Below are 54,990 nucleotides of genomic sequence, written 5' to 3'. Positions count from 1 at the left end.
CGATGGGTCCTTTAACAGAAAGACAGTCCCTGCTGTTTACAAATGAACCTGTTTTTTTTGTTTTCTTTAATTAGACACGATGGTTTTTCTAAAGAAGACTCAGACTCTTACAACTCAAAGTGGTGACTGTGAAACACCTGGACCGTTTAAAGCTGGCCTTTTTCAATCAACCTGACTTGTGGAAACTGAACCAGGACGCTTAAACTAGTACCCTTCAAACTGAACCAGAACTCTTCAAACTGAACCAGGACTCTTTGACTCAGACCAGAACTCTTTGAAAGACATTGTTTGAGAAACTGAAGCCACAACCTTCATAATAAATCTAAATTTTCTGCTAATTATTCGTTAAATATTTCCTTTTCCAACTGGTTAAATGGTTTTTCTGAAGGGTTAAAATTCCAGGAGCTAGATTGAGAGGTCAGATTGAAGCTTCATAGATCCTCTCTTCAACTTAGCTGCTGCTTCGATAATGTCAATACAATATTCTCAATACGATTCATCATTACTAGAAGTCAAACTGAACCTAGTCTGGACTCTGGTCTTTTAACAGTCACTTTGATTTGATTTTAACTCAGCAGAGTCATTTAAAGTCAGACAGACACAAGATGACACGTTTCTTTCCTTGCACACGTCTGCACAAGGACACGAAAACGTTTGTTTTGAAACAGCAGGTCAAAGCAAAAGAGCGACAATGAGAGTGAAGATAAAGAAGACTAAACAGGATGTAGCCCAGACCGGAGCAACTGGCCTGACTCCTCTGTGGCCTCGTGTGGTGGAGAGACTTCCTGACAACGGTGATGAAACAGAAACAGCAATTATTCATTAAATATACCTGAACTGGATATATTATTGAAAATAATGAAATTAAGACATATTTTCATGGCTCCACCATGATCACCGTTTTTCTGATTCAAAGCTTCGGTGTCTTTGGAACTTTATCACCTTTTACTCTTTAGGTACAAAGATTTGAGAGTCTGGTAAAGGGTTCAATTTTTACTCAGTTTCAAACACGTTCCATCAAAAATGCAAAATTAAACAGCGTCTTGTGTTTTCAACGTTAAACCGATCACTGTGGCTTTACCCTGCATTCAACGACATTACAGCCAGAATGTTCCACTGAGCAGTTAAATCACAAAACACAGGGTCAAATATTTCCACACAGATGCCATTTTCTTCTTGTTTGACATCAGCATGAAAAGCCGTTCACCTCTGAGTGTGGCGTCTCTCGTTTCCACGGCTGCCTCACGACCGCTGACACTATCAGCGCGGTCACACCAACAGGTTTTTATCAGCATCTAAACTCAGAACAACGGAGATTCATTTCTTGCGAAACGAAAAACTGTGAAAAAGTTAATGAATGAAGCGTCATGATCCCCACACAGACACACACCTGATGAAGCAGCTCATACGCTGAAGCTTGTCAAGCAGTGAACGATCGAGACACACCTGTGTGTTTTATTGTGTCTGATTGAGCGAAACTGTGAAAACATGAAGGTTTTCTCCCGTTAACCTTAAACAGACAACAGACATGGCCTCATTAGAATGTCCTTTGTCAGGAGACTTTGTACAGACCCGCAATCTGAACACACACACACACACACACACACACACACACACACACACACACACACACACACACACACACACACAGCGAGGTCAGCTCAGAGAGACACAACAGTGAGCAGAGGCAGCAGTGAATCCAGTCATATCTACACACCTCCGTGTATTTTTTTTCTGAAGGGGTCATTCACGTCTCTGCGCCGACAGCAGCAACACGCAAACAACATCACCAAAAATAAAGACCGAAAACTGATTCTGCTTCTAATATCTGATATCATTTTGATGAGTAATCAATGAAAAACTACTTTTTCAGTGGCTTTGTTAAAGATTTCTTTAAGCTAAAATTCTCCACAGATCATTTGCTGATTGCTAAAAAATGCAAAAAATTAATGACAAAATTAGAAATGTAGATTCAGGAATGCTAAACAATAACAACAAACTTAATAATAATTAATTAAAAGCATGTATTTAATTCGAAACTCAAAGAGGCTGACAAAACCAATCCAGTTCCAGCTCTGTGTAAGTTTCATCACAGACTGTAACTTCATCAGCCTGATAAGAGAGTGTGTGTGAAGGTCTGTGTGTCCTTCAGAGGTCGACATGATTCTCAACACACGCACACACACACACACACACACACACACACACACACACACACACACACACACACACATACACACACCCATCAGCTCCAACTTCACAACTTGACTCCAGCTCCTTTTATTTCTCTCGTTTATGAGCATTAATGTGAGTGAGCTGCTCACAAAGAACTCTTCAAACCACACCGGGCCTCTTTCATCCAGATCCAGATCCAGGTTCTTGAATTCACCGGTACTCTACATATCAGATCTGGACTCAACCCGGAATATTTAAAGTGAAGAAAAACAGGTGAAGGATGAATGCAGCTGACATTTGCCACAGAGCTGTCTTTCAGCTCTGTGGTCAACAACAGCTGTCCATCAACTCTTCACACTGTATGACAAGACTCAAGATTCTCAGCAAGGATCAATGAAATGATCAGGACTGTTCCTCAAAAGCACACGGTGTGGATTTCACATGTTCAGACCTGAGTGTGACTCTGAAGCCTCTGATTGGTCCTCAGGTGAGCGTGGTGGTTCTGATTGGAGCAGAGCAGATTTATCAGAGCACCTTCAATCAGCGGCAGCTGAAGTCACGCTGCCGCTGCTGGACTGTGGATCCGGTCCAAACACCATGCTGGGCCTTCCTTCCAGGTCCGTGAGAGTTTCACAGCAGGGGGTCTCCCAGCTTTCAGACTCTGTCACTGAGGTCAGATCTCTTTCAGGGCTTCCTGGTTCTTCCTGCTGCTTGTTGGCAATGGGGTTTGTTCTCCTACTGCGAAGGAAGGTGAGTTCTGCTCATAAAGAAGGGAAAAATCTGTGAAAAATCACCTAGTGGCCTGGCGTGCAAACTACTGCGGTTTAACGTTGTTTTGTGTGAAGCTTTGACAAATAACGCATCAGGACGGTGTTTAATGTAGAATTTCTCTGAAGTGGCTCTGAAGTGTTTGGTTCTCTGGTCCAGAACACAGACAGCTCCCCTCTGGTGGCCTTCAATCAGCTGGAGAACCCTCCCCCGGACCGTCCGGCGTGCAGCCCAAAGCTCCGCGCCCCCCGCTGGTGACTCTGCGGCACGAGCCGAAGCCCCAAGAGCCCGCCTCCGCCACAGGGGTTCTACCTCCACCCGGGTTCAGAGCCCCGGGAGACACAGTGGGCTACAACTCCAGCAGTGTCCCAGGTGGCCCCGAGGCTCCGGGTTCCCTCCAGTCCCGGTATCTCGGCCCACCCCAGACCAAGAAGACCCTCGGTGTCTCCAGCTCTGATGCAGGCCCGGACACGCGCTCTTCTGGGGCCGTGTATCCCCTCAGCGCAGCGGGGGCTCCCGTCTCCACCTTGAGCTTCACTGCTCCTGGATTTCTCCAGAGACACCCGTGGGGCCAAACCAAGGAGGGCTCTCGACGCTCCTTCTTCCCGGCCCACATGACGCCGTCCCGGAGGGACTTCCCGGAGCCGATAGAGTACGAGTCCCGGAAGGTGCCCTCAGGGGACCGGCTCCATGTGATTCCTCCGTCCTATGTCGTCCAGTCCAGACGGAGCTACCAGCGAACGCGACAAGTCCTCTCTCACTCAAAGTATGACTTCCTCATGGAGACCCAGTCTGCAGACTCTCCAGAGATCTAACCGTTACGGGGACTCGCTAAGAGAAGCTCGCTGTGGTCTGGCTCCTCGGAGTGCTCCTCTTTACAGCTGAAATCTCTCTGCTGAGTGATGAATGAATAAAAAAAAAAGTCAGAACTGGTTTTAATGACTCCTTAAAATCACCCAAGTCCAAACTCTCAAACATTCATCTTCAAAATCTCTGAAACTGCGAGTTAACATTAAACTCAGAGACTTCCTGTAGTCATCCTCACTGGAAACGGAAATCCTGCTGTTGGATGATTGATTGAATTGAAATATGTAAAGGGGGAAGAAAAAAAAGCTCAAGTCTATTATAAAATGACGAAACGCACATTTCGTGGTGCAAGTGTGTCTGTGAAAGATGAATTGGAAAGTGTTCAGTCCTGGAAGTTAAATTCTCTCCACTAACGTAAATTGCTTCAAATTCTAAGCATTTATGATCTTGATTTGGAATATTTGTGAACGATATATATATTAAAGCATTCGTGGAATAAAAGCTTAAACAGGAAGGTAGATTTTAAGACACACCCCAGCCTTTGTGTTTCACTGATGCAATCTTCTGTGAGGAAGTGGAAGACGTGGAGAGAAATGAGGGCTCCGGCCTTGAAAGGTAATGAATCAGCCGCTGATACTGAAACGCGTCTCGCCTTATCGTCTGAGGAGAAACACCAACTCACTGTATTTGAAATAAGACTCAAGGACTGGACGACTCTTTCCCAGGCAGGTTTCAATCCTGACATCTGTTTTTCTTTGAGCTCCTCTTCTTGTGTGCACACAGATGGATAAAGAGACGCCAACTCAAAGATTTGAGTTTTGGGGAAAGTCGATAAAAGTTGATGAATATTAAACATCTGAGTTACAACTTGATAAGATCTTCGATGTTCACACTAATTTATGGCCCAGCCCTTGAGAACGGCCCACTAAACCTCCTTTAGAGGATTTAATCATGAATGAGGAGGATTTTAAAGACATGCTGACCTGTGTGGCGTTCACATTTACTACTGAACAGCGCATGTGGCTCAGGACTCCGTACCTTGGTGGAAGCTCATATTAGAAATCCAAACGACCAAAATCCTCAGAACACTGACAGACGCTGAGCTCCAAACACAGACGAACCAACAGGACAATCACACTCTCAGGAAAAGGTAAAACAAACGGCAACAGCAATCGGACACAAGGAGCAGAAAGTCAACGAGCCTCAAAATAAAATATGTACCATCACACCCGAGTACACAACTAGAACAGCCTGTCTGCTAAAAGATAGGCCAAACTGAAATCCAGCAACACTTTCACCAACTGCTGAAGACGAGGATCAAAATGAATGCGTTGCAGAAATATCAGTGATTCTTCTGCAAGAAGCAACTGATCGATCAGTGCAGAACATGTTGATGTTTCTGTAGCAATAATCACACACACTGTGTCTGGCTGATGCGCTGAAAGGCTCAACTGAAACATGAATTTATGGAAACAGTGAATTTGTCTGCTCTGTCAAAACAAAGACCTGCAATTACAACTTTAGACGTGCTAAAATAAAGAAAGTACCAAAATACCAAAAGCACAGATTAAGTTTCAATAACATACAGGAAATGTGACGAGGCTGCGAAAGAAGCGGCACAGTAGTCAACACTCTCCCTTTTGCCTGACAGTAGTATTAATGAAATACCACCCAGACTCTTAATCACCAGACAAGTGGTAAAGATTGATGAGCAGACAGAGTCTTTATTTTCTGATATTTTATAGCTCAAAGCAATCCGTGGATTCAATTGAAGAGCTAATTGTAGCCTGAGTTTTTAAATTTAGAGGGGTTCAAGAATAGTTCCCTGTGGAACACCTCATCACAAATCAGATGTAGCTATCTGCACAACACTTCCTCCATGATGAGGAAGAAGACGGTCGAGGATCACTTCATCTAAAGGAAACGAGGTATTGGACAGTCGTCTCACACAGAAACAGTCGAAATGCGAAACCGAAGCAAAGTTCATACAATTTTATTTCACTTCAGCACAGAAAAAAACTGAGTCAACTTCAGCCTGAGGAGAGTGACCCCAGCAGGCAGAGTCAGTGAGCCCCTCAGAGATGGACTGAGAGCGTCTGACGCCAGTGAGGACTGGAGCAGGTTCGATCTCAGCGCTCAGGGGCGTCTCGTTGAAAAGGTTTCAGTTGGACCCAACAAAGAGCATTTTCAGTACGAAGAATGTCCATACAAATACATGCGGTACCAAAAGTAAAGACACGGGACGCCTCGTTAGGACGTCCACGGCCAACACCGACAAGAGAGGAGATGAACTTCCATTCAGGGCTTCCTCCATCAACGGCCTCTTTTCAGAGCTGCTAACAAGAGTGGAGGTAAGAAATGACTCGATTTACTGTAACCCGGCAGGATGTGAGTACGTGTACTTTGTGAGAATCACTTTAAATTTCTCTGATCTTCCTATTTCTCTCTCACAAGTCTGAACTTCCCAGTTTAGCATGTTGACACTCTTGGTGTGATCCTTGAGTGTAAACGGAGTTCAGAAGAAACATAGTCAGATTATCATCACCTATGACTGTAATCAGATTACATAAAGATATTAAATGAAATAGCAGCAGAGCGAAGAGATCCAGCATTTCTGCACCGTTTCATTTTAAGAGTCCATTTATACTGAAAAAGAAACTTTATAAAAACGGTTCTGAAGGTGGAACCTTTCAAAAATGCCGTATCGCCATGGAAACGGAGGAAAACATGTTGGAAACCGTCATTTGAGAAAGTCCTGAATTCCTTCTTTGTGTTTTTTTTTTTTTGTTTTAGACGAAACAAACCGACAGTCACATCACATTACGAGCAAAGAATCGATAAAGTGCATCAAACAAATGATAGAAAAAAAACAAAGAGGCGTCTGATAGAAACTTACATGGTTTATACACTGTATAAATAAAGGTTTTCTTTGTGCATGCACTGAGCGGAGCGTCTCGGCCTTCATCCTCCTCCCTCCTCTTCATCCCTCTGCAGACGCCTCTGGCTTCATGATCTGGTAGGTGATCAGGTACTCCGGGTAGGCCTGCAGAGAGGCGTTCACTGACACTCAGCACAGAGAGGATTTCAGGGCTTCAGGCTACAGTGTGTGTGTGTGTGTGTGTGTGTGTGTGTGTGTGTGTGTGTGTGTGTGCGCGTGTGTGTCTCCCGACCTGCTCTCCCCTGTAGATGACGTACTCGGCCAGAGCCAGCCCGTTGACGCTGGGCCTGCCGGTGACGGAGTGGTGCCCCGGCGGGGAGTGAGCCATCTTCATGGCGCTGAACTGCAGGAAGGATTTACCCAGAGTCACCCGGCAGAACAGCAGGTGCCTGCAGGGACACGCAGCACCAGGTCACACACACACCTGGACCCATCTGGTCCCGTGCGGCGCTGTGGGCGTACCTGTGGCAGGTGTAGCAGGAGCGGTCCTTGTGCAGCGGACAGCCGGTTCCTCCTCCGATCCCGTAGACGTACTGGTTGCTCTTGGACGAGTTCTCCGCGAAGTAAATCCCGGCGCCGAACATCCCGCCGATGTAGGCGTGGCGCTCGTCGAAGCCTTTGTGGATGATGGCGTTGACGAACGGCGAGCCTGGGGGAACGGATGAACACGGTCAGGCGCCTCCTCGTCAGGGGAGCCGACCCCGACGTGTGAGCATTCGCACCGTGGAACAGCATGCGCTCGTTGGAGTGGTTGTGGTTCTCCTCGGTCACCTCCTTCCTGCGGTGGCTGTAACGCTCCCACAGCTTCTTGTTGCACACCTTCTGGATCTGAGAAGACAAAGTTCACGGTTTCCCTGAGATCTGAATTTTCAATAGATCCAAATCAAACAATCGTTACAAACGAAGGCTGAGATTTGCTCGTCAGTTTGTTACCTTGACCAGGTTGTATCTGCTGAAGACGCCTCCAGCATGGCCGCCGTCCCGGTGCTCTCTTATTGTGCTCTGCATCTGGTTCATTAAAACAACAACAAATGAGATGAAAACATTAGAAAAAAGGAATAGAATTATCTCAAATTTCAAAAAAGAGTCTAACAGAACTCTAAAACACACCTCAAACGAGCAAAAACGTCCAGTAAATCTGATGGATCGTTGACAGTTCAGGTTGTATTCACATGGACATTAGTTTTACTTGCACAAATGTCACCAGAGTCTCCAGTGAGGGAGCTGTTTAACACTGATCCAGACCAAGTGGGCTCAGGCCCAAAACTCAACCGGGTCCACCTAAAGAAGCTGAGACCAGTGTGTACCTCCTCCTCCACCGACTGGAACTCCTTGTCTTCAGCCGCCAGGTCGATCAGGATGGTCCCGCTGTTCGCCGTGTTCAGAGTCAGGTACGAATTCAGACCTGACAGGCGCACGCACGCGCGCACGCACGCACGCACGCACGCACGCACGCACGCACGCACGCACGCACGCACGCACACACACACACACACACACACACACACACACACACACACAATTCTGAAATACTCCTATGTCATACTTTTTCCCCACATTAAACTAAATTTTGTCTCATTTTTGAGATTTCTACTTCATGCTAGGCATTTCTTCCAAAAGTTAATCAACCTTACACCCCAATTTTATTTGGAGAATTTTTCTGGAAAACATGTTAATTTTGTTTCTGCTCGTTGTTTTATTTTAAAGTTAATAGTGAAAACAAAACCAAGAAGCCTCAATGTTCAAACTGAGCTGTTCACAGCTGTAGATGATAAAAAAAAACCTTCCCTTTAAACCTTTTCCTTTGTGATATAATCGTTTAGTCACAATGTATCAGGGCGGATGGGCACAGCTCCTAGTATTATATCGATTTAAGTCTTTATAAATAATCTAACAATTCATCTTTTACACTCACTGGGAAAAGTGTGTGTGTGTGTGTGTGAGTGTGTGTGCGCTCTCACTCTGTGGCCCGCTGATGAGCCTCTCCACTCCTTTGATGATCTTGTGTCGGTGTCCGAAGGCATTGATGCCGATTTCTTTGAGCTCGCAGTGACCCATCTCCACCAACACGTCCAGAGTGATCTAAAAACACACACACACACACACACACACACACACACACACACACACACACACACACACACACACACACACACACACACACACACACACACACACACACACACACACACACACACACACACACACACACAGCTTTTTGTTGCGTTCCTCCATTCTTCAGTCTTGCTCCTCGACATGAGCAGCATCTCTTCCGCTTCCGGTTTCGCAACCCTGTGTCACTGGAGGGAACACTGCTGAGCTGCTGATGGACTTTTTTGCTGTTTGGATTAATTTTCTTGCTGTTGGATTAATCCTACTTACAACGATCTGTCACGAGAATATTGCGACCTGCCCCTGGCCTGGATGCACAGACAATGCCACCAAAAAAGGGCCCGGCACCGGAGGAGTTTGAGGAAATTAAAAACTCCCTCGACTTCCTTAGCGGTAGCGTGAGTGCGATCAGAGCGCAACAGGAACAGCTCCTGGAGCTGTTGGAGGAAGTCAAACAACTACGCCTCCAAAACGCCGAGAAGGAGAGGAGGATTGTGGATCTGGAGCGGCGCGTGGATGAGCTGGAGCAGTATTCCCGTGTTAATGATGTGGTCGTCACTGGCATTAAGATCCGGCCACGCTCGTATGCTCGGGCTGTGGCCGAGCAGAGCGGGGAGCCGAGTGACCTGGAGGCGAGCTCGGTGGAGCAACAGGTGGCTGCCTATCTCCAAAATAAGGGGATAGAGCTGGACCTGGAGCACATCGAGGCTTGTCATCCCTTGCCCACCAAGACCGGGAGACCGCCCTCCGTAATAATGAGATTCACAAATCGAAAGAAAAAAACAGCTCTTCTCAAACAAGGACGCAAATTGAAAGGAACAGACGTTTTCATCAATGAACACTTGACACGACGGAACTCGGACATCGCACGGAAAGCTCGACAACTAAAGAAACAAGGCAAGATTCAGCATACATGGATTAACAACTGCAAAATCTTCATCAAACTGAACGGGACGCCAGAGGATGCCAAAGTTTTGGTGGTCAAAAACATCGAGGACCTGGACAAATATTCAGGTAACTGAACTCAGTTATTCAACATACTCAACACTACTTCTATAATGCGGCCTATAATGGACATGGACATGGACATGGTGCACACTATCAACGTGGACGAACAAATGGAACTGGAAACCGACGAATATCATGAAAACGCTATATATGATGCAGAAAGAGACCCGGACAATAATTTCCTTGTTTCTCTTACCAATAACTGCAACTATTTTACACATGAACAATTTGAGAACAACGTAAAACCAGATACCAAACTATCAATCATACATTTCAACTCTAGAAGTTTGTATGCAAACTTTGAGCCGATCAAACAGTACCTAGAAACTTTTTCTGAACCATTTAAAATTATTGCTGTAACTGAAACCTGGATTAACTGCGAAAAAGGTGCACCCTTTAGTCTTGATGGATACGAATTAACACATATGGATAGAGTAAATAAAGCTGGAGGGGGGGTTGCTATGTTCATTCATAAATCTATTAAATTTAAAGTTGTACCAAGCATGACGCTCGCCATAGATGGTTTAATGGAATGTCTAACAGTGGAAATACTTAATGATAAAAGGAGAAATATAATCATCAGTTGCATGTACAGGATGCCTGGATCATGTATAGTTACATTTAATGATTATATTGAAACATTGTTTTCCACTGTCAGCCCTAAACCATTGTTCGTCTGCGGGGATTTTAACATTGATTTGTTGAATCCCTCAAAGCTTAAAACTATTGATGACTTCACTAATACTATGTACACTTTCAGCCTCTATCCAACTATAACAAAACCGAGTAGAATAACTGCACACAGTGCGACAATTATTGACAATATCTTTACTAACATTATAGATAACAAAATCACCAGTGGCCTGCTTGTTTGTGATATCACTGACCATCTACCTGTGTTCACTGTATATGACTACTATTTAAAAAAAACAGAAATCCATGAGACAACTTTCTCCAAAAGACTGATAACTCAAGAATCTATACACTCCTTAAATTCTAGTCTTGCATATCAAGATTGGACCACAGTCCTCAGTGAACCAAATGTGGACATTGCATATAATACATTTCTGGATTTATTTACCTCCCTGTATGATAAACACTGTCCGCTGATAAACTATTCCATGAAAAAAAAAAAATTGAAAAGTCCTTGGCTCACAAAAGGTATAATCAAGGCATGTAAGAAAAAGAATAAACTTTATAGAAATTTTATTAAACTGAAAACTAATGAAGCTGAGCAACAGTATAAACAGTACAAAAATAAACTAACCGACATCATAAGAAGTAGCAAACAATTGTATTATAGAAATAAACTGTATGAAAACAAAAATAATATGAAAGGGACCTGGGATACACTCAATAGTTTAATTAAACAAGGATCATTTAAGTCATCTTATCCGGAATATTTTATCAACGGAAATGGTGAAAATTATAACATGAGGGATGTTGTAAATAAATTCAATCGGTTCTTTGTAAATGTTGGCCCTGAATTGTCAGCACAAATTCCTGACCAAGAAAGTGATGACGATGGTGCATATGTTAAACATAATTCCATGTCTTTTTTTCTGTCTGCTACAAATGAGCAAGAAGTTATGAAAACTGTTCAAAAGTGTAAAAGTAAGTCATCTGTTGATTGTCACAATATTAGTATGATGATAATAAAACAGGTTATTTTGAATATTGTCAAACCCTTGACCTACATCTTTAACTTGTCATTTCAAACTGGTTGTTTTCCAGAAAAAATGAAAATCGCAAAAGTAATCCCTCTATATAAACAGGGAAATAAACACCACTTTACAAACTATAGACCAATCTCACTGTTGCCACAGTTTTCAAAAATCCTGGAAAAACTTTTCAATTCTCGCTTAGAATCATTTCTTGAAAAACATCAAATAATAAATGAAGGGCAGTATGGTTTCAGATCTAAAAGGACAACATCAATGGCAATAATTGAAGCACTTGAAGAAATCACATCTGCACTCGACCAGAAACTGCATGCAATTGGCATTTTTATCGATTTAAAAAAAGCATTTGACACTATTAATCATAGTCTATTACTTAATAAATTATATAAATATGGAATCAGAGGTGTGGCGGGGGACTGGATTAAAAGTTACCTGACTGGAAGAGCACAGTATGTCCACATGGGACAGTTTGACTCGGATGTGTTTGGAATTGCTTGTGGTGTGCCCCAGGGGTCTGTCTTGGGACCCAAACTGTTCAATATTTACATAAATGATATCTTTAATGTATCTCAGACTCTGAAACTCATCCTTTTTGCCGATGATACAAATATATTCTATTGTAATGACAATTATAATGAATTAATAACTGTAGTAAATAAAGAACTCAAAGCGATAAAGAAATGGATGGATATAAATAAGTTATCTTTAAATATTGAAAAAACCAAGGCAATGATGTTTGGGAATCAACAAAGGAATTCAGAGATGCAACCTTCGGTTGATAATGTACCTATTGAAATTGTTTATGAAACTAAATTTTTGGGTGTTGTAATTGACAACAAGTTGTCATGGAAACCACACATCAAACACATTAAAACTAAAATTTCCAAAAGTCTCTCAATTATAAACAAAGCAAAACCTTACCTGGATGTGAATGCACTTCGCACACTTTACTATTCTTTAATCTTTCCTTACCTGACATACTGTGTCGAAGTGTGGGGAAACACCTACCAGAGCACAATTAATCCTCTTGTTCTGTTACAAAAACGAGCTGTGCGGATCATTCACAAGGTGGGTTTTTTAGAACACACACATAATTTGTTTACGCAGTCAAAGTTGTTTAAATTCAATGATCTCGTAAAATATAACACATCAATCATTCTCTTTAAAGCTTTCAATAAATTATTACCATCCAATCTTCAACGCTTCTTTATAATTCGAGAGCAAACACATGATTTGAGAGGTTATGCTAATTTCACATTACCCAGAATTCGAACTACTCGTAAAAGTTTTTGTGTGTCTGTGTGTGGAGTGAAACTCTGGAACAGTTTGGACTTACAGCACAAGCAATGCCAAAGTATTAATCGATTTAAACTGTATTATAAACACCAGATCTGGTCTAAATATAGGTACAGCATCTTGTAATTCACCTGGTCATTTACAGTTACTGATCATTGTGTTATTCTTCACCATAATGTACGTTCTCCTACTGTCGCTTACATGTCGTCCATTATCCATGTTGGTTTATCGTCTATATTAGTGTTCCATTACCTTCAATTGTATTCTGTCCTTCACCTTGCTCAATTCTGGTATTTGTCCATTCCAGTATCTGTCCATTCTGCTATTAGTCCGTTATCATTCCTGCTATTTGTCCATTCTGCCATTCTGTCCGTCATAATAGCTGGTTTTTGTTAATTACCATTGTCGGTATTGTGTAATTGTTATTGTCTACTGTTTACTGTATTTTGTATTAACCATGTGCTCACAGTGTTTCCATTGTTGAGCTTGGGGGTAGGATTAAATAAGTTTTCTTCCTCCTACTTCCCTTTTTCAGGCATTCTGTGTTTATGTTATTATATTGGAATTTTTGTTTTGTTTTGCAGTGTTAATCGCCTGAAATGAATGAAAATAAAAAAAAATAAAAAAAAAAAAAGTTTTATGGAAATCTGGAAGCCTCATTCATCTTTCAGTGTGTGTGTGTGTGTGTGTGTGTGTGTGTGTGTGTGTGTGTGTGTGTGTGTGTGTGTGTGTGTGTGTGTGTGTGTGTGTACGGAGACAGCAGTGAGCGGCTCACCTGTTCCATATCAAAGATCTCCAGAAGATGCTCCAGGCCGAGGTTCTTCAGGAACTGGCTGATACTGAGCTCGGCGCCTGGAAACACACAACATCAAATCTTCATCACTTCTCCAAGCCGGCGCTCTCAGACCAGGTTTTCAAACTTTACAAAGTTCTCTCTGCTCCCTCCAGCTGTTCATCGTCCTCACCTTCATCTTTTCTCTCCATGTCCAGCGTTCCATCGGCATCTGACGGCGGCACCGACACCTCAGAAAACACCGAGGAGGGCAGGGGCGATGAGGAGTTCGCGGCAGCGTTAGCGGCGGGCGGTGCTGTAGACGCAGCATCGAGAACAGAGGAGGAGGCGGAGGAAGAGGGGAGGAGGAGGAGGGGAGGGGCAGGGCACGAGGGCGAGGAAGAAGATGAAGAGGAGAGGAGTGGAGGGACGATGGCGACGGGCGGAGCACCAGAGGACGCCGCCGCTACGCTGATGACCTGAGGTTTATAACAGCCAGGCAGAGCAGAGGGCGGCATCGCCGCCGTCAGCAGAGCGCGGACATCATCGGCCTGCAGGGGGAGCAAGAGCGCACTGCTTACAGGGCTTCAATACATCCAGTTCAGAATTCATCTAATTGAATGTGTACTGTCAATATCAATATGTTCATCATCTCTTCAAATCTATGTTCTCTCTAAGTCTTAAATCAGCAGAATGTCTCTTTAAATGTTCGTACTGTGTCTTTAGATCTGCATACTGTCCTTTAAGTCTGTATATTGCTGCTTGAAATCTGCATGGGACAGACCGTCACCAGGTCCAGCGGAGACTGTCCTTCCTGATTGCGGAGGGCGGGGTCGGCGCCGTGAGCCAACAGGAGGGCGCAGAGCTGCGTGCGCCCCTTCTGTGCGGCCTCGTGCAGCGGCGTGAACGCCCACTTGTCCGTGGCGTTGACGCAGGCGTCGTACTTAATCAGCAGAGCGGCCACGTCCACGTGCTGTGGGACCGAAGGTGTGTGTGGTCAGTGCACGGAGTCAAGCTGAACCAGCTGAGTGTGTGTGGCTGCAGTCCCTCTCTCACCCCGTAGGAGGCAGCATTGTGCAGAGGAATCAGACCTCCTTTATCCTGAGAGTTAACCTCAGCTCCGTGCTGCAGCAGATACTCTGCAACCTCCAGGTTATTGTATCCCGCTGCAACACACACGCAAATTTAAATGATCATGTGTGTTTCTGTTTGTGTGTGTGTGTGTGTGTGTGTGTGTGTGTACCAGCCAGGTGCAGTGGAGTGGAGTGTCTCCCCTGTGTGTCTCTACAGTTGACGTTGTCTCCTGAACACAGTTTCTTCACTCGGCTCAGGCAGCCCTTCTTGGCGGCGTCCAGCAGGGCGGCGTCGCCGCGCAGCAGGTCCTGGATGTCAGTGTCTGCGTCCTTCACCAGGTCCAGCGGTGTGTTGCCGTCACGGTTCTTCCGGCTCGGGTCGGCGCCGTGCTGAAGACAGAAAAAAAAAAACACTCACAGTCGGGATTCGAACCCGGAGCCCCCTCCCTGTGTCGCTGTGCGCTTGTGTACCTGCAGCAGCAGTTTACAGATGTCGTATTTGCCCTTGGCGGCAGCTTCATGCAGCGGCGTGAACTTCCAGAGGTCCGCCACGTTGACCACGGCGCCGTGAAGCACCAGCAGCTCGGCCACTTCGTAGTGACCGTAGGAGCAGGCGTTATGGAGGGGAACCAACCCACTGATCCACAGGGACGGACAGACGCGCCCGGTTAGAGTCGGCTTCATTCACCGGTGCGGTGGAGCAGTGGAGACTGTTGTAGTTGCTATATAGAGTTTCTCTGTTGGTGCTCCTCACCCTTTGTCTTTGGCGTGCACGTCGGCTCCCCGCTGCAGCAGGAACTGCACCACGGCCAGGCGGTTGTACCCTGCGGCGAAATGCAGCGGCGTGGACTGGCGGCCCTCCACGTCGCGGCAGTTGACGTTCTGCACGGTGCAGAGTTTCTACAGAGGAGTGATGTCATCATTCAGGGACATCAGGAGGATGTAAACTCGCCAGACCCAGAGAGCAGCGGCTACCTTCACCGTCTCCACGTCTCCTGATTTGGAGGCTTCCAGAAGCTGGCGGTCGACTTCAGAGTTCCCGATGAGAACGCCTTCAGCTGAGGGACAAAACAAAACAAAAACACATGATCGGCAAAAACAAGGTATGATCCGGTGAAGCAGATGAGATGAAGGTGAAGAATTGTGTCACCTTGCAGGACCTCCTGCACGCTCGCGTTGCCCAGCTGCGACGGGGAGAAGCCCTGCAGAGACGTGAGCAGCGGGTCGCAGCCGGCCGCCAGCAGCAGCCTGCAGGTCTGCAGGTGTCCGCGCTGAGCCGCCCGATGCAGCGCCGTCTGGCCCAGCTGGTCCACGGCGTTCACCTGCAGGGGGAGCCGGGTGAGGTGCCGGGCCACTCGCTCAGAAGTCTGGAACCGTTTAGCCACGTCTCACCTTGGCGTCGTGCTTCACCAAAACCTCCAGGGCGTCGTTGTGGGCGTTCTCCGCGGCCAGGTGGAGCGGGGTCAGCAGGCTGAGGGCGGCAGGGACCGGACGTAGTGAGAACACGCTGTTTGAGGCTCACTCCAGGTGTTCGCCTGCTTTCTGCAGCACCGAAACAACAATCCGCCACTCACTCTTTGGTCTTGTCGTTGACGCCGGCACCTCTTCTCAGCAGGAGTTCACACACTTGCTTCCTTTTTGGGTACGGAGACGCAGCCGCACAATGCTGAGAACACACACACACACACACACACACACACACACACACACACACACACACACAGAGTTACCATCTTCTAAAGAAACACGACTCAAAAGAGGAGTTGTGACGATATCTTTGGTCTCGCGGTGTGACGGACGCCACAGCGCCACACAGTGGCGTCAATCTGGTCGACACGGTGACGTCTCACCAGCGCCGTCTCCAGGCTGAGGGGGTGCTTGAAGCCGAGGGTCTCCGGGCTCAGGTGCTTCTTGACTTGAAGCGGGTCGCCCTCCCTGCACGCCTGCAGCAGGCTGTGACCTCTGAACTCGTCTGGAACCAGAAACACAAAACACCACAGTGCAGGCAGGAACACCGGAGGCGGTGGAGAAGTGGGACGCACAGGCCAGGCGCTCCTTCAGCTGCACGGTGGGAGCCAGGTCGATGGAGCTTTTGTTGTGACAGTTGAGGAAGGCGGGGTCGGCGCCGTAGCTGAGCAGCAGAGAGCACACCTGGTGGGAGGGGGCGGAGTCAGAGGGCGCCGGGTTTGAGTCTTCTGCTCAGATTTACCTTTAAACTGCTGGTTTTCTAACACTGAGCATGTTTCTGATTTATCGAACTGGTTTGAATCACGTGAACTTTCACCTCCATGCGGTTCTTGGAGGCGGCTTCATGCAGGGGAGTGAACTGCCACAGGTCCATGGCGTTAACACAGGCGCCGTGCTGCACACACACACACACACACAGAGGATCAGTGTGCGTGGGGTGTTTGATGTGTGTGTGGATGAACAGGAAGCAGGACGGGTGAGTTTGTTCGAACCTTCACCAGCAGCTCGGTGACTTCGTAGTGTCCGTATGAGCAGGCGTTATGAAGAGGAACCAGGTCCCTGAAACACAGAACAGCAGAGAACTGCTTCAGCCGACGACCGGACAGCGGGGACGGTGAGGGGAAGCGAGAAACAGACGCCGACGTCCGTACCCTTTGTCCTTGGCGTGCACGTCGGCCCCGTGCTGCAGCAGCAGCTGCACCGTCTTCACGCGGTTGTAGCCGGCCGCCAGGTGCAACGGCGTCGACTGAAACAACAACGTGACGCAGACAGAGATGAAGTCAAGGACAGGAAATGGACAGATTCAGGGTTCACTGGACTGCAGCCAGCGACCGTCTCCTCGACCACAGACCATCGCTGTCAGGACACATTTACACAACAACGTTTCGAGTGACAACAGTGTAAAGTTACACCCAAAACGCAGCGAGAGTTGAAAATGTTGTCATGTAAACGAAGCCTTATTCCCCAGGTTGCACCTCGTTCTGTCCCCATCTTCCCTGACAAACCATCTTCAGTTTCCAGAAGGTGGTGCGTTTAGAAAACACATTTGTACCTTTCGCCCGTCGCTGGCGTGACAGTTGACGTTGAGCGGCGTCAGCAGAGACATCAGCTTCTCCTCGTTCCCGCTCCTGTGGAGACGGAAGACAGAACGGCTGAACCGGTCATTCCCATATAGACACGCTTCGATAAGCCCATTTCACTCAGTGATGTATTCTCCTATTAACATCTGCCCATTCTGATTGCGTCTTTCAAAATAAAAGCCCTAAATAACAGCATCTGGGCAAAATTAGACTAACAAGACTAATACTAAATTAAATCTGATTCCATGACAGATTGTCTCAGGATGCCACTCACAAAGTACCAGCCCGGTCTAATGGGGCATTTCAAAATAAGAGTCCTCAGAAATACCACATCTGTGTTTCAAATCGTCAAATGTGTGTGTGTGTGTTTTCTTTTGCAGTCGTCTTCTGACAACTTGAGTTTTTGTTTTCAGAAAATCAAAGTGGTGTTAATAGTTTTCTCTTTCCCTTCTTGTCCCTGATAAAGCAAAATGCACTGAATTTTAATTTTGATTTTTGAATTTTAAAATGAAACTCAAATAATATCTCTTTTATTAAATATTCTTTTTTTTTTTTAACTTAAAATTCAATGATCAAAACATACACTGACCCTGTCAGATGGGACAGTGCGAAAATCAGTCATACTGAAAAGATGAATTCTGGAAATGGAAATGTCAGATTGGTCCAACAAGCCCTGCTGAAACCAGAACGTTGGATTATTGTCTCCCTCTAGTGAACCCCAGTGTCTGAGGATCAGCGAAACATCGACGGTACCTGGCACTCTCCAGGAGTTCGTCTTTCCTGTATTCTCCTGTGAAACAGAGCACAAAGTCCCGGATGAGACATGGATCTGTGTGTGTGTGTGTGTGTGTGTGTGTGTGTGTGTGTGTGTGAGAGACACACCAGTGAGGACGGCTTTAGCAGACGAATCAGAAAGATCGAGAGCGGAGCGACCGTCCGAGTTCCTGATGGTCAGATCAGCACCGTGCTGCAACAACGCTGCAAACACACACACAAAGAAACACATATGGTTTACACACACACACACACACTCACACACACACACACACATACACACAAGTGCAAGTGGGAGTGTGTGTAGTGGGAGTGTGTGTAGTCTTCGTACTGATGCACACGTCGATCTTGCCCTTGATGGCGGCCTCGTGCAGGGGCGTGTAGTTCCAGTTGTCTCTGGCGTTGGCATCGGCGCCATGTCGCAGCAGGAGACTCACCACCTGCAGGTAAACACACACACACACACACACACGCACTAGATGAGATCTTTATTGTCACCGTCTGCGTGGTTCCCATGGTGGAAGTTTTTGAAAACTGTGACTGTGTGGAGAAGAAGGGAAACAAACAGCTCTTCTGCCGTGCTGCTGCTGCTCATGCACACTTTAACGGGTCAGCGGCGGCAGGAGGCACCTCGGCGTGGCCGAAGGAGCAGGCGTTGTGGAGGGCGACGAGGCCGCCGTCGTCCTGGGCGTGCACGTTGGCGCCGCTCTGCAGGAGGAAGTCCACCACGTCTTTACGGCCAAACCCTGGAGCACAGACACCACGAGAGAGATCAACACTGAAACCATGATACAGATAAATAATCATGTGAAAGAATAATAGTTTAGAATTAAATCCAACTAAAATGAACAAACTAAAAACTATTGTTTTATTTAATAAATACATTAAAGAAATTTAATTGAATACAGATAGCATTTGAGAACATAAGCTCAAACGACAAGTAACAAGTAAAAGTGATGAGTTGATTTCAATCTGCATTCACCAGTTTTTATTTGAAATAACTCAGTTTTTTTCTGCAGCAACTAGTGACTGTCTCCACAGGAACTAGTTATTCTGTTTCTACTGTAACTAGTTCTTTTTTCCTGCAGTAACTAGTCACTCTATGTCAGCAGTAACTACTAGCTTTGTCTGCAGTATCACTCTGTATGAGCAGTAACCAGTCATTTTAATCTGCAGTAACTAGTCTAACCTGCAGCAAAGTGCAGCGGCGTAGACTTCCTTCCCGCCGTGTCGCGGCTGTTCACGTTCTCTGCCGTCACCAGCTTCCGGACTCGCTCCAGGTCTCCGCTCCGGCAGGCCTCGAACAGCTCCCTGTGGGCGTCGCCGGCCCCGCCTCCTGCTCCTCCTCCTCCTACGTCCACCGTCATGGGCCCCGGGGACACGGCTCCTCCCGCCAGACCCGACGTGCCCGAGCACCTGCGGCCCGACGACATGGACGACGGCGAGCGGCCCCTCGCCGGCTTGGGGACGCCGGCTCTGGACGGTCTGGAGTGCGGGCAGCACAGACCTGCAGCGGCCGAGGCCATGCAGCAGGGGGCGCTCCAGGATCTGCAGCAGTACGAAAACACAAAACCAACCTGAAGTGCTTCACAGTGAAGGCTGACCTGTAATACCACCTGCTGCCACCAGGGGGTGTGGTGCGTCACATTAGCTGTTTGACTGAAATATGGAGCTTTTTCTGATTAAAAACAAAATATTTCATGTGAAATCAGCAGAAAGCTCCACTAGACCTTCAGAGATTTTGCTATTTTAATAAACAATAACTGGTTAGCAGTTAATTACATTCACATTTCTCACAAAATTATTTGTAGGTAAAAGGACTAAAGAAAAAAAATCACTTCTTTTTTTTTTACATGTGGTTTTGCTGCTTTATTATTACTGTGTAGGCATCACAGATTTTAAAATTCACCTTCACGAAATCACGGCCATGGAAATAAACCACAACTCATCATTCTTATCACTCTGCAGGATTTGACTTGATTTCTAAAGCGGATTTTGCAGTCCAGGGATCACAGATGAACCGATTTTGAAGTGAAACCAGAGGGAAAATGGCACGAGTGAAGAGAGACGTGATAGAGACACACAACCTTTAGAGGACTGTAGTGGTAATATGTAAAAATAAAAGCAGTTGAAGGCCTCACACATGCACAGGAGAGGGAGCACATTGCAGTTAAAAGCAGAGTAAGACAGCAGGTTGTGATCGCTTCTGGAATATTTTGCATATGAAAATAATAATAATAATAATAATAAATGCACATTGTGAGTCACGTGAGGGTGAAAGGGTAGAAATTTGTGGGGTTATTATAGAGGTGGGGTTTACTATAGGGTGGGGTTGGAGGGGGGTATTGCAGGGAGGCATTTGATAGGGGAAAAAGAAAAGCACATTTAAGAAAAAATAAAAAAACATTAGGTAAAATGTAATTGCATCCACAGCCTCCTTCCGCAGACTCACCGAGCAGCTCTGTGGATCCCTGACCGGAGGAGGAGAGCCGCCCCCCGGCTGACAGGCGGCCTGGCTCCGCTGCTCCCGGACCGCCGCGTCTCCTCCGCCGGAGAGGAGAGCTCCGAGCCCCGCCGAGAGAGGGGAGAGGGTCCCGAGCAGGAGCCGCCGGAGCCGGAGCCGGAAACCGAGCAGGACCAGAGACAGCGGCACAAACAGCCCCAAAAACAAGCGCACACAGCGGCTTCATTCACTGCCAGTGGCCGCCCGGGCGGGTGGAGCTATGACTACTACTACTACTACTACTACTACTACGATAATAATAATAACAATAATAACAATAATAATAATAATAATAATAATAATAATAATAATAATAATAATAATAATAATAAAACAGTGATGTGCCAGTATTTATGTATTTAAATTGACTTAAACAACAGTCGTAGTGGAGAGTAAGCTGAAAATGATAAATAAAAACATGAACAAAAAATAAGTAAAACATAATATCAGTCAGAATGTTCCCATAAAAAAGTTCAAATTCTTCATATTCAGCCTGACACTCAAACAAACGTATTTGAAACGTGTTGAAATCCACATTAAAATTGAGTTACAACTCCCTTTAATTTAATTTCCCTGAGAATAAAACAGTGAATTCTCGTGTAGCGGAGCTGAAATCAACAGCTGAAGTTAAGAAGTTGCAGCCAAAACAACATGAAGTAAAGCGTCCTCCGTTTACCCCGCCCGCTCGTGCTCTGCAGGGTGATAAATGAAGCGCATCCACAACCTGCTCGCTCTGCAGACGGAGCGCCGCTTTCTGCGCCTGCGAGTGAATGCGTGCCGCGCGCACGTGCGCGTGCGTCCTTGGGCCAATCAGATCGTCTCCATTAATTGACAATACTCAAAACTACGACAGGCTGTTGAAGAAAATCTAAAAATGATTTAAAAGATTTAAAAGGCCAGAGACTCCAGCAGTGAACACAGAGCCTCAGGTCCGCTGGACTCAGGTGAGCAAAAACAAAACCTGAGATTAATTCCACCAAAAACTTTATCTAAAAAGCATGTTGTCTAAAAGAAATTTTAAAAAAGGACCTCTGCATATCCGTGCAGTCTGTGAATAGCCTCTTTGAATTTAGCAGAGTCACTTCAACTGGATTATTTCACTGTTTTATTGTCTTATTTTTGATGATTACAGTACTGTAAAGCACTTTGGTTATTTTTGGTGGACTCTGTATTCTTTAAGGACTTCTTTATCAATGCCCTCTGATTATCTGAGTATCTGAGCAGTGCTGACACAGAACAGAGTAAACCAGCACTTGTAGTTCCTCAGAAAGCCACACGATGGTGCACTTGACCTACAAACCTGCTGAACATTCTGCCCCTTCTCACTGCAGGATCACCAAAATTATTTTGATTTTTGTCAAGCCGTCAAGAATTCTTTTACATATCAAAATAAATCCATGAAAGTTGCAATGCTATTTTTTTTTATTAATGGAAGTTATTAACGGTAGAAATTTGCTGAAGATCAATTGTACTGAAACCAAGGTATCCACAGAAACATGAGATTTTAAAATAAAGGTTATTAAAAAAAAAACAGAAAGAGGGTGGTTTAAAGGAGTGAAGCATTTTAAATTACATATCAGTAAGCTTTGGTTTTATTAACGTTTTACAAAATGATAAAGTGTTAAAAAGTCTTTAATGCTGCTGAAGGAGTGTGACGGTGGAGCAGTGGATCACCGTGCCTCGCTGCCCCGCTCCGCCCTCATGGACTTCAGCTCCTGCTCGCTCGTGGACTGAGTTCCTGACGTCTCCGACGTGGCGGCGTCCTGATGGCAGCGCAGGCGGCGGGGCAGCGAGGAGACCAGAGCCTTCCTGAACGTGGAGCTGGAGAAGACGTAGACCAGCGGGTCCAGCGCCGAGTTCAGGAAGTTCAGCCCGAACGACACGATGGTGAGCTGGGTGAGCGTGTAGAAGGCGGCGCAGTCCCACGGGCGGAAGGAGCGCACCGCCCACAGCCCGACGGTGGTGGCGGTGGTGGGCAGGAAGCACACCAGGAACACCGCGATGATGACCACACACACCCGGATGGCCTTGCGCACCTTGTCCGGCTTCCCCATCTGCCGCCGGCGCAGGAACCCGGCGATTCGCAGGGAGCAGAACAGCAGCAGGGCGAACGGGAACACGAACTCCAGCACGGTGAGGAGGCGGTGCGTGGCGACCAGCGCCAGCAGGGCGCGGGAGCTCTCTTTGTAGGAGGTGAAGAAGAAGCACTGCGTGCCGTTGCCGCTGCCTTTGATGTGGCTGTAGGCCAACATGGGCGCCCGAGGAGCCACCACCAGCAGCCACACCGCCGCCGACACCCACCCGGCCTGCCGCTTGGTCATGCGGTTTAAACGGTGGTGGGGATGGACCACCTGGAGGAGAGAAGATCCAGGACAGTGTCAGATTTTGACTCGAAAAGGCTGAAAATCCCCACAGAACCCGAAGGCCTCACCTTGAAGTAGCGGTAGATGGCCACCACGGTCATGAGCGCGATGCTGGCGGAGCGGTTGGTGAACATGAGGAAGAGGTTGAGGCGGCACATGGCGTCCCCGAACACCCAGTGGCCGGCGAGCAGCGCGTGGATCCTCAGCGGCAGGCTGAGCAGGGCCAGGAAGTCGGCCGCCACCAGCTGGAAGAGCAGCAGGCTGTTGGGGCTCCAGCTGGGGAGCTTCCAGCAGAAGATCCACAGGGCCAGGACGTTACCCAGCAGCCCCAGCACCACGTCCACCGTCAGCACCGGGGGCAGGATCACGCCCTCCAGCTGGATCCCCACCGGGGGGCAGCCTCCGCCGGGGGCCGGCGTGCTGAGGTTAAAGGTCACGCTGTGGTTTGACTCCAAGAGCATTTTGGTCCTTTGAAAGATGAGACAAAAAAAAAATGTTAAAAAAAAAAAAAAGGGGGAAAGATCAGGGCAGGTGGGACTGAATGACATCATCTAATTTGCATAGCTGCTTAATTGCCTATCCAGGTCAAATTAATAGATGACATCATCTAAAACCAATACATTGTTGCAAACTGCTCAGACAAGCAAGTTCTAAATGACATCATCATACAGGAAGAAGGAACCGTACTGGTGCAAAATGCGCCACAGAGCTCCAGCCATAGAGCCCTGATCATTGAAAGACAACTTTTAAAAGGAAGTCCAGAGACTTATATTGACATACATCTATTGTGCTTTATTATTCTTTTACAAATGTTGAAATGCTATCTACAGTTAGAAATCAAATTTATGTCTCATATTATCACACAGCAACATTTGAATATGTCAGATTAATGTGACATTTCCTGTTTGTCATTTATTCTGACACGTGTCCATTTATTTCATTCATCATATATTTAGTTTTTTAATTCAGTTTTTTAATAAAAGTAACAGTAGTTACTTTGCCTAGTAATTAGTTTGACTTTGAAAATATTCTAAGTCAGTTACTAACTCAGTTACCTTTTTGAAGAAGTAACTAGAGACGGTAATTACTTTGAAAAAGTAACTTGCCCAACATTGCAGACAACATAAAAATCACTGCAGGAGATTACAGCCATGTTAAAACAGCAAGTCTTTTGTAGTTCTTACTTTGAAGTCAGGAATTATTTTTAAAAATACAAAATAAATAGCCTTTTTTCTCATTTTGACTTTAAAAAATTAGGATGCAAATGTACATACAGTAAAAAGATAGTACAAAATATTACATTACATTATGACTATACTACACAGATATGTTTGAAATATAGAAAAACAATTCATATTATGATGCATTAAAAAGTTTCTGTGATTGATAAAGGACATAAAGGTTTATAAAATTAAATAAAGACAAATTTAACACAAAAATACAATTTAAAAACATTTGAGAAGAACAATTATTGTGCAATATTATTCTAAAAATATAAAGTAAACATTTGTTGTCATGTTCATTTGAATGTTGGAAGGAGTTTAAAAGAATTAAAGATGATGCTGCGATTCAAACCTGAGTGAAGATGAGCCCGTTTCCTCAGTGAGATGATGAGCTGCCACTGCAGGAAGAAATCTGTGGAATTTCTGCTTCCTCACTTTTAACCCTTCCGACTCTTACGTCACCTTCAGAGTGAGAACCACGTGACAAAACACATTTCACAAGATGTGTCTCAAAGCCGAGGCGGGGAAGATGAAAAACATGAGCCAAAGTGTCCGTTAGTGTATCCAGCTCCGATGATCTCAGTTCTCAGATGTTTCTTAGTCTCAGAGGATGTTTATTTTATCGTCGGGATGCATGCACGTTTAAACTAACTGTCAACACCAGGCGGGGTGAGAGGAGGAGAAAGGGCTCAGTGACATTTCACTTCTTCATTCAGGACTTCTCTGTTTGGGCCTCTGGGCTGTGAGATCCCACAGAACAGGAAGTTTATGTTCTGTGATGTGAGTTGTGAAAACCACAAGTGATGATAATATTCATAAAAATTACCATGACTTTCTAGTGTTGCACAACCCAACCTCGACCTTTGTATGTGCCCAAACTCAGAGCCAACCCAAAGGGAGGGGTTGATCCAACGTAGCACAGTTCAAACTTTTCACTTAAAATGACCCAATTTTTCATCGATCATGTCAAGAAATGAGGAAACTCTGTGACTTTCCACCCAGGAACAAAATGTGTGTTACGTTTTGTTGAGTCTATGGACCTTTGTTTCTGTTAAAACACATCTGTCTAACACTAATTCAAGTTTGCTAAGCATAATAACTTGAGCTCTCAGGAAAAAAAAAACTCCTTCTTCCTGACGTTGCGGCTGTCATCTTCACTGCCGCCACTGGAGGGCGACCTGGCTTTTCTCCTTGTGTTCATGTTCTACTGTCCTGTTTCACTGGGGCTGAGGCTGATCGTATCAGAATCTACACATTTAACTCGAGTTTGAGTCAAAGTCTGTCACACTGTGAGTATTTGTGCCATCAGACTTCGTTTTGTGGTTTCCGTGGGTCAAGCGCGGCCGTGTTTTCCATGACGTTCATGCTCGACGTGTCACCGTGCAAAATGGACAGTGAGCAACACACAAACATTACAACACCTCGTTCCTGTAAACAGAGTGGCACAGGAAGTTTTGAAACCCCGGCATAGTTTATGTTACATAATGTGTTGCTTTTTATTGCAGGGAGCGTCGCCGTCTGAGTCAAGTTTCCAAACCTTGCTGAATGGTTAACGCACTGATTTTCAAAAATCTCCAAAACAAGCCAAATTAGTTAAACAAAACAGCAAGAAAAGTTAGAATTGGTAGAAATGGATAAAAATATAGAAATAAGAATGGGGGGGGGGGGTTTGTTCCGATGTTTTGTGATGTTCTGTGATGTTCTGATATTCTGTGATGTTCTGATGTTCTGTGATGTTCTCTGATGCTCTGATGTTCTGTGATGTTCTGATGTTCTGTGATGTTCTGATGTTCTGTGATGTTCTGATGTTCCTCCAGATTTCTCAGGACATCTGGATCTAACCAGATTTCTTCTATTTAAAACGAACTACATGAAAACTGTAGTTTGTTGGAGGAAAATTGTTGCTGAGATGTGTGCTAATGAAGCTGCCTTGCTTGTGTGTGTGTGTGTGTGTGTGTGTGTGTGTGTGCGCGCGCGCATGCGCACGTGCGTGCGTGTGTGACTGACGGGTATCAGCATGGATTAGTGCTGAAAGGTAAGCGTGTCTCTCCCTGTCGAGGCGGATTTCCATCCCTCTTCTCTCTCTACGGACACACACACACACACACACACACACACACACACATTCGCTCACACACACACACACACACACACAGCAACCTGTCGTCTCCTCCAGTGAACCTCCTACTGCTTCACATGGGCTCTCTTTGTTTTTCAGTGTGTGTGTGTGTGTGTGTGTGTGTGTGTGTGTGTGTGTGTGTGTGTGTGTGAAAATGTGTGTGTGAGGATGTGTTTTTAGTGTCAGACCGACGTGCGATGCCTTTCCTCCCTCAGGATGCTCAACGCCTCGATGGGCTGTCTCTCCTCTACTGGTGAGCTAATGCCTCCTTCCTTCCCTCCTTCCTTCCTTCCTTCCCCCCTTCCTTCCTTCCTTCCTTCCTTCCTCCCTTCACCACACAGACCTGTTGTTTCTGTTTTCCTGCTCTTCCTCCATGTCAGTTTGAGACTCAGAGCTGAAGCAGGTTTACAGGCTGCTCGGTGACAGATGCCTCTGAGTTTAAGTCCACATGCTGTTTGTGTGCCTGTGTGTTTGTGCACGCGTCTGTGTGTGTGTGTGTGTGTGTCTCAGTTCTGGGTCACACACAGAAGAGACACGTAAAAGGAAAACAACAGCATCATTCTTTATGCAGCAAATGTCGAACCGAAGAGCAGCTGATGTTAAAGAAGCTTGAACTGTCAGATCATTAAAAAGAAGAAATAGAGCAAAATAATAACAATGTTGCAATATTGACTAAAATTAACATTGTTTGTTACACTAACTTCAGAAAACAAGTCCAATGATTTTTTTTCTATGAAGGTAAAACATTTTAACACAGTAATAATTCATATTTAAATGAACTAAAATGAGATGAACTCCTGTGTGTGGAGGAGCAGCAGCTCCACCGTCAGTCTCTCCTCGATGGATGGAGTCCTCATTTGAACATGTGAACACATGAAGCATGACGACCACCACCCTGCAGAGAAAAACTGGCTTCACCAAGGGTCAAAGTTCATGAACACGGGTCAGGGTGGAGATTTATAGCTCAGCTCAGCTCTGCAGTGACTGAATTACTGCAGGATCCTCCTGAAGAAGCCGAGACACCTGAGGAAGGTTCCACCGTCTGGAGGGTTCGGGACATCTGTTCCCTGAGAGAACTGAGGACTCCATATCAGAGGAGCTGATCTGCATCTCTGAAGCTTCACACTCTAAACTGCTCCAGTGAAGCTGGAGGTCCTCATGTGATGGAGACAGAAGGACAACATCATCTGCAAAAGGCAGAGACCCCTGACCGAGTTCATTTTGAATTAACGCCGAGTCTACGGACTCAGTTCTCTTAAATCAAAGCTCTTCCTCCATCTAGAAGTTCCTTCAGTTTGGAAAACTTTCAGCTGAACTCAACTTTATTTAAAAGCACTTTTAAAACAAGCAGAGCTGCGACAAGCTGCTGCACATAAACATACATTAAACTTCAAACGAAACTACAATACAAATGGCAAAAACAAAGTAGTGTCAAGCTGGGTTGAAAGCCAAGGGTTGGTGGTTTCATTACTAAAACAAAAAACAGCATGAAAATGACTTTGCCTTCAGCATTTCAGCCTTTTATATGAAACTGGACACGATTCACAAAACACAATGCAATGATGCATTTCCACCTGAAACATTAGTATGTAAATAGAGCTTAAAAATCTGATGATTGATTAGGAAAGTTTTGATGATGCTATAAAAAATGAATGCTGAAACGAGAAATGTTTGAATAGCAACAGAATTTTAATGTCAAAAGATAGATAAAACAAAAAAAATTATAAAAGAAGCACATTTGATGCTAACACTGAAAAAAAATTACATCACTACATCAATATTTTATGTTAAAATACACTTTGAAGTTTTGAAATTTTTGGTCGAAGTCGTAAAATTGTGATTTCAAAGTGAAAATTAAAAAGAAAATGAAAAATGGTGGAATTTTGTGGGGGTTATGCCAGAAGAAAGAACGTGATGCTAAAGCTGAAGAGTCAAACACAAGGAGCAGTTTGAAGCCGACGGCTCGTCTGCATTTGGTTTCATCCAGTCCGTCTCAGTAATGCTGGAGACGCCGATAAACAGAGCCAACCGAGGCGCCCAGGAGCCTGCTGGGTAATTTAGTGTTAAAATGCAGAGAGCCGTGCACGCTGAGGATTACCGCCCGCCGCTTGCATATTTAATCTCCTCCTGTCTGTTTGCCGTATGTTTGGAGTGTCGGCCCAAAACGAGGCGGCAGCGGCAGATGTTCGGTAGAGATGACGAGGAGACGGGAAACTGCAGCCGCTTCAGCTCCAACAGAATCACGTCCGCCGACATCCACGGGAAGGAAGGAGGGAGCAGATCGTTCTGATCCACTTCCACATGTCAGCGGTCCGGCTTCTGCTGCTTTTTCTGGGAAGTCTGGTGCATTTATATCTGAGCCTCAAAAACAAGAGATTCTCAAAGTCTACAAAAAGAAGCATAAACTACACAAAAGACTTGAAGAACAAAAACAATAAAGACAACATGGGAAGTTCCCAGATAACCGCTTCAAACAGGAAGTGAACATCTGATTAGCCAAAAGATCCCACTGAGGACAAACAGTGGTGGGCAGGCCCACCGTCAGTAACAGACAAATATAGAACGTATATTTTATAGTGCTGTCAGTTTTAATCGCATTGATCGCAATTTAATCGCATTGATCGCAATTAATCGTGATTAATTCATGGAGGACTGTCAACAGTTAACTTTTTTAAAGTTGAGATTAATTGCAATGGAGAATCTAATCATCATAAATCAGTCGCAATGTCAGGAAAAAACACTATTATCCTCTAGTTCTTTTCTTTGACCCAATTGGCTGACCTCAATGGATTGATTGCGATTAAAATTGACAGCACTAATATTTTAATATTATATTATACAAATTTTTTTTGTTATTATTATTATTATTTTTATTATTATTATTAATAATAAAAATAATAATAATAATAATAATAAGAAGAAGAAGAAGAAGAAGAAGAATTTTGTTGGTTCAGTTATTTCTTGTTTGACTTGTGAGATTTGAGTTTCAATTCTCTTGAGTTCCTCTGTGGTGTTATTTATTTCTTTTTTTATTGTCAGTTGTTTTTAATTTGTTGGTCAGTTGGTTCATGACACTTGTTATTTGGTGTTTATGATGTTAGCTAATGAGAAATGTTTTTGTTTATTTAGTGTTGCTGTTGTGTGATTTGTTGGTTGGTTTCTTCTAGTTTCATGTCTGTGATATTTGTTTATTCATTTGTCTGTCCAGTCAGTTGTTTTATTAATTTCTTTGTATGTTTTATGTGTCTGTAGTTTTATTTGCTGTCTGTGATTGTTCGTGAGGCAGGTTTGTAGCTTGGCTGTTTGTTGTGTATTTGTTGTTTTTTGCTGTTATTTGTTTTTTCTATTTGTTTGTGTGCTGTTTGTTTCTATGTTTGTTGTTTTTTTCTGTTATTTGTTTGCTTTGTGTGTTTCTCACTGAGGTTTCCGGCCTCATTCTCTTGCCGCTCTGTGGCGTTTGTGGGGCGAACCTGCCTGCATGTCACCATAATAGCCAGTGGCAGGTGAAGCAGATTAGCCGGCATTAGGTGATCAGTTTAATTGCTCCCTCATGTCCCGGCTGCTTGGCTTTGCTGTTCATGTGGCTGAAGGAGACACTGATGCCGCTGCGAGGAGCGCTTGCTTGGTTCGTAGGCGAACGAGATGAGCTCGTGATGAAGCATGTTGGTTGGTGGGACTGATTACTGGAGTTAATCTGGTCAAACTATGTATTCATAGGACTGAGGGCTCGCTGGTCTGATGAGGTGACGAGGTCTGAAGCGTCCAGGTCTGTGTGTCAATATGTCAAATACTGGGTTAATCTAATTCTCCTTCAAACCGGTTGATCTCAGTCTGACTGTCAAATAAAAACAGTTAAAAACAGGATCACTATTTTAAGTTTATCTCTGGCCTCCCTCATTATACCGCAGTTCCTGCTTCTGTAATCATTACGACTGCTAGAGGACATAAATCAAACATGTTTGATGTGATTTCGTAAAATAAACGGATTAAATAAATACGAACGTCTCATATTGTGAAGCAATAAGTCAAGCCCTGTAGGACAGTTGTTTATCAGGACAACACTGTGAAATACATTGAACCTCTTCGAAACCAACCTGCAGTTTTTCTACATTGCTGCTGTCATCATTATGATGACCACCAGAGGGCGACGTCTCCACCACCTTTCAGCTGCAGCAGTTTCAGTTGGATTTGAACACACTGGACAGGACTGTCATTTACCTGTGAGATACTATAATTCAGTGGCCACCAGGGGGCAGCAAAGCAACCAACATGATGTCTGGCATAGCTCTAGTTCGGCCTTTCTTCTTTCAGTGGCCTTCACCACTTTCTTTGCCTCGTAAACCAGACCCACCCACTCCTCATCCACATTTGGATTTTAGAGTTGGCCCATTGAAACTTCTTGCAGGGGGTGTCGGTTACTCCCTTTGACTGACAGCGTAATTCAGCCAATCAGTCCCTCAAAACAAATACGTCATCAAAATGCGCTTGCTTTTCTAAGGGTTAGCATTAGCTCATTAGCTCTAGCTTCCCTACATGCAAAGACACGCGAAAACGTGTTTTCCTGTTAGAAACTCACCAGGCGCAGACTCTTGCTCTTGCTTGATTGTTGTAATACTTGGTATTTTGGCTGTAACTTTACTGATTGCAGCTTTCAGACGATGGTTAAAGTTTATCTCCGTAATCTCTGCTACGCGCAGGGATGGTGTCACTTCCGGTTTAGCCACCGGAATTCGCCAAAAAAATTGAAAACAAAAAGCGGCAACGCTGATTGGCTCGGCCGTTTCAGGACCGAGTCGAATCCCCTTCTATGGGCTCCTACCCAGACTGAGCCCAACTCCAAAATCCAAACGTGGATGAGGAGTGTGCCGGGCTGGTTTGAGGCTACCACATTCTGGCTGTTTGAAATTTGACCTTTTCACTCACATACCAAAGTCAGAAGCAGCATGACCACCAGTGGACATCAGGTCTAAGCAGTTGGACTTCGTCCCTTTTAATCCACATTACTGCTATTTCATTACTTTTTAAGCGAATTTATGTTTATTAAGTCCTCTCCTGTAAAACTGCAATTTACTAGTAAAACACTGCATAACAAACACAGTTTTAATTAACCCTACTGTATCTCATCAGTTATTGGCCTTCACCACTTTCTCATTTTCCAAACTTAATTAATTGTCTCCTTAAGTTACTTTTATCATAAATGCTACGACCTAAACTCTAAATATTTATATATATATATATATATATATATATATATATATATATATATATATATATATATATATATATATATATATGTTTTTTTTTTTTTTTTTCCTTAGCTTCTAGCTCATTTTAACCGGGTAGCTTTGTTAACATTTCATTAAAGAGGTATTGATGCCAGAAGGCTGAATCTCTGAATTATAATCAGAAAACTGTATCATTAAAAGGAGAAAACAGTCACATCATAATGAGATACAGCTCAGAAAAATATTTCTGAAGCAGTTCTGTGCTTTCGTACATACCCATGAGTCTTAGTGGAATCCAGTTAATGAGCATTAATGGGTAGAATTAAGAAAGCACAGGCCAGTCCTAATGAACATTCACTTACCTCAAAACACTTTTAGTGTAAAATATGAACTTTTTGAGGCCAATGCAGAATGATCTGAGGGCCTAATATCTGTAGTACCATGGTCAGCTCCGATGTGGGACTTCCCCATGTTCTTCATTGCTGCTGTCATCATTATTACACCCAGTAGAGGGAGACATAACTGCGTCCTTTTCACTCTAGTGGATGAAGTTCGTCCCTGTAAGTCCAAATCCCAGGCTCAGACAGTTGCCCCCTCAGCGGCTCATGTCGGTCCTGATGTCGTTTTTCAGTCTCTTGGGTTGAAGACTCTGAAAATGATGATCCGCCGTGAGCAGAGCTGAGCCTCGGGATCATGTTCGCCTCCTCCGAGGAGCCTCTGCAGCTTTAATCTGAACCTCCTCACACATAAATCTCCCCCGCTGACACTCTGCCGGCTGCCGCTGACTCCCCCTCTCCTCCACCCCGCCGAGGATTGAAGAACTGCTTTGTCATGTTCCTTCCATTATTTTGAGTCATTGTTTGTGTCTGTTGCTGACATCCGCGTGGCTCAGGCATTCGCCGGGGAGGGAGGGAGGAAAGGGAGGCTCCGATTGGTCGGACGTGGCTGGGTGACGGGTGAGGGAGGGAGGGAGGGAGACAATGACAAAATCCTGTGATGATTTGATTATTTTGTGCAGCTTTGGGGAGCGAGCGGCAGGCAGGCAGGATGCCGACATGCCTGTGAACCTGTTGTGTTTGCTCTGCCTGGCAGGACCATCATGGGCCCGCACGGCATCAGCCGAGCCGTCCACCGGCTGGAGTTCAGCGACTGCAGGAAAGGACTGGGTGAGCCCCCACACCAGAAACCTCCAAGGCTTCAATGCAGGAACTCCTCCACATGTGGAGGTCTGAGCCGGACGCCTCTGTTTCTTGTGTTTGTTTCACAGGTGTGAAAATAATCGGCGGCTACAGAGAGCTGACAGGAGAAGAGTTCGGTATCTACATAAAGCGGGTGATCGTCGGCGGGTTGGCGGCGCTGGACGGTGAGTTCATGTTTCACTGAGAGGAAACAGATTGTTCTTGTTATTGTTATTATCCCACCTCACCTCTCTCTCTCTCTCCCTCTCTCTCTCTTGCTCTCTCACAGGTCGGCTTAAGTCAGGTGACCTGATTTTAGATGTCAATAACATCAGTCTGATCGGGGTGACGAATGAGAGGTGAGTGTGCGCTGCCTGAATGTCATCTGTGCTTACAGCTCACAAACAACACATCTGAACAGGCTCCAGCAGTCCAGCAAGGTTGTGCCAGAACCTCAGCTATGCAGTAAACAGGCCCAATTGCACCTAACAGAGCCACAAGTTAAGTAGGTGGCGCCCTCTGTTGGCTGTAGTAAACAATACTGTACCAATGTAAGAATTAACGGGGTGAATTATCGAGGGATCCTTGTGAGAAATAGAAGAAGAGCATGTTTTACAGAGTTTCCTGAAAGTCAAATGTCTAGTCAGACTGAACTCTGTACAGAACACTTGTTGAAATTTAACAACTCACTGAGAAGGTGGAGGTGTGTGTGATGGGTTTTGGTAACTGTTGCACGCCTTTGAAAATGACAGCATGTTTTAAAGCTACTATCTTTGCTTTAGTTTGTTTTTTTTTCCTCTTATTTTTGCTGATTTATTTTTTATTTTGAACAATAATTTAGTTTAAAAAATACATCATACAATGCATACATCAAGAAATAAAACTGTGTGTGTGTGTGTGTGTGTGTGTGTGTGTGTGTGTGTGTGTGTGTGTGTGTGTGTGTGTGTGTGTGTGTGTGTGTGTGTGTGTGTGTGTGTGTGTGTGTATTCTTCAGTTTTATGTGTTCACGTGTGCTGTGTGTGTTTCAGGGCCGTGGAGATCCTGAGGACGGCTTCGCTCTCTAATCACATGTCGCTGCTGATTGCCAGGGATGATGAATCCAGGTGAACTTTTAGCATTTAATCATCTCTATGTTTTTCTTTCTGTTCTATTTTAGATCAGATTTAAACCATAATGTCCGGTGACAGGATGAAAGACAATGAATATGCCCACATTTGATACTTTGTGGATGCAGACAGAAGTTTCAGCAGAATACATAACAATTATAAAGAAAGATTTTATTCATCCACTTCATATAATGTGTAGAGGAGAAAAACTTGAAGTGGGATCAACATGAGGAATGCTGATAATTACTTTTCTTTTTAAACACACTCATCAAACTTACTGCAGTTCTTTCCGCCGTGACTCCTGAAGGTCATTCTGGGTCATGCAGAGAAACTGCAGCTGCGCAGCAGAAACTTTGCCGGATTTTCCTCTTTTTTTCCCGCCGCCTCAGAAACATCTCCCACAAATCCAGGTGTTTGCACATTCCGCAGTCATTCCAGGAGAATCACTTGGAGCCTTTAAGCTTCTTATGTCATCTCCTTCAGCGAGCGTGGAGGAGAAGTCAGGGTTTAAAATCAGGGCTCCCATCAGAGGACAGACAGCGCCTCTCTCACCGGACAAACCCGGCCCGTCAGGAGGCTCATCCGTCCCCGGCATGCTCCCCGGGGTGACGGCGTGCGAGGTACACCGACCTGGCACTCTGCTGTCCCTGCAGCTTCTCCTCGTCAGCGTGACGAAAGTGTCCTGACACAATGGGGACACGACACGGCCCGTCCACCACCAGCGGTCTGAGCTCCGCAACAGAGCTGCAGAGGAGAGCGGAGCAGCAGGAACAGGAGGAGGAACACCAGGGGGAGCATCAGGAGGAGGAACATCAGGAGGAGGAACACCAGGGGGAGCGTCAGGAGGAGGAACATCAAGAGGAGGAACACCAGGGGGAGCGTCAGGAGGAGGAACATCAGGGGGAGCATCAGGAGGAGGAACATCAGGAGGAACATCAGGAGGAGGAACACCAGGGGGAGCATCAGGAGAAGGAAGATCAAGGGAAACATCAGGAGGAGGAACATCAGGGGGAACATCAGGAGGAACATCAGGAGGAACATCAGGGGGAGCATCAGGAGGAGGAACATCAGGGGGAACATCAGGAGGAGGAAGATCAGGGGGAGCATCAGGAGGAGGAACATCAGGAGGAACATCAGGAGGAGAATCAGGAGGAGGAACATCAGGAGAAACATCAGGGGGAGCATCAGGAGGAACATCAGGGGAAACATCAGGAGGAACATCAGGAGGAACATCAGGGGGAACATCAGGGGGAGCATCAGGGGGAACATCAGGAGGAACATCAGGAGGAGAAACATCAGCAGGAAAAACATCAGCAGGAGGAACATCAGGAGGAACATCAGGAAGAGAATCAGGAGGAACATCAGGGGAAACATCAGGAGGAACATCAGGAGGAACATCAGGGGGAACATCAGGAGGAGAAACATCAGCAGGAAAAACATCAGCAGGAGGAACATCAGGAGGAGAATCAGGAGGAACATCAGGGGAAACATCAAGAGGAACATCGGGAAGAGGAACATCAGGGCGAACATCAGGAGGAACATCAGGGGGAAAAACAGGAGGAACATCAGGAGGAGGAACATCAGGAGGAGAGTCAACGTGAGGAATATGAGCATAGTTTGAAATGTCATCAGGAGGTTAATCAGTAATACGAAAAGGAACATCATCAGGATCAAAAAGGAACATTTAAAGAAACACCAGGAGAAAATCATGAGGAACATCAGAGAGATTATCAAAAGGAATCAGAAGGAACGCTTCAGAATGACACATATATGACGGGTTCCTCAAGACAACAGAAATAACAGTAACGTCGTCACCTCTGACCTTGCAGTATTGGTGCTTTGATTTCAACTCACATATTGTTTAAAGGCCAAAGGTTCCTCAATGTTCTGCTGCATCCACACGGGGGAGACAAACGCTGAGAGAAAGCAGTCCTCTGCACTGTCTATAACCAGTGATTTTAGAAGGAATTTTGACAGAGATGTCTGAACGTGTCCAAAAGACTCTGCTAAGCAGATTCGCCCTATTTTAACTTCTCACTTTAGAAATAATCTGGAAGAGAAAATGGAGGAAATTTGATGTTAAAATGCCAAAATAGTTGTTGTTATTCCCTGATTTGAAAAGAAGAAAAAAGTGAGGTCAGACAAAGAGAAAGAGAAGATAAAAACTGACTGGTGTATTTTTATTTTTCTTCATTTAAGTGTTCAAACCATTTGAGATTCTCTGGTTTCTCCATCAGGAGGGAGTTCATCTGGCTGATGGAGAAATATGGCTCCAACAACGTGGCGGTATCAGAACGGATCTCCCCACCGCAGACCTCCACGGGTAAAACAAATAAACAAACAAACACAAAAACGCAATAAGAAATAAAACAAGCACAAACAAATGAATCCAAATAAACACCATCAAAACATCATCAAGTATGTTAACAAATACAAACATAAAAACTCCCCATTTGTAAAATTCCGCTTTCTTTTCTTGATGTTCGAAAACTTTTTAATGATATTAAAACATGTTTGACCTCTGAAACTCTCTGACCTCCTCCTCCTCTACTCTCCAGGGAAGCTGACGGACACCGCCTCCTCCTCCTCCTCCTCCCGCTCAGAAAGCCCTCAGCTCCTCAGCCCTAAAGAGGGGGTCACCACCCTCCCCCACGGCCCGCCGTGCACCCCCAACCCCGCGCACGCCGCACACACTAACACACACACCCACGCCTTCAGGTACACACATCAAATCAAAATCACTAACTCTGGAAACTTGGCAGAGGAGCACAGAGGTTTCCAGTCAGCCCTCCTCTCTCCTCTCTCCTCTCTCCTCAGTGACAGTGTCATTCAATTGATCTGCGTTGCCAAGGGAACGGGCCTGGGCCTCGTCATCAAGGGCGGAGCCAACCGGGCCGAAGGACCAATGGTGTTCATTCAGGAAGTAGTGCCTGGAGGAGACTGTCAGAAGGTCAACACTCAGACGCACACGCACACACATATGCCCCACGCACATCTCAAACTTTACTTGGAGGCAACACAGTACAAATTACTCAAAGTTCCTCTATCAGTAACTAGTTACTAAACAGGGTTGCTGCACTATTTGACTTCATTAAATGATAACTGATTGCATTTTTTAAAGAATGAAGAATTTACTTTATACACCAGAAAGAGTTACTTATTGCTGGGTGAAGTGACTGAACAGATGCAGAGGAACGGATTATGTCTTCGTGCCTTTGCAGGACGGCCGGCTGCAGGTTGGGGATCAGCTGGTCTCCATCAACAAAGAGTCTCTGATTGGAGTGACGTACGAGGAGGCACGAAGCATTCTGACCCGCACCAGACTCAGGTCTCGCAAACTTCCAGGACTAAAGGACTCTTGACCCAGAGTCAGGAGCAGGGTCAGGGTCAGGGTCAGGGTCAGGGTCAGGGTCAGTCAGTCGGAGACAGAATAACAGTCAATCTGGTTTGTGTTTCAGACCGGACCCCACTGTGGAGATCGCCTTCATCAGGCGGAGGTCATCATCCAGCTCCAGCAGCGGCCCCCACAGTCCCATCGTCCCACAGACTAGAGCCCCGGGTCCCGGGGTCGCCCCCCCACAGCCCGCCGTGGTCACCAAGATCACATCCACCAGGAACCCGATCAGCGAGACGCTGCCGGCGGTCAGTGTGACGCAGGTGTGTCTGAGGAACATCGACTGACCACACACACACACACACACACACACACACACACACACACACACTTGTGTGACATACTCTGCTGGTGTTTTCAGGTTCGGGTGAATGCTGCCAGAACAGAACTGACAGGTGTGTCCTCACCTGCGGAGGGCGGTGGCCTCGACACACACACCGGTTTGTACCTGTGATCTCTCCTTTGTGTTTCTGCAGTAACACTGCTTCTTTTTGTCCGTCCAAAACTAACTGAAAATGAAGCTAAACACAGCCTGAGACCAACTAATGAATATCATTACCAGGACAGGCATTAAAGTAGAATCAAATATATATATCATCTAAATCAAGACACTTCTCTGTCCGTCTTTTGTCTGTAATTATTTATTTGGAAGAGTGACAGTTGTCTCTTGTTAATGTGTCTTTGCAGATGTTTATTTATCCTTTTGTGTGTTTCTGTCGCCACTTTGTCTCTCTGACCTTCAGTGTATTCAGTGACACTTTTGTCCATGATTGCCTTTTCCATCAGATGGTTTTCCATGTGTGTGTTCTGTGGTTGTTGACTCCAATATATCAGTCGATCACAGATCAATAAGCACTGATGAGGACCTGACAGAATCAGCTGCACGCTTCACTTTGTGTTTGGCTGATTACAGCCGACGTTTTCAGTTCAAAGTGTCATTTTTAAGAGTTTGACTGCAGTCAGCAGCTCGCCGTGTGTGTGTGTGTGTGTGTGTGTGTGTGTGTGTGTGTGTGTGTGTGTGTGTGTGTGTGTGTGTGTGTGTGTGTGTGTGTGTGTGTGCAGACTGCAGTCAGGCGAAACGCTCCCTCAGCAGCAGCTGTCGTCTCAGACTGGAGAAGCTGGAGCAGGTCAGTGATTGTTCTCACACACACAAAAACATCACACTCCTAAACAACAGCAACAATAACAACTACCAGCTGGAACAGTGCTTCCTGTTAGGATTTAAAAAAAAAAATGTCATTACAGCAAACCTGACACCTATTAAAATGGTGTAAAAATGGTGTGATAACAGCCAGGCATTATTTCAACTGCAGTCTGAGAAAGAAATTTGTAAATGAACTAAACGAAACAGCTGATGTCCTCCCTCTACTGTGTGTGTGTATTGACGTGTATTGATTTGTGTGTGTGTGTGTGTGTGTGTGTGTGTGTGTGTGTGTGTGTGTGTGTGTGTGTGTGTGTGTGTGTGTGTGTGTGTGTGTGTGTGTGTGTGTGTGTGTGTGTGTGTGTGCAGGCTCTGGCTGTGATCGGGCTGCAGCTCTCAGACTCTCAGATTCAGACTCTCAGGTCCAAACTTCGAGCCGACGCTTCGGGGACGGTTCCACTCGCAGGTGAGTGACAGCTGCTCGCCAGGTGGGCGGGGCTGGTTTAGCTTCAGGTATGAAAGGTGTTTCCTGTTTCCTGATGTGGACACTGCTGTGTTTATACAGTAAGAGCAGAGTGAAATCCTATATTTAAAAAAAAAGCTGTTGGATTTGTGTTTTGTATTACAATCAGTTTCTACCAAGTTACTTTAGTTATATTTTCTACTGATGAAACTGAAGAACAGTGCATGCTGGGAAAATACATTTGAAAACATACTTGTGTGGTGAAATACGACATTATGCTAATCTTCTGTGTATTTAGTGATTTCGTTCAAATCGACAGCAGATCAAACACAACTACTGTGTGTTATTGGACGGTGTTGTAAGGTTTGTGTTGCCTGTGGAGATGGATGGTTGGATTCTTGATGATTGGATGGTTGATGGTTATATGGCTGTTTGGTTTATGTCTGGATCATGAGGTGGTTGTCCAGTCGATGGTTGGATAGTTGGTGACTGTGTGATTTTACGGTGTGGGGAGGGATGGATTGTGATTGTATGGTTATTAGTTGACAGTTGATGGTTGTTGGTGGGATGGACTGTGACTGTATGGTCATTGCTTATGTGGTTGGTGGCTGTCTGTTGGTATGGCTGGTGGTTGGATGGTGGGATGCAGTTCCTTGGTTACTGGCATTCTGGTTGATGGTTGTTGTTTTGGCTAGGTGGTGGGATTGGTACTCTAGTGGATTATAGCATGGTTGTCAGGTTAGATGGATTCTGAGAGCGTGGTTATTGGTTATGTGGTTGATGGTTATCTACTGAAATGGCTAGTGAGGTTGTTGTTTGGGCTAGATGGTGGTTGGATGGTGTAGGGTGGGGTGGAATGTGGTTGTTCATTCATTAGTTGTCTGTTTGATGGTTATTTGTTGGGGTAGATGGTGGGATGATGGGAGGTGGTCCCTCCTGCCTGCTCCTGCTGATGTCTGCATTCTGCTTGCGTGGACAGACTTTGAGAGTGTGATCCGGGAGCTGTTCAAGCTTCAGACGACCTCAACCCACCTGTCCGACCTTCTGTCCGGTCTGTTGGAGTCGCCCACCAACCCCAAGGTACGTCCATTTGTGGATATGAAGCTGTTAAGCTAAGTCTTGTTGTTGTGAGATAAGATATGAATTTTCATGTTTCAGTTTAAGTGTAAGAAAAACAAAAGTGTTTAAATATCTAAAGCAGATCAGACTGGGGCTTCATAAGAGGGTCTGGGCTCCTGATTCAAGGCTTTTGCTCTGTAATTAGACAGTGCAAACCACTGAACCACCGTGCCAAGAGGAACAAAGAATTCGTGTGATGCTGTCCCCTCAGTTCTTTAAGGAAACTTGGAGTGTTTTTGCTCAATTTTTCTCAGAGATTTGTAAAGTTAAACCTTCTGTATTGTGACTGCACATGTTTTTGTCCAGTGCAGTAAAAATTGATTTAATTTTTATCTATCATCATCATAAATTTGACAATATTTTCATAAATGAACAAGAAAAACCCTCCTGACTGAGAAAAGTACACTCAGGTTAGGCAGTACCTGATCAAAGGTTTGTTTTGATCAATAGTAAATAAAGAATTAGAAATGGAATATTTTAACTTTGTCTGTTTTTTGGGAATACGTCACAGAATGATAATAATTTCAGTACATTTTACCCAAACACCAATTTTCACAGGTAAAAAAAACCCCAGCATATTATCAGTGCACTGATTTACTGACATGAAAATTGTCTAACTATGAGCCTTGTTTTAATAAAGACGTCTGTTTTTGACTTCAGGTTCACTGAAAATGAAATTAGCTTGAAACCAAAGTGCGTATTGACGTGGCTTATTGCACGGATAGAGTTGCCAACCGTTCCTTGAAAAACAGAATCGTTCCGTATTTGAATGTAAAAGTGTGCGTTCCGTATTGAGCTGAAAAGGAACGCACTTTGTTCCGTATTTTTGTGAGAGTCAAAACGTGAGCAATGGAACGTGCGCTTTTTATGAAAACTTACGGTAAATTGTTCACCGGCTCTCTGACTTTCTGTGACCAATGAGCTGACAGAGATGGCTCGACAACACAGAATCACTCTGATCTCATTGGTCAAAAAAAGACTGTTCCTCGTAGGCTACGGTAGTTCATTGGCCAGTAGTCAGTTTGGTCACAGAGCGCATGGGAAGAAGTAAATCAAAACATTAACGCAGCGCAGCATGGCTTCCAGAGACACGTAAGTTTGTGCCGTTTCCATATCGGATATATCATTGATTTGTGTCTGCTGCTGCAGACTGTGGAGTGTTTTCAGTTTAGAAACGGAACCTTGTTGGGTTTTTTTTGTTCAGAAGTTTTTTCAGCTTTGATTTTGCACTTTTTTAGTTGAAAATAAAAAAAAAGAACATGTGAAAATCCAGAAGAGACAGCAGCTTTTTGATGTTATTTTGCACATTTAGCAATAAATATAGAATAGAATAGAACAGAATAGAAGACTTTATCAATCTCACAGTGGAGAAATTTACAGGTGTATAGGCTCATAGAACTCACAGCAGGGTGTAAAAGTAATGAATGGTGCAATAATTAACAAATGATAGTGCAAATCATACTAGGATTGATAATAGAAGCAAAAGACAATAAAGAATTAACTGTATGTACAACCTGAGTCTTAAAATTATAACAGGATATATGTATATATATATATATATATATATATATATATATATATATATATATATATATATATATATATACATATATATATATATATATATACAATACAATATGCAATATATGATGCAATATATAATTATACAGTATGAGATATAATATGTACAATATGTTTTAGCGGAGTGAATGGATACAGCAGAGTGAATGGATGATAAAGTGTCGCTGAATTTCTTAAGGGGGGGGTGCAGAATATTATAATGTCCAGGATTATTGCACATATTCCACACAGTAGAACTGTACAGCCTGACAGCGGTGGGGATGAGAGGCCTGGTAGCTCCTTCCTGCACTGAGGGTCTCAGTCGCCTCTGAAGGAGCTGCTGAGCTGCTCTACCGTCCGGTGCAGTGGCTGAGAGCTGCTGTCCATGATGATGATACTGGAATGATAACTGTCTCACTGTAGGCCTCAAATACAAACTGATCAAGCTGATCATGAGTTATTGTAATCTTGCTACTGTAGGTGTAATGCAGTAGCCTAATGTGTTTTTATAGTCTGTAATAGGTATAACTGTGGCAAAATGCTGTTAGATATGCGTTTTTCACCCCCCAAAAACCCAGTTTTTTTCAGCTGCCCGCGAGAGGTGTTCCTTATTTCAATCTCTGGGAGTTGGCAACCCTATGCACGGATGAGCTGATCAGACTGTGGCTGCTCACCGAGTCGCTCCTCCATCAGAGAAACTTCAGTAAATCGTCTTTTACGAGCCTCGCAGTGTGAGCGGCACCTCGTGGCCGCCACGCCCCCGTTATCGACGCTCGCTCGCCCATCGGGCCTCCCGATCCGTGTGGCTGCACGCCATCAGCGCACAGATCAATGCTCACACACATACACACACTGTCGATAATAAACTACTCACCACTCCAAAATCTAAAAACACTGAAACAAAATAATGCCATTCTGTTAATGAGCTGTTCTGTCTTCAGCCGTCGCTGTCTGACTCGGAGGATCTGGAGGAGATGGAGCGCCTGAGGAAAGAGCACATCGAGGCCCTGAGGGAGATCAAGAGGCTGCAGGTACACACCGACACCGGAAGTCATGCAGAATGTCGCAGGAAGAGGCGTCATCCTCACCCTCCTGACGCTCTGATTGGTCTGCAGGAGCAGCTGGTGGAGTCTCAGAGGGTTCACCATCAGATGGAGGAGCAGCTCAGCAAAGTCACTCAGGTCACATTCGTTTATATTTCACATTACAGCCAGATGTTCTGCATCGGATTACAGCGTGAAACAGATCATGATACCGGGCACATCTGGAAAATATTCACAGATTCACTTTGTCCACATTTTGTTGAGTCACAACCCGACTTAAAAAAAAAAAAAAAAATGAAGAAATCACATGTACAAGTATTGCCAGCCTTTGCCACGGGAGTGTGAAGATATCTAAAAAACACCATGATGTAAAATGAATGGCAGCAGTGCTGAATGATGCTAATGCTGAAGCAGCAGAGAAAGACTGAATTATCACAGAGCAGCAGATGGAGCCCTCAGCACACTCTGTGTGTGTGTGTGTGTGTGTGTGTGTGTGTGTGTGTGTGTGTGTGTGTGTGTGTGTGTGTGTGTGTGTGTGTGTGTGTGTGTGGGAGGATCATGCAGCCTCCGCTGCCTCGTTGATTTCAGCTCTAAAAAAGACAGTCGTCTTCCTCCTCTCCGTTTGCTGGTTGTGATTCATTCTGAAGGGTCTCGGCCTCTCCTGCTCCGCTGGCTGCCGCTCTTCTTCTGCTCAGTTGCATAAAACAATCGATAACCAAATTTAGACGCACTAAATCTGACTCTTCTTCTTCTTTTTTTTTTAAACTGATCTGGCAGGATCCTTCTCAGACCTGAACCAGGTAGAAAATTCTTGAGAAAACTCAAACACAATCCACAAAATGATGAGAAATATTTTGAATAGACATGTGGAAAACCAGCTGGGAAAAGGGCCAACATTAGAGTGAAAATAGTCTAAATAAGTCCAAAATTCAATCCAAAGACTGAGAGCTTTGTAAGGTTCCTCACCTGAAGGTCCAACAATCCAAAACAAGGCAGAAAACTTTTCCATAATTTGGCGACTGTTAAAGCTGGGGTTGGCGATCTTGGAAAACTAGCGTTAGCATGTAGCATCTCCCCAAGGCTCCGCCTAGCTAGCTCCGCCCAGTTCCCACCCCATTGGAGGAGCTCCCGTTGGGAGCGGAGACGTTCGCGGCACTTCCACGTCCAGTGCGTCCCTGGCGTAACCTCTCCTCAGCGCTTTGTTTCTTCGTTTTTCTTTATTTGCACTACGCCAAGTTATGGCGCACTCAACGGTAAGTAAACCCCCAAAATATTTGTCTCCGTCATTCTGCAACGACGCTCCGTCCTTCTACGCGCGCACTGAACCAGGGTCAGTGCACGCGTACATGTACGCGCAGGGGGCAGGTCGAACGGCGAAGGGATTTGATCGGTTTAAAAAAAGGTGTCCCCTCAAGACTATTGGTTGCTGTTTTTCCCGTTTTACTCCTGCTGTAGATAGCGGATATTTTCCAAACTACTTTAAAAACACGCTATGAATTGCTTCCCATCAAGTCATAAAGATCATTTTAACCAGTATTTAAAAAAATGTATCTCATTCAAATTGCCAACCCTAGCTTTAAAGGTGCCTTAAGGAGTTTGCACGTTTTATGCGAAACAGCGCCCCCTGCAGGCCTTGGGCGTAATGCAGCTTAGTGAAAAACTCGTCCCTGTGGCTCGCGTGCACGGAAGAGGGGAACTCCGTCTTCACTCTTTTAGAAGCGCTCAAGTGAGATTTAAGTTTCTTTTAGCTGGTGGAGTCTGTGTGGAGCTGTGGCAGTGCTAGAAGCCAGTCTGTTCTTACTTTCTGGAAGATCCTGCTCAGTTGTTGCTCACTAAGCATCTGGCGGAGTAATGGCGGACAAAACGAAACCTAACCAGCCGAGCGCGCATTACGTCATTCCTTTCAAATTCTCCCCCAAAAAATTCTGGTGCCAGACCGGCACTGCAACTTTGAAATGACAATTTTGCGCTGTTAGAGGTACTTGTAATGAATATGTCAGGGCACATTGTACACATCATTAAAAATGTGTAACATATTTATGGTGGAAAATAAGTATTTTTAAGGTTGTGAAACTCCTTAATGCACCTTTCAGGCAATGTTAATAATCCACTACGAACATATACAGTCGACTAACAGATCATCAAGTTGGATCGCTGTTCCAGATGACTGTCAACTATAAAACCACCGAGTTCCAGGAGAAAATAGACTGGGAGTCCTGTCATTTTAAAGGCAAACATTATTATTATTATCCATCGACTCCTGAATGAGCAGAACTGTTTACTGCAGCCGGGGTTTGCTAGTGTAGTAGCAGCCGTTTCCACGACAACAAAGTCGGGAGTGTTTTCAAAATGTTCTACCTTGGGAGAAACTTTTCAAGAGGTTTTCAGTGGCTCGCAGCACTGTTGTCGTGTAAACAGACTTTGAAAAAACGACGAATGCTTTGTGTTTTCACTTGAAATCATTGTTGTGTAAATGGGGCCTTTGTAAATATCCTGACTTTACTAAAGTGGGGATTTTTACTAAAGAGGGGAAGTTTACTAAACATCCTGACTTTAGTAAATGTCCTTGCTTTAGTAAATATCCTCATTTTAGTAAACATCCTGACTTTAGCAAACGTCCTCGCTTTAGTAAATAGCTATCTTTGCTTTTGTAAACATTGTCATTTTAGTAAACAGCCTCGCTTCAGTAAACATCCTGACTTTAGTAAACATCCTTACTTTTGTAAACATCCTGACTTCAGTAAACATCCTGACTTTAGTAAACATCCTGACTTCAGTAAACATCCTGACTTTAGTAAACATCCTGACTTTAGTAAACATCCTCCCTTATGTAAACATCCTGACTTCAGTAAATGTCCTCGCTTCAGTAACATCCTTGCTTTTGTAAACACCCTCGTTTTAGTGAACTTCCTCACTTAAGTAAACATCCTCACTTAAGTAAACGCTCTTACTGAACCTCTTTGCTCTCATCCGATTGGTCCGCACAATGTTTGATAACCAGGATTTTTGTTATTTTTGTCTTATTTTCATAATAGTTACAAAATCCTGTTACGAATAGTGAAGGTAACAGATGGTCTCTTCTCGCAGTGTGTGTATCTGTGTGTGTGTGTGTGTGTGTGTGTGTGTGTGTGTGTGTGTGTGTGTGTGTGTGTGTGTGTGTGTGTGTGTGCGTGCGTACACGTGTTTGTACACACATATGACTGCACTGCAGGGATTTTAAAGCTGCCATGTTGGCTTCATTTCCTGCTTTATACTTGTGTTAATATTTACAACCAAGGGAACCTGCTTCTCCGAGCCACCCGGTGATGCTCTCAGAGAAAACATAAATATGTGTCTGTGGAGCATTCTGCTCAAAAATCTCACTAGATTCAATTATATCAGGTCAGCAGACAGCAGCTTAGGACAATAGATTTGCTATGATAAATAATATTAAAAAACAGCAAGCTATGCTAAATTAACTAATTGCAAAAAATAGAAAATATTGTGAGAAAAATAATTATGTCAAACAAAGACGCAACAAAACTTTAAATTCATGAAAGGAGTTAATTACATTTTAAATACATGTTATGCTAATTAGGGTGACTTTAGCTTGTAGCAAAATAAAGAGGCGCAATTTAAAACTTAATCTAAAAATCCACATTTCATGGCTGAGAAACTCAGTGGATCGAGGAAACCAGGTCACAGTGATATTTTTATTATTTCACTCCGGGTGGAGTCGGGATAACATCAGGGAAGCAGTGGGGGGGTGGAGGTGGGGGTGGTGGAGGGGGTCAGATGTTCCTGGTGATTAAACCCACCATTGACTGAGGTGTTAGAGCTCCTCTGCCTGCGAGGATCGTTTTACTGGAGCATGAGAGCGGCGGCAGGGTTTCGCTTTACGCCCTGATGGAGAAGCGGCGCTCTCACATGAGAGGGTCTCACTGCTGCTGCAGGTTTGTGTTTCGGTGATGTAACGCACAGCGTGAAGGTCACTCACGCTGAGTGCGGATGAACTGGGAATAAACACTTTCCCTCCACAACACCACCGCTCAAAGTACCGCCGAACAGAAACGTCTCCTGTCCTCCAGGAACTGTCCTCACTGTCTGAAAACCCAGATGTTTACTAAACGAATTACTGTGAAGATTATCATCCTAATACGGTCATGATAGATGCTGAATACGGTCATGTTAGGATGGAAAAGAAAAGAAAGTAACATTTTTGCTGTGACAATGGATTTTGTCACTCAGGACACAACATTAAAACACTCCTTTAACCTGTCTAACTTAACTACCTCATTTAATGATATTGTCTTATTTATTTATGAAATCAAACTGATTTATCTGTACAAGCTTCATTTAACGTGAAGAAAATTATTTTGCAGAAACTAATTAATTTAGTTTTACATGAGACGTTAGAGAGCAGATTAGTCACATATTACAAGTTACAATACGCCGTTTCAGAAGAGTTTACATACACAGTGATGTAGTTGCATCTTGGGCCACTAGTAGGTGCTGTTGGTTGTTCTTATAATGAAGCCATACATGACACTCATATGGACCAACGATGAAGTTGGAGTGTTATCCTGTAGTGGAGTTCTGACCCTCTGGAGGCCGCCATGTTTGTTACTGTCAAAACAGACACCCACCTTCCCGTTTTCACTTGAAGATGTCATGCAAACGGAGAGAAACACTCGGAAGACTTTAATTCACTCTGCACTTCTTCCCTCCTCCTCCTCCCGCTGTCAGGAGGTGAAACTGGGCGCGGAGGAGAGCCGGGCCCTGAGGAGCCGGGTCCAGGAGGCGGAGGAGGCGCAGAAGCAGGCGCGAGGGATGGAGATGGACTACGAGGAGGTGATCCACCTGCTGGAGGCCGAGATCGCGGAGCTGAAGACCCAACGGGTGGAGCAGCCCAAGGTGACAAAAACAAACCCACCACAGCTCAGCTTCAGAGGGGCGTGAGGGTCTCTATCTGCCCCAGCCCAGCTGCCGGGTCTACGACTCCCTCTAGTGGAGGTTGGAGTGATGATGGGTATAATACTCACAGATTTGATGAGTTTAGAAAGTTTACAGATTGTTTAGAATCAGCGTGGTGGGAAATGGTTGGTTCCTTCTACTTGAATTGAGGAGCAAGAAGCAGCTGCCAGACCCTTCAGAATAAAGCGTCTTCGTCCCTGCGGTGTGTTGCAGCCGCAGGAGGAGCTGGAGGAGGTGAAGAAGAAGGTGGCCGTCCTGGAGTGTCAGCTGAGGAAGAGTGACACAGCCAGGAAGAGTCTGGAGATGTCAACGGCGAAGCTGCTGAGCTTCGTGGAGGTAAACGGATCCTTCCGCCGCAGGAAGTAGTCCCACGGAGATGTTCTGCTTCTGCAGTCCACATTCATGTGAACGGTGTTTTCGTTTAATGTGTGAAATCTGTGTGTTAACATAAGAATTCCACAAGATCCGAGTCTGGGCGGCTTCTACATTAGCTTGACTGGTTGCAGCTCTGCGTAGAACTGATGTAAAATTAATAGAAGGGGGAAAAAGAATATAGTTTGATAAACAGATTAATAACGATCCTTTGTTTCTGCAGAATGTTCAAGAGTTTCTGCTTGAGATCCACGGACCCACAAAGAGCTACAGGTGAACTGTGTGTGTGTGTGTGTGTGTGTGTGTGTGTGTGTGTGTGTGTGTGTGTGTGTGTGTGTGTGTGTGTGTGTGTGTGTGTGTGTGTGTGTGTCATTATATGGACCTTCTTTATTGTTTTTTTTGTAGTGTGTGTTGCTCTTTAGCCCTTTGAGTATCAGGGATAATGAGTGATCCAGCAGAGAACAGAACTCATTAGCCCAGGACACACACACACACACACACACACATACACACACACACACACACACACACACACACACACACACACACACACACACACACACACACACACACACCCACACCCACGCGGGGGTCCTTTCTGGCCCACTTTCACCCAGGTAGGACAGCAGTTATCTGTTGTTAATGACCCCCTGTGGTCAGGAGGGGGGCTCACGTAACGGCGGCGCGAGGTCACAGTTCGTCCGCTATGTCCAATTATCTTTCTCAGCTCTCACAAACACAGCCAGAAAAGAAAAAAAGGGAAGTACTTCAGACGCTCTACTTGAACTCCAAGCTTCACTTTCAGTCGGTTCATCCAGAGCAAAAATATCGACAGTGAGTTCAGAGCTACAAAACCAACAATCCTCCTTCAGACTGGAAGAATTCACCCCTTCATTTAGAAGAAGTTCATGTCCCTTTACCTGTCTCATCTTGTTCCTCTTTTCATCCTCATCTTTCACATCTCTCTTATTTGTCCTTCTTGCCCTTTCCGTCTTTATTTTACCACCTTTTCTTCAATCTTTCTTCCATCCTCCCTTCACTCTTGTTTCTCGTATTTTCATTCCATTCAGCGTCTTTTGTTGTCGTCTGCTGTGTTTCGTCTCCATCATTTCAGCTTTACTTCTTCATCTCTCCTTTATGTCTGTTGCCTCCAAAAGCCCTGCTGCTCTTCCTCCTCCTCCTCCTCCTCTCCCACCTCCTCCCTGTGCCTTGTGTAATTCGGTGAATCAGGTCAGTTGGTCACACTGTTTTTCGCCCTCCTCTGTGAATCCGTTCGGGTCAGTGGGACGCCGCGGCCCTTCCTTTCGTAACGCGGAGACCCCCCGCTCCGCTTTGTTCACCTGAGTTCTCCTGAGCCGCCGGTGCAGGGGAAAGTCGGCCGGTCCATTCAGGGGCGGCTGATGTTGGTTTTTTTGTGTGGATAAATGCTCCTTTTCAGGGCTGCCTGATGACTGTCGGCCCCTTGAATGTCCCCGTCTTTAGAGCCATCGCTCATTGTGCTGTGATAAAGGGAACGCAGGAACACGGCGGACGAGCGAGTTCAGGAGCTCCCAGATCTCAAAAACACGTCCGGCTTCATTCAAACAGCAGCCATGTCCAAAACATGAACAGTACAATCAGAACAGAGACCACCGGGGTCATCTCTTTCATGTATCTGCAGAAAAACCGAGAAAATGAACTAATAGACAAACATAAGAACGAGGGAGTGATGATAAAGAGACGGACTGGTTGAATGACGGTGAATTGATGTTGAAGAGTGGGTGTCTTTCTGAGGACCACCATTGGGAGTGCATGTAGCCATCATGGCTTTTCTCTATGCTGACTTCACTCTTCCTCCTCCTCCTCCTCCTCCTCCTCTTCCTCCTCCCCTGTCTCGGCAGCTCGGGGGACGTTAAAGTTGGGACGTCCCCTCAGGGACTTCCTCCTCGCTACAAGAAGAGCCCGTGGACGGCGGCCACGCTGGCTCAGGAGGCCAAGGACCTGTCCCGGACTGTCAGGGCCATCCTGGAGGTGGACTGTAAGTGATCTGAGCTCCGTGCATGCCGACTCTCCCCCGTGCTCCTCCTGAACCTCCACCTCCTCCGGGTCTTCTCGCCGTCCTGCATGGATGAAGCCGAAACCTGCCGTCCTGCCGCTGTGAGTGACTGTCCTCCCCGTTTCAGTGCTCACCTTCTAGACGACCCCGAGACCCGAGTGGGCGAGAAATGAGCCGGACGACACCCGCCCGCCCGCCCGCCCGCCCGCCGTGACCCCGAAAGCCCTCCTCCCCGACAGCTCCTCGCCTCCTCAGAACCCACCCACGGACTCCTGTCTTTACTCTGCATGACTCTGTGTTCCCGTGAAGCGTCACCGATCCTTCTTCTCATCAGCCCACCGAACTGTAGCAGCTCCCCTCGAAAACAAGCGCTCCCCAGACTGACGGGCAGACCCGTGGTGCGTTCGGGTTCACACACCGGAGCAATGCCAGCTCAATGGACTACATGAAGGTTTTCAGGTTTGGTCCACTGGTCTTGGATTTGGCACCAAAAACAGCAGCAAATTTACCAACAGTGACACAAAAACATCTTTAAAGATGGAGTGAGAACCGCTGCTTGGTCCTTCCAGCGTCAACCAATCAGAATTTCCCCTGTAGATGGATCTTAGACTGGGAAAGGCTCTCTGATCGGCCAATCAGCTGCTGACTACCATGAGGAGTTCAACAGAAAGCACTGAAATACAACTTATTCACAAAAACATGAAGTCCTGCCATAAAACTACCGTCATGATATGAGACTCAACTTGTCCTGAACCTGATTTCATGTTTCTGCAAGTGGATCCAGCAGAAAATATCACGAGTTAAAGACAATACTCGCTTCTGTTTCTGGGGGAAAAAAAACCTCAATTCAGGCTCTCTTTAGCATGTTTTAGTCAAAATGTTGATGTTCACAAGCAAAATCTGTGGAAATGGAGGAAAAGTTCAAACTCAGACAATGAATAGAGTTTAAAACCAGTTGTTGATGTAAAAGCAAAAGGTCACAAACCGCTGTGGGAGGCCCTGATGTCCTTTAGAGGCTTCACTGAGACATTTTGTTTCCACTTTTCTCAAAGGCTGCCATGTGGGTAAAGGCATTTAAACTTTAATTAATCAAAAAAGTGCAAGTTAGGTTCCTTTTTCATTTATAAATGCTGGTCGAATATTTTGCAAGTCTATTTATTTTTTGACATTTTAAGCATCTTTAGGGACTTTAAATATCTGTTGATGTGAGGAAAATGGTTTTGGTTGAGTTTTGTGTCATTCGGGCAGAAAAAAGCAAGACGTGTTTTAGTCACGTTTCAAGCAAAAAATGCATCATTTTTGCATGTTTGTTTCAGAAAAGTTTTGCTTCAATCGTATTTCAATCATTTGATTTATTTTCTTAATGTTTTTTTTTTCCAATTCCCTTCAAAATCTTACATTGAACAAACAGTTGAAGGACATTGTGAATTGAAAAAGACTCTGCAGTCAGACAGGACGACAAACACGGCCGATCTTTTTAGATTCCCTATTGGCTTTTGTCATCATTTTGTCCGTCGTGTTTTTCAGATTTTGTAACCGCTGCAGGATGACTCTCCGCCAGAAGTTAATGTCACTGAGTCACATCTGTGGCTCAAAGGTGGATGAAATAAACATGCTGATTGTGCTTCAGTGGTCGCCCACTGCCCGTCTAAAATGAACATCCGAAATCTTCAATTCCTTTGATTCAATTGACCTTGTCATGGAAATATGTATTAAAAAAAAAAAGTCAAAGTTTATGTATATACAACAATGTTTCTTACCTAAAAAACTTTTGACTCTTTTTCCCTGAGATGCCAAAAGAACTTTAAGTGTAAAAAGGTGCCAAAGTGGTGGACAAACCTCCCAAAACGTTGGTGTGGTCCGTTGGATCCTCCTGACCTCCACCTCTGTATCAGTAGAGACATGAAGCAGCGTTTCATTCCTCCACCCGTTCACCCGTTTTAGTGTCAGAGAGGCCGGATTCTCGGGCCATAGCTTAGTCAACAAATCACAGCTGAGAGGCTCGGTGAGGCCGAACGGGGAGAGAGGAGCCGCTCCACGGGTCCCGGAGCCGAGCGAGACGGCTCCGGCCTGAAGGGGGCGCTGTAGAGTGGAGAGCTGAAACACGCTGCAGGTCTCCAGCGGTTCTCTGTAGTCGCCATTTTCTCTGTCTGACCTGCTGAAGACGTGAAATAAAGGTTGGTGAGAAAAGCTGTGGCTGGCATGAACGACTCTTCGTCACTGAATCCAAAACTGTTTCAAGTCTGAGAGGGTTCTGGTCTGGGATCAGGCTATGTCCCTAAGTGTGGAGATTCAGAAACACAAACATTGATTTGTGAAGAAAGAGGAGATCGCTGAGGGAGAAAAACCTGCTGGGTTTTTTTTTTTTTTTTTTTTTTTTACACAAAGAGAAGTGTCCTCGAAATTAGAAGAGGTCGCCAAGAGGTGTCTAAAAGGAGACAGAACAATCACAGAACTCGATCCTTTTCAAGGGAAAACATCTTGACATTAAATTTGCCAAGGATGGAGGATGGATGATGGGTGAATGGGTGGATGGATGGATGGATGGACGGATGGACCGATGTCACCTTCTGTATATCCCAGCTCAGATTACTAGATATTCGTGGACCTTTATTGTTCCTTTTCTGTTCAGCTTTATTGTAACAGTGTTCTCCAGCTGATGTGGACGCCCACCCCCATCACCCCCACCCCGCAGGGTGAAACCCGCTCCATGAAATATATCTGAGAATGACATGGTTTCTTATTTACAACAGCACAAAGCAGCTTCCCACCTCAGATCCAGTGTCTTTGTTCATGTGGTGAGAACCGCAGTGTCCACACACACGTGTGTGTGTGTATGTGTGTGTGTCTAACTCACTGATTTCAGCACTTTCAGTAATGTTAACTATAAGGTTGAATTCCACAAATAATGGCTGAAGCTGTGTTGAAGCTGACGCACTTCACAACATTCATGTTCACTGTTGCTTGAACTTATTGCAAAGTAACTTGTTGCATTTAAAGAGCAACTCATCTTCAGCCGACGCCCAGATTACAGAGCATCTTCCTCCCACTCTGACGACCGAGGGGTGGAAACAAAAGCTGATAAAAAAAACAGTTTATTCTCTCGAAACAGAGCAGGTGAGTCAAGTCCACAATCTAAAAACCAGACAATCAAAAACACAAGCCGAGATCCGACCAAAACACAGTTAACACAAAGAGAGAACGCAACGATCTGCAAGATATCGGGAGGAAAAGCGAGAGCGGGGGAACAGCCAGGTGCAGCACATGAGGGGAAAGATTAAAGGACATGCAGTACTGGTGAAGAAAATCTTGAGAAAAAAAAAAGATCAAAGCGCAGCTGAAGTGAAAGGTGTGATTAATAAATAACGGTCTGATGAAAAGTGGAAAAAAAAGAAAGAAACACCTCCCGACAAGATGTTCCTGCGATCGTGTCTCATGTCAAACGCCTCTCGGGGGCCCCGGGTCACTGATCCGACTCCCGCCTCGGCCGCTCCATTCTGTGGAGGCGTGAAGCCTCAGTGTCGGTTTGCGCTCCGTTGTCTGAGGGCAGCGTTTGAAACTTGGCCTCCTTTTGTCCGCGGAAACGGGGTTAAGAGATTTCTCGCCTTATTGGCTCGAGCCGTAAGTGGAGAGATGTTCAAGATACACTGGAAAAGTACAGCGGAACCGGCCCGAGGGCGCCGGCGCCGAGGGTCGGGGGAGCTTCTTCTCAGGGAAACCCGAGCTCACACACACACACACACACACACACACACACACACACACACACACACACACACACACACACACACACACACACACACACACACACACAGCTCCAGTCGTATTTTGAAAAGTTTAAATGTTTTTTTTGACCCTTCAGGTTTGCCGTACGGCTGGGAGGAGGCGTACACTGCAGACGGAGTCAAATATTACATCAAGTAAGAGAAATAAACCTTCAAAATAAGAGCAGATTGAGTTTCCATTAAGGCCCTGTTTACCAGAAATGATTTTCAAGTGGAGAAAATAAATAAAAATCTTGCATTCTTTGTGTCCGTTGACGTGACAGCGGTGCTCGAAGCCACTGAATAACGCAATATTTTGAATATGAAAGTGGAGCTTTTCAAAATGCTACGTGTCCTTATCAGCGGACATCTTGTTTTAAAATATTGCCACATAAAAATGGATCTTTTATGAAACAAACATTAATTTTGATTTGAAATATTGTGTTGAGTAAAGAGTGTCTGGAACATAGACTTTTAACGACCACTCTAGAGTTCAGTTAACATAACAAATAAACAAAAAGGTACTTTCTTCATGATATTTAACATCAACAACTTCCTGTTTAAATTGTCCTAATTTATTCACTCATAAAGTAATTCTTACAATACTCAGTTAGTTGTTTTTCCCACAACCAACTGAACTAATTTGTCAAAATTCATAACATAAATTGTAAAATTTTTACTTTTTTTTTTTTTGAGTAGATTAGAAAATTAGCATTTCTATGTGTAGTTTTGAAATTTTCAGATTTTTTTTCGTTGTGTTTTCTTCCAAATAGTCACCTAATGTCACTGATACATTTTAAACAGTGGTTTATGATTTTTTTTGTATTTTTTCCACCTTTAGAATCAGATTTTTTTTTTTTAAAAAAGTCTATTTCTCTAGTCTGCTTGCTTTTGATTTTAACTCCTACGTTAAGATGTGATTAGCAGAGTACGCTGGTTTTCCACGTGACAATCTGACATCGATGCTTCTGATGATT

At 45.0% G+C, this 54,990-nt stretch overlaps 3 protein-coding genes across 3 annotated transcripts; 1 reads left to right on the top strand and 2 right to left on the bottom strand.

Moving 5' to 3' along the window:
• Positions 1-6,678: 6,678 nt before the first annotated feature.
• LOC115392946 (poly [ADP-ribose] polymerase tankyrase-2-like) lies at positions 6,679-20,944 on the bottom strand. The gene is made up of 30 exons (XM_030097646.1): positions 20,905-20,944; positions 19,642-20,000; positions 19,083-19,198; positions 18,784-18,892; positions 18,561-18,656; positions 18,432-18,468; positions 17,651-17,726; positions 17,250-17,344; positions 17,091-17,157; positions 16,916-16,993; positions 16,674-16,782; positions 16,482-16,603; positions 16,206-16,297; positions 16,024-16,102; positions 15,782-15,953; positions 15,607-15,689; positions 15,386-15,531; positions 15,103-15,268; positions 14,802-15,021; positions 14,615-14,724; positions 14,343-14,531; positions 13,752-14,109; positions 13,562-13,638; positions 8,650-8,770; positions 7,996-8,093; positions 7,622-7,696; positions 7,411-7,516; positions 7,151-7,337; positions 6,921-7,077; positions 6,679-6,793 (listed from the first exon to the last, which is right to left on the bottom strand). Exons 2-30 carry the CDS (start codon positions 19,976-19,978, stop codon positions 6,731-6,733), a joined length of 3,741 nt encoding a protein of 1,246 aa, XP_029953506.1. The 5' UTR covers positions 19,979-20,000; positions 20,905-20,944; the 3' UTR covers positions 6,679-6,730.
• Positions 20,945-22,616: 1,672 nt separating this feature from the next.
• On the bottom strand, positions 22,617-24,944 carry LOC115392944 (hydroxycarboxylic acid receptor 2-like). Its single transcript, XM_030097641.1, has 3 exons — positions 24,894-24,944; positions 23,387-23,786; positions 22,617-23,306 (listed from the first exon to the last, which is right to left on the bottom strand). The coding sequence occupies exons 2-3, from the start codon at positions 23,777-23,779 to the stop codon at positions 22,626-22,628; spliced, it is 1,074 nt and encodes a 357-aa protein (XP_029953501.1). The 5' UTR covers positions 23,780-23,786; positions 24,894-24,944; the 3' UTR covers positions 22,617-22,625.
• A 1,784-nt stretch (positions 24,945-26,728) lies between these two features.
• stxbp4 (syntaxin binding protein 4) lies at positions 26,729-50,751 on the top strand. The gene is made up of 22 exons (XM_030097647.1): positions 26,729-26,758; positions 26,799-26,913; positions 32,978-33,051; positions 33,153-33,248; positions 33,353-33,422; positions 34,092-34,166; positions 36,407-36,492; positions 36,728-36,887; positions 36,987-37,119; positions 37,391-37,497; positions 37,628-37,826; positions 37,925-38,007; positions 38,633-38,690; positions 39,074-39,170; positions 40,147-40,247; positions 42,788-42,877; positions 42,962-43,027; positions 47,615-47,782; positions 48,056-48,178; positions 48,438-48,487; positions 50,095-50,231; positions 50,377-50,751. Exons 2-22 carry the CDS (start codon positions 26,858-26,860, stop codon positions 50,388-50,390), a joined length of 2,043 nt encoding a protein of 680 aa, XP_029953507.1. The 5' UTR covers positions 26,729-26,758; positions 26,799-26,857; the 3' UTR covers positions 50,391-50,751.
• The last annotated feature ends 4,239 nt before the right edge of the window (positions 50,752-54,990 follow it).

The sequence above is a fragment of the Salarias fasciatus genome, chromosome 8, assembly GCF_902148845.1.
Source record: "Salarias fasciatus chromosome 8, fSalaFa1.1, whole genome shotgun sequence".
Classification (NCBI taxonomy): domain Eukaryota; kingdom Metazoa; phylum Chordata; class Actinopteri; order Blenniiformes; family Blenniidae; genus Salarias; species Salarias fasciatus.
The sequence above is the reverse complement of the archived record's forward strand: the minus strand, read 5'-3'. Positions and strand labels throughout refer to the sequence as shown.

Coding starts and splice junctions, on each gene's coding strand:
- LOC115392946 (XM_030097646.1), bottom strand. CDS start 19,978: ATGGCCTCGGCCGCTGCAGGTCTGTGCTGCCCGCACTCCAGACCGTCC. Junction 14,532..14,614: donor ACAATGCTGCCTCCTACGGG/GTGAGAGAGGGA, acceptor TCGGTCCCACAG/CACGTGGACGTGGCCGCTCT. Junction 8,094..8,649: donor GCTCATCAGCGGGCCACAGA/GTGAGAGCGCAC, acceptor TGCGCCTGTCAG/GTCTGAATTCGTACCTGACT.
- LOC115392944 (XM_030097641.1), bottom strand. CDS start 23,779: ATGCTCTTGGAGTCAAACCACAGCGTGACCTTTAACCTCAGCACGCCG. Junction 23,307..23,386: donor CCATCTACCGCTACTTCAAG/GTGAGGCCTTCG, acceptor TCTCTCCTCCAG/GTGGTCCATCCCCACCACCG.
- stxbp4 (XM_030097647.1), top strand. CDS start 26,858: ATGCCTTTCCTCCCTCAGGATGCTCAACGCCTCGATGGGCTGTCTCTC. Junction 37,498..37,627: donor CTGACCCGCACCAGACTCAG/GTCTCGCAAACT, acceptor TTTGTGTTTCAG/ACCGGACCCCACTGTGGAGA. Junction 37,827..37,924: donor CGGCGGTCAGTGTGACGCAG/GTGTGTCTGAGG, acceptor TGGTGTTTTCAG/GTTCGGGTGAATGCTGCCAG.